At 45.3% G+C, this 72,089-nt stretch overlaps 1 protein-coding gene across 1 annotated transcript; it reads right to left on the bottom strand.

The window, feature by feature from the left end:
- Nucleotides 1–15,353: 15,353 nt before the first annotated feature.
- On the bottom strand, nt 15,354–61,525 carry LOC115144527 (MAGUK p55 subfamily member 2-like). The gene is made up of 12 exons (XM_029685577.2): nt 61,418–61,525; nt 49,082–49,182; nt 37,301–37,477; nt 36,784–36,939; nt 36,294–36,521; nt 27,365–27,496; nt 27,145–27,247; nt 23,331–23,399; nt 22,947–23,108; nt 22,492–22,694; nt 21,937–22,065; nt 15,354–17,557 (listed from the first exon to the last, which is right to left on the bottom strand). The coding sequence occupies exons 1-12, from the start codon at nt 61,509–61,511 to the stop codon at nt 17,381–17,383; spliced, it is 1,731 nt and encodes a 576-aa protein (XP_029541437.1). The 5' UTR covers nt 61,512–61,525; the 3' UTR covers nt 15,354–17,380.
- Between the last annotated feature and the right edge of the window lie 10,564 nt (nt 61,526–72,089).

Raw genomic sequence — 72,089 nt, 5'->3', positions numbered from 1 at the left:
TATCACATTTTTTCATATCACATTTCCCTTAATGTTTAAGCAGGAGGGCATTGTTTGTATGAAAAAAAAGATGAGTTAAGATACCATACTGTACTGTTTCACAAGTTACTTCATGAGACTACTGTACAGCATGGGACTTTTGTTCAATAGAAGTACAGTATCTTTGGTTGGGAATACACAAAAGTGCATCCCAAATGGCACCCTAGTCTCACTGTAGGTAACATGGTGCCATTTGGGACCCAAACTAAGTGTTGTAATACCTGTGCAGTTTCCCAGGCTGTAGATCCATCAGGGGAAAGTAGCTCGGAGAGAGACTTCACCACAGTAACAAAGTTGGTTTGCACCAAATTAACGAGCCCTCCCAAAGCTGGCCGGGAGCCCAGGGTCCGCTACACCAGACAATACATTTTCCCTTGTGGAGAAATGTATCCCATTAGACTTAGCATTGATATTTGTTAAAGTAATATGTTATTGATTTGACAATGCCAGCAGCACATAAACAAGACTCTCTCTCTATGAATAATATATAGCAGTCTACATCATTGACATGACAAGTCTCTGGTATTATTAGCACTCGTGCTTATTAGCACTTACTTAGTCTGTAATTCAATGCCGCCATTGCAATGTTATTCGGCCATCTTGTTGTGTCAGCTATCTATCTAGATGCTGACTTTAGAGCAATAATATGGATGTGATGTTTTCCCAATTTATTGTCTTCCCCAGCTCATTGAGCTGCAGCCTGGGAAGAGAACAGAGAGCGTGCAGAGTACATGGAGCTGTGGCCTGGGAAGAGAACAGAGAGCGTGCAGAGTACATGGAGCTGTGGCCTGGGAAGAGAACAGAGAGCGTGCAGAGTACATGGAGCTGTGGCCTGGGAAGAGAACAGAGAGCGTGCAGAGTACATGGAGCTGTGGCCTGGGAAGAGAACAGAGAGCGTGCAGAGTACATGGAGCTGTGGCCTGGGAAGAGAACAGAGAGCGTGCAGAGTACATGGAGCTGTGGCCTGGGAAGAGAACAGAGAGCGTGCAGAGTACATGGAGCTGTGGCCCGGTGGAGTGTCCAGTTGCTCCTGCTACCCAGCCTGGGAAGAGAACAGAGAGCGTGCAGAGTACATGGAGCTGTGGCCTGGGAAGAGAACAGAGAACGTGCAGAGTACATGGAGCTGTGGCCTGGGAAGTGAACAGAGAGCGTGCAGAGTACATGGAGCTGTGGCCTGGGAAGAGAACAGAGAGCGTGCAGAGTACATGGAGCTGTGGCCCGGTGGAGTGTCCAGTTGCTCCTGCTACCCAGCCTGGGAAGATAACAGAGAGCGTGCAGAGTACATGGAGCTGTGGCCCGGTGGAGTGTCCAGTTGCTCCTGCTACCCAGCCTGGGAAGAGAACAGAGAACGTGCAGAGTACATGGAGCTGTGGCCCGGTAGAGTGTCCAGTTGTTCCTGCTACCCAGCCTGGGAAGAGAACAGAGAGCGTGCAGAGTACATGGAGCTGTGGGAGTGTCCAGTTGCTCCTGCTACCCAGCCTGGGAAGAGAACAGAGAGCGTGCAGAGTACATGGAGCTGTGGCCCGGTGGAGTGTCCAGTTGCTCCTGCTACCCAGCCTGGGAAGAGAACAGAGAGCGTGCAGAGTACATGGAGCTGTGGCCCGGTGGAGTGTCCAGTTGCTCCTGCTACCCAGCCTGGGAAGAGAACAGAGAGCGTGCAGAGTACATGGAGCTGTGGCCTGGGAAGAGAACAGAGAGCGTGCAGAGTACATGGAGCTGTGGCCTGGGAAGTGAACAGAGAGCGTGCAGAGTACATGGAGCTGTGGCCTGGGAAGAGAACAGAGAGCTGCAGAGTACATGGAGCTGTGGCCTGGGAAGAGAACAGAGAGCGTGCAGAGTACATGGAGCTGTGGCCTGGGAAGAGAACAGAGAGCGTGCAGAGTACATGGAGCTGTGGCCTGGGAAGAGAACAGAGAGCATGCAGAGTACATGGAGCTGTGGCCTGGGAAGAGAACAGAGAGCGTGCAGAGTACATGGAGCTGTGGCCTGGGAAGAGAACAGAGAGCGTGCAGAGTACATGGAGCTGTGGCCCGGTGGAGTGTCCAGTTGCTCCTGCTACCCAGCCTGGGAAGAGAACAGAGAGCGTGCAGAGTACATGGAGCTGTGGCCAGAGAACAGAGAACATGCAGAGTACATGGAGCTGTGGCCTGGGAAGTGAACAGAGAGCGTGTACATGGAGCTGTGGCCTGGGAAGAGAACAGAGAGCGTCCATGGAGCTGTGGCCCGGTGGAGTGTCCAGCCTGCTACCCAGCCTGGGAAGATAACAGAGAGCGTGCAGAGTACATGGAGCTGTGGCCCGGTGGAGTGTCCAGTTGCTCCTGCTACCCAGCCTGGGAAGAGAACAGAGAACGTGCAGAGTACATGGAGCTGTGGCCCGGTAGAGTGTCCAGTTGCTCCTGCTACCCAGCCTGGGAAGAGAACAGAGAGCGTGCAGAGTACATGGAGCTGTGGCCCGGTGGAGTGTCCAGTTGCTCCTGCTACCCAGCCTGGGAAGAGAACAGAGAGCGTGCAGAGTACATGGAGCTGTGGCCTGGGAAGAGAACAGAGAGCGTGCAGAGTACATGGAGCTGTGGCCTGGGAAGTGAACAGAGAGCGTGCAGAGTACATGGAGCTGTGGCCTGGGAAGAGAACAGAGAGCGTGCAGAGTACATGGAGCTGTGGCCTGGGAAGAGAACAGAGAGCGTGCAGAGTACATGGAGCTGTGGCCTGGGAAGAGAACAGAGAGCGTGCAGAGTACATGGAGCTGTGGCCTGGGAAGAGAACAGAGAGCGTGCAGAGTACATGGAGCTGTGGCCCGGTGGAGTGTCCAGTTGCTCCTGCTACCCAGCCTGGGAAGAGAACAGAGAGCGTGCAGAGTACATGGAGCTGTGGCCTGGGAAGAGAACAGAGAACGTGCAGAGTACATGGAGCTGTGGCCTGGGAAGTGAACAGAGAGCGTGCAGAGTACATGGAGCTGTGGCCTGGGAAGAGAACAGAGAGCGTGCAGAGTACATGGAGCTGTGGCCCGGTGGAGTGTCCAGTTGCTCCTGCTACCCAGCCTGGGAAGAGAACAGAGAACGTGCAGAGTACATGGAGCTGTGGCCCGGTAGAGTGTCCAGTTGCTCCTGCTACCCAGCCTGGGAAGAGAACAGAGAGCGTGCAGAGTACATGGAGCTGTGGCCCGGTGGAGTGTCCAGTTGCTCCTGCTACCCAGCCTGGGAAGAGAACAGAGAGCGTGCAGAGTACATGGAGCTGTGGCCTGGGAAGAGAACAGAGAGCGTGCAGAGTACATGGAGCTGTGGCCTGGGAAGTGAACAGAGAGCGTGCAGAGTACATGGAGCTGTGGCCTGGGAAGAGAACAGAGAGCGTGCAGAGTACATGGAGCTGTGGCCTGGGAAGAGAACAGAGAGCGTGCAGAGTACATGGAGCTGTGGCCTGGGAAGAGAACAGAGAGCGTGCAGAGTACATGGAGCTGTGGCCTGGGAAGAGAACAGAGAGCGTGCAGAGTACATGGAGCTGTGGCCCGGTGGAGTGTCCAGTTGCTCCTGCTACCCAGCCTGGGAAGAGAACAGAGAGCGTGCAGAGTACATGGAGCTGTGGCCTGGGAAGAGAACAGAGAACGTGCAGAGTACATGGAGCTGTGGCCTGGGAAGTGAACAGAGAGCGTGCAGAGTACATGGAGCTGTGGCCTGGGAAGAGAACAGAGAGCGTGCAGAGTACATGGAGCTGTGGCCCGGTGGAGTGTCCAGTTGCTCCTGCTACCCAGCCTGGGAAGAGAACAGAGAGCGTGCAGAGTACATGGAGCTGTGGCCCGGTGGAGTGTCCAGTTGCTCCTGCTACCCAGCCTGGGAAGAGAACAGAGAACGTGCAGAGTACATGGAGCTGTGGCCCGGTAGAGTGTCCAGTTGCTCCTGCTACCCAGCCTGGGAAGAGAACAGAGAGCGTGCAGAGTACATGGAGCTGTGGCCCGGTGGAGTGTCCAGTTGCTCCTGCTACCCAGCCTGGGAAGAGAACAGAGAGCGTGCAGAGTACATGGAGCTGTGGCCCGGTGGAGTGTCCAGTTGCTCCTGCTACCCAGCCTGGGAAGAGAACAGAGAGCGTGCAGAGTACATGGAGCTGTGGCCCGGTGGAGTGTCCAGTTGCTCCTGCTACCCAGCCTGGGAAGAGAACAGAGAGCGTGCAGAGTACATGGAGCTGTGGCCTGGGAAGAGAACAGAGAGCGTGCAGAGTACATGGAGCTGTGGCCTGGGAAGTGAACAGAGAGCGTGCAGAGTACATGGAGCTGTGGCCTGGGAAGAGAACAGAGAGCGTGCAGAGTACATGGAGCTGTGGCCTGGGAAGAGAACAGAGAGCGTGCAGAGTACATGGAGCTGTGGCCTGGGAAGAGAACAGAGAGCGTGCAGAGTACATGGAGCTGTGTCCCGGTGGAGTGTCCAGTTGCTCCTGCTACCCAGCCTGGGAAGAGAACAGAGAACGTGCAGAGTACATGGAGCTGTGGCCCGGTAGAGTGTCCAGTTGCTCCTGCTACCTAGCCTGGGGAACCCTGACCATCAATAATGGTCTCTACAGGTAAGCACAGGACAAGATGGAGTAGCGATGGGGCATGACCAGTTATTATACTGTAGTTAATTAAACCAGTGATAATGCACATTACCAGTAACAGATGGACATTAGTCTACATTGTCTCAAGATGGGACATACTGTACATTTAAATGTGGGATTCTGAAGAAAAAAAAACATCACAATTTATCTATAAAATGTCAATTGAATGGAAACTTCTCATTGTACCAACCTACAGTATATATAGACTACTGTTCAAACATTTGGGTTAGCTTAGCAATGTCATTTTTTAAAAGAAAAGCACATTTTTGTCCATTTTTAAAATAACATCAAATTGATCAGAAATCAGTGTAGACATTGTTAATGTTGTAAGTGACTATTGTAGCTGGAAACGGCTGATTGTTTTTGAAGGAATATCTACATAGGTCGTACAGAGGCCCATTATCAGGAACCATCACATCTGTGTTCCAATGGCACGTTGTGTTGGCTAATCCAAGTTTATCATTTTAAAAGGCTAATTGATCATTAGAATACCCTTTTGCAATTATGTTAGCACAGATGAAAACTGTTGTTCTGATTAAAGCAGCAATAAATCTGGCCTTCTTTAGACTAGTTGAGTATCTGGAGCATCAGCATTCGTGGGTTCGATTACAGGCTCAAAATGGCCAGAAACAAAATACTTTCTTCTGAAACTCGTCAGTCTATTCTTGTTCTGAGAAATGAAGGCTATTCCATGTGAGAAATTGCCAACAAATTGAAGATCTCGTACAAAGCTGTGTACTACTCCCTTCACAGAACAGTACAAACTCTAACCAGAATAGAAAGAGGAGTGGGAGGCCCCGGTGCACAACTGAGCAAGAGGACAAGTACATTAGTGTCTAGTTTGAGAAACAGACACCTCACAAGTTCTCAACTGGCAGCTTCATTAAATAGTACCCACAAAACACCAGTCTCAGCATCAACATTGAAGATGCGGCTCTGGGATGCTGGCCTTCTAGGAAGAGATTAGCTAACACAACGTGCCATTGGAACACAGGAGTTATGGTTGCTGATAATGGGCCTCTGTATGCCTATGTAGATATTCCATAAAGAAATCTGCCATTTCCAGCTACAATAGTCATTTACAACATTAACAATGTCTACACTCAATTTCTGATCAATTTTATGTTATTTTAATGGACAAAAAAATATGCTTTTCTTTAAAAATCAAGGACATTTGTAAGTGACCCCAAACTTTTGAACGGTAGTGTATGTATGTATGTATGTATGTATGTATGTATGTATGTATGTATGTAGGTATGTAGGTATGTATATGTTGCGAATTCACATATAAAGTCAAATGCACACCATCAAAGGGAGTGAAACCCACTCTGACTCTCTGTCAAGTCACTCAGTCAGAACAGAAAAGCAGAAAGGTAGTGCCGAAAACATTTGAGACCAAAAAAAGGGCTCGATGCCGACGCTGCTAAATTTGTGAAATGAACAGACTTATTTGCTAATAGTTCTGGTACTGCTTGTCCGAGTGCTGTGTCTGTGAGAGAAAACAGAGAAAGACACACCAATGCACACTGACACACTGCTGCCAGTTAGGCCTAATATTGTGGCTGTATATTGTATGAAATACATTTCATACCTACTATAGTGGAATCACATTACATTACATCGCCACCACCACTGAAGGCTGGAAAGTCCCGCCTATCTCCAGCTTATTTCATTCGCTGAAAGGCCCATCGCTTCTTATCAGAAAGACGCGTGTGTCACTGTCAAACAGCGGTATAAATCTATGCGCGTTCACATAAACTAGTCCCTGCATCGTTCTATGACAAACACAGAAGGTTGTATATTGAATTCAATAGAAGAAAACAGAGATAGGCAGAGAGAGAGAGACTGTCAGTTCCTTAATGTAGCCATTGGCTGTATTATACAGCCAAAACATTAAGGAACTTGCAGTCTCTTGCTCTCTTTCTCTCTCTGTTTTCTTCTATATAATTATATGTAGTCTAATATTTAAACACTTAGCTACATGGGCAAGGGGGAACACATGTCATGCACTTATTTGAAGATGTAGTTAAGCTGTTATAAGGTATACAGAGGAGAACAAGGAGAATGTGGACTAGTGGCTAAAATGCCAAGGCTGAATTTTTGTCCCAGTCCGCCCCTGCCTCAGAATGCTATTTTCTGTATTCTCCACATAGAGAGAGACCTATCACAACAGACTATGATGGACACTGCCAGTTGGTTACTTGGTTCAATAAAGTAAGTCTTTATTTTTCTGTTTCATTCTGTTTGTGATCTGCACCACTATCAAAGGGAAAACAATTAATTGCACTTAATACACAGATGTGGATGTACTGGATACTACACATCAAATCAGTATGTGAGCAATAACATGAGGTTATAAATATTTTAAAGACAAAATCCTAATGTAAAAGTATAAAATATGATGCATTTGGTGTACTATTTATAGGGCTAGGTTAAAACTATGATTTTGATCTCAAGTCCTTGCGTCCATAGCTCTGTCTATGAATTTGAGAGTGGTTACATTTCTCCAGCCCCGTCCTTCAGCTGTTGACCAAAACAGTGCTGGGGTGTTCGCTTTGGTGGTGTTAGATCTGCAAATTCCCCCTTTAAGTTAGTCTGCCCCATTTCTTTTTGTTGCTGTTATATCAGCAGATTTTCTACCAAAGCATTTCAACACACCTCACAAGACTAAAATAGTTTCTGTAATTAGAAAATACTATTTTTTACCCCCAAAAAAGAACAGATATAGCGTCACTAAAGCACTGAGTTACACAATCTCATTCAAAAGAGCACATTCACTGTTTTGACCTGCACAACTTCACCTGGCAACAGAGATCTCTTAAAATAATTATTATATAATAATAATATAGTAGATCGGCCAACCGGGAAAAAGTGTTTGAAAAAATGTTTCTTGTTAAAAGCCGTCATCTGGGGGCCTCCCGAGTGGCGCAGTGGTCTAAGGCACTGCATTGCAGTTCTAGCTGTGCCACTAGAGATCTGGGTTTGAGTCTAGGCTCTTATGCAGCCGGCCGCAACCGGGAGACCCATGGGGTGGTGCACAAATGGCCCAGCATCGTCCGGGTTAGGGGAGGGCTTGGCTGGCAGGGATGTCCCTGTCCCATCGCGCACTAGCGACCCCCTGTGGCGGGCCGGGCGGAGTGCACGCTGACATGGTTGCCAGGTGTATGGTGTTTCCTCCGACACATTGGTGCGGCTGGCTTCCGGGTTAAGTGGGCATTGTGTCAAGAAGCAGTGCTGCTTGGTTGGGTTGTGTTTCGGAGGATGCACGGCTTCACCTTCACCTCTCCTGAGTCTGTACAGGAGTTGGAGTGATGAGACAAGACTAACTACCAATTGAATACCACGAAAAAGGGGCTAAATGAATGAAATGAAACACAAGTTGTCCATCCTTGGCCTCTGTATAACCAACATTGATAATAAAATAAATAAGTCCATCAAAACAAATGTTCTTCCCAGAAACAGTCAGACACTATAGTTCACATTAAGAACTTTTGAAAATGAAGTGCGAACAGTAATCAAACAAGTACACATTATTTAAATGACACATTATTTAAATGACACATTATTTAAATTATCTAAAACATTTCTTAGGGGACTAAATTAATACTTACTGATTGTGGTCTATGCTACAAAGATCACGAACGGAATATTTCCAACATCTCACACAATAAACCATTTAAAAAAAAAACATATTTGATAAAAACATGGCAACAAAGAACAAAGAAATGAAAGCTGACAGTAAAATATTCCATTCTCGGAGTAAGAAAATAGATCATGTGCTGCAACCAGGTAAATTCAACAGAAGGATGCATTGTTGATTGCTGTGTGAATGTCTTTGCGTGTGTGCCTATGCATTCATGCAGGCATTTGTGTATATTTATCTCAGATCATGTATTGCTATTGCTATGCCATCGTATTTTTTCAACAAAGAACATTAATAAAGAATAAGTACAGTAAGATCAACAATTGTCAATTATTTACAATTGTATGATCATATGACCAAATATACAACATTTCATATAAAGAATAGTTACAGTTGGCCATAAAATGAAACACTGAATGTAAACATTCCAGTACATCGTTTTTGTAAGATTTGGTAAGGCCCCAATTTTCTTTAATAAATAAATATTTGGTAAGTCTAAAAATGTTCAGTGAACTCCTGGTAGTATAACAATGTTCATTATACTCCAAGAACTCCAGTACAGTATTTGCTAAATATATAAGCCTACTTCAACCTATATAACATACTGTCACTCTTATCACTAACATGCTCCGCACTGTACCTCAAAACACCTCTAACGCCTCCACAACAAATACCAATATATATTTTGTTAATATATTTTTTAATATAAATTAGGCTTATCATTTTTACAGAAATTACAGTTCAATATCATGTCTGTGGAGGAACTATAATTTGTGCAACAGTCTACCATGAGGCAAACCCCTTGCACTGGAGCATCTGAATGGGCCCTTTACAACAGGCCTCCAACCAATACCCCATGAAAGTGATGCGTTCCTATGTCATACGTCCGTATCTATGTCCCTGGGCCCGGTTTCCCAAAAGCATCTTAAAAGGAGAATTTCATTATTTAGGAACCTAATCTGTAAATTGGTGATGTACTGTAAATGGCATGCTATTGAAAGGTCCAGACACTTTCACTTGGTTTTGAGAAACTTAGCAGCGATTGACATTCTGAGTTCCAGGACGTCCAAAGAACACAAAACAACCACCGAAATACGTCTTTTTACAAACGGCAAAGCTCTTAGCATCATGATGCAGGTCTTTATCACACTCAACTGAACGACTTGATTAGTGTAGTGTTAGCTAGCTACATAGTTGTCTTTGCTGTCTTCGTATCCAAGATAATTGTGTAGTTTAGAGCGTGGAGTCTTAGAGTGATAATTGCGTTATTTTCGTATTTCGTCGTCCTCCTATCTGCCTAGCAGCTAGCCAGCTAGCATACGTTCACCGGCTACCGTAGCACTGTAGTAACTATCACACTCAACTGAACGACTTGATTAGTGTAGTATTAGCTAGCTACATAGTTGTCTTTGCTGTCTTCGTATCCAAGATAATTGTGTAGTTTAGAGTGTGTAGTCTTAGAGTGATTATCTTAATTTACCGAGGTTAGCTAGCCAGCTATTTTGTCGTCCTTAACGTAGGAGACACTCCTAGCTAGCCAACAGCCAGCCAACGTCTACTGAATAGAACTTTCACATTCCGGTCGCATTCCGCTTCGCTCCACAGGTAGTATCACATTTTCATTTCATTTCATTACAGTCCCAACGGTGTGATTTGTTTGATCGTAGCTAGCTACATAGCTAGCTACATAGCCGTCTTTGTTTCAAAGATAATTGTGTAGTCTAGAGCGATTTTCTAGGTTAGCTAGCCAGCTATTGTCGTTCTCCTAACGCAACGTAACGTAACCAACACTGCTAGCTAGCCAGCTAGCCCCGAATAGCAGCATTGTAGAAACTTCACACTCAACGGAACGACTTGATTAGGGTAGTGTCAACAACGCAGCTAGCCTACCTCAGCAGTACTGTATCATTTTAATCATTTTAGTCAATTAGATTCTTGCTACGTAAGCTTAACTTTCTGAACATTCGAGACGTGTAGTCCACTTGTCATTCCAATCTCCTCTGCATTAGCGTAGCCTCTTCTCTAGCCTGTCAACTATGTGTCTGTCTATCCCTGTTCTCTCCTCTCTGCACAGACCATACAAACGCTCCGCACCGCATGGCCGCGGCCACCCTAATCTGGTGGTCCCAGCGCGCACGGCCCACGTGGAGTTCCAGGTCTCCGGTAGCCTCTGGAACTGCCGATCTGCGGCCAACAAGGCAGAGTTCATCTCAGCCTATGCCTCCCTCCAGTCCCTCGACTTCTTGGCACTGACGGAAACATGGATCACCACAGACAACACCGCTACTCCTACTGCTCTCTCTTCGTCCGCCCACGTGCTCTCGCACACCCCGAGAGCTTCTGGTCAGCGGGGTGGTGGCACCGGGATCCTCATCTCTCCCAAGTGGTCATTCTCTCTTTCTCCCCTTACCCATCTGTCTATCGCCTCCTTTGAATTCCATGCTGTCACAGTTACCAGCCCTTTCAAGCTTAACATCCTTATCATTTATCGCCCTCCAGGTTCCTCGGAGAGTTCATCAATGAGCTTGATGCCTTGATAAGCTCCTTTCCTGAGGACGGCTCACCTCTCACAGTTCTGGGCGACTTTAACCTCCCCACGTCTACCTTTGACTCATTCCTCTCTGCCTCCTTCTTTCCACTCCTCTCCTCTTTTGACCTCACCCTCTCACCTTCCCCCCTACTCACAAGGCAGGCAATACGCTCGACCTCATCTTTACTAGATGCTGTTCTTCCACTAACCTCATTGCAACTCCCCTCCAAGTCTCCGACCACTACCTTGTATCCTTTTCCCTCTCGCTCTCATCCAACACTTCCCACACTGCCCCTACTCGGATGGTATCGCGCCGTCCCAACCTTCGCTCTCTCTCCCCCGCTACTCTCTCCTCTTCCATCCTATCATCTCTTCCCTCCGCTCAAACCTTCTCCAACCTATCTCCTGATTCTGCCTCCTCAACCCTCCTCTCCTCCCTTTCTGCATCCTTTGACTCTCTATGTCCCCTATCCTCCAGGCCGGCTCGGTCCTCCCCTCCCACTCCGTGGCTCGACGACTCATTGCGAGCTCACAGAACAGGGCTCCGGGCAGCCGAGCGGAAATGGAGGAAAACTCGCCTCCCTGCGGACCTGGCATCCTTTCACTCCCTCCTCTCTACATTTTCCTCCTCTGTCTCTGCTGCTAAAGCCACTTTCTACCACTCTAAATTCCAAGCATCTGCCTCTAACCCTAGGAAGCTCTTTGCCACCTTCTCCTCCCTCTTGAATCCTCCTCCCCCTCCCCTCCTCCCTCTCTGCAGATGACTTCGTCAACCATTTTGAAAAGAAGGTCGACGACATCCGATCCTCGTTTGCTAAGTCAAACGACACCGCTGGTTCTGCTCACACTGCCCTACCCTGTGCTCTGACCTCTTTCTCCCCTCTCTCTCCAGATGAAATCTCGCGTCTTGTGACGGCCGGCCGCCCAACAACCTGCCCGCTTGACCCTATTCCCTCCTCTCTTCTCCAGACCATCTCCGGTGACCTTCTCCCTTACCTCACCTCGCTCATCAACTCATCCCTGACCGCTGGCTACGTCCCTCCCGTCTTCAAGAGAGCGAGAGTTGCACCCCTTCTGAAAAAACCTACACTCGATCCCTCCGATGTCAACAACTACAGACCAGTATCCCTTCTTTCTTTTCTCTCCAAAACTCTTGAACGTGCTGTCCTTGGCCAGCTCTCCCGCTATCTCTCTCAGAATGACCTTCTTGATCCAAATCAGTCAGGTTTCAAGACTAGTCATTCAACTGAGACTGCTCTTCTCTGTATCACGGAGGCACTCCGCACTGCTAAAGCTAACTCTCTCTCCTCTGCTCTCATCCTTCTAGACCTATCGGCTGCCTTCGATACTGTGAACCAACAGATCCTCCTCTCCACCCTCTCCGAGTTGGGCATCTCCGGCGCGGCCCATGCTTGGATTGCGTCCTACCTGACAGGTCGCTCCTACCAGGTGGCGTGGCGAGAATCTGTCTCCTCACCACGCGCTCTCACCACTGGTGTCCCCCAGGGCTCTGTTCTAGGCCCTCTCCTATTCTCGCTATACACCAAGTCACTTGGCTCTGTCATAACCTCACATGGTCTCTCCTATCATTGCTATGCAGACGACACACAATTAATCTTCTCCTTTCCCCCCTCTGATGACCAGGTGGCGAATCGCATCTCTGCATGTCTGGCAGACATATCAGTGTGGATGACGGATCACCACCTCAAGCTGAACCTCGGCAAGACGGAGCTGCTCTTCCTCCCGGGAAGGACTGCCCGTTCCATGATCTCGCCATCACGGTTGACAACTCCATCGTGTCCTCCTCCCAGAGCGCTAAGAACCTTGGCGTGATCCTGGACAACACCCTGTCGTTCTCAACTAACATCAAGGCGGTGGCCCGTTCCTGTAGGTTCATGCTCTACAACATCCGCAGAGTACGACCCTGCCTCACACAGGAAGCGGCGCAGGTCCTAATCCAGGCACTTGTCATCTCCCGTCTGGATTACTGCAACTCGCTGTTGGCTGGGCTCCCTGCCTGTGCCATTAAACCCCTACAACTCATCCAGAACGCCGCAGCCCGTCTGGTGTTCAACCTTCCCAAGTTCTCTCACGTCACCCCGCTCCTCCGCTCTCTCCACTGGCTTCCAGTTGAAGCTCGCATCCGCTACAAGACCATGGTGCTTGCCTACGGAGCTGTGAGGGGAACGGCAGCTCAGTACCTCCAGGCTCTGATCAGGCCCTACACCCAAACAAGGGCACTGCGTTCATCCACCTCTGGCCTGCTCGCCTCCCTACCACTGAGGAAGTACAGTTCCCGCTCAGCCCAGTCAAAACTGTTCGCTGCTCTGGCCCCCCAATGGTGGAACAAACTCCCTCACGACGCCAGGACAGCGGAGTCAATCACCACCTTCCGGAGACACCTGAAACCCCACCTCTTTAAGGAATACCTAGGATAAGATAAAGTAATCCTTCTCACCCCCCTTAAAAGACCTAGATGCACTATTGTAAAGTGGCTGTTCCACTGGATGTCATAAGGTGAAAGCACCAATTTGTAAGTCGCTCTGGATAAGAGCGTCTGCTAAATGACTTAAATGTAATGTAAATGTAGAATCTTTACAAATGACATTGCGGATAAAGTTCAGAATGACACAATGTTATAATCAATTTTGTGGTTTGGGGCACTGACCATAAGGGGTGTGGGGACCAATTGAAAGAAAATAAATAAAACAACTTTTTAAATCAATAATATACATATTAACAACTGCAACAGTGATGAATGTGGGGCCAGAGTAAAAGTCAGTTGGGGGGATGGGGGGAAAATGTCCATACAGAAGCATGTAAGGTAAATAACCGTTGAGGGGGTGTGGGGAGGAAATGTCCATGGGGGATCCATGGGGGAGTGGCAGGGGGAGATGGAAGACCCGTCAAGAAGTGCAGGACCCAGGTACATATGGACGAGTTCAGACCCATGGCCGTGAGCTTTGTAATGGGCTTATAGGGCACTATGGTATTGAACGAGCTGTAGTCGATGAACAGCATCCTCACATATAATAATATGATGGCATATTGTTTGTGCATTGCTTTGTGCATTGCTTTTGTCCAGGTGGATAAGGGAAGTGTGCAGTGTCAATGGCGATTGCGTTGTTTGTGGATCTGCCAGGGTGGTAGGCGAACAAGAGAGGGTCGAGTGTGTCTGGGAGGGAGGTGATATGGTCTTTGACTAGCCTCTCAAAGCACTTTATGACGACAGAATGCCATCTGCAGTACGGCCTCAGTGGAGACTGAGTGTGTAGCCCACATTGTCATCGTGGGCTTTCCTGGGCAGCTCAGGGTCATTGTGCTCAAAACGTGAGAAAAAGGTGTTTAGCGCCTCCGGTGGGGTGGCATTGGTGACCTGCCACACATGCCTTGTGTTTGACCCGCTGAATTGCCTCTCCACTTTGTCCCTATACTTGTGTTTTGCCATCTTAATCGATCTGAGTAGGTCTTATTGTACTGTTTAACCAAACTATTGTCCCTGGTAACCTTGCCCTGTTTATAAGCAGCATCGCATTTCAGTTTTCCTACAAGGCTGCTATCAATCTGCCGTTTTTAATTCAGGAACGTTTTGAAAGACACTATTGGTATCACATCATCTATGCATTTTCTTATGAATCCGGTGACTGAGTCGGCGTATTCATTGATTTTATCTCCAGAGGTGACCCAAAACATATTCCAGTCCATATGATCAAAACAGTCTTGGAGCGTTAATTCTGATTGGTCCAACTCTGTACAGACCTGTCCACCGGAACTTCCTTCTTGAGTTTTTGTTTGTAGGTGGAGAGAAGCAAGATGGAGTCATGGTCGGATTTCACGAAAGGAGGATGGGAGTGGGCCTGATACCCATGTCGAAGGTGTGTAGCAGTGGTCAGGAGTAGAATTTCCACAAAATAGACAGTCGTCGTGTTGGTAATAATTTGGGTGCATAGCGCTCAAATTACTTTTGTTAAAGTCCCCCGCCGCAATGAACGTTGCCTCCGGGAATGCGGTCTCCAGTTTGTTCAGGGAAGAAGCAGAAGCTCGCAAGTTCATGTACATTTCCTCCATCCTGTGTTATTGGTCATAAAGCAGAGCCCAACACCTTTGCTCTTGCCAGAGAGCCCGCTGGTTGTATATAATCCATTTGGATGTCGGAGGAAAGCCAAATCTCAGAAAGGTATGTTGCAGGATCGGATGTCCCTCTCGAAGGAGATCCTCACTCTGAGTTCGTCAATTTTGTTCATTTAATGACTGAACATTGGCGAGTAATATGCTCGGTAATGTAGGACGGGGCGCACAGCGTCTTAATCTCACTAAGATCCCACCACGTCTGCCTCTCCGTTCGTGTCTTTGCTTCCCACTCTCAGGTAGACCTCGCAAGCAGCTAGGCGCCTCGCCAAAGAAGCTAGTCCATTGTTTCAATTTCTCACGGATTCGGGAGGTCGGGAGACGGTGAGTACCAAGTGATTCATATTCTAATAGTTCTACCCGGGTGTATGTAGTAATGCACGAAGTAAAATGATTATGAAACTTTGAGAAAAACAGTAGAAATACACAACAAAAAGTAGAAACCTGTTTAATCAGAGCTCGAGGCGAGGCGCCCTTCGTCGGCGCTATCTTAACCACCCACTCATACAGAGATCTCCGCTAAACATAGAGTTAAGATGTTTAGCTGTCTCTCTGTGACCACCGATAATTTCACAACAAAGTCGACTACAAATACAACGTTGGCCAATGTCTTTGCAATTGTTACAACCAAGCAAATGACAAACAATGCTTCAAATGAAAACTAAGATGACTGCATTAAAAGATAAATAATATAGGCTGAATAGGCCTATTGTCACGCCCTGGCCATAGAGAGGCATTTATTCTTTATTTTGGGTATTCTAGTTTCTTTATTTCTAGGTTTTCTGTTTCTACGTTTTGGCCGGGTATGTTTCTCAATCAGGGACAGCTGTCTATCGTTGTCTCTGATTGGGAATCATACTTAGGCAGCCTTTTTTCCTTTGTATTTTGTGGGTAGTTATCTTTGTTAGTGGCACTATAGCCCTAGTAAGCTTCACGGTCGTTTCTTTGTTTCTTGTTTTGTTGGCGACATTTACATAAATAAAGGAAAATGTACGCCAACCAGGCTGCACCTTGGTCCGGTCATTTCCACAACGACGACACTAACACCTATATACAGTATTTCAATCATACTGAAATACATTTTATGTTCAATCAGTTATATTTTAGGTTAAGCTACTCTTTGTAATTTTGGCCTCACTATTTGTCATTATGTGTAGCAACATGTGCAATGATGTGCCAAATTTTGTGCATTATTATTGGATACGTGTTAGAATAAGCAGCCTCAATATTTGCTGCCATATGTGGAAATCTAAAGCTGATCCGAGAGCAGCACTGCCTTTCTTTCGACCCCATCAGTATCGACACCCGCTCCAACGACGCATTTAGCAAACATTCTCTCTGCGTGGTGTTTTGGGAAACGCATGTTACATATTCGGCCGTTGTAGGAACGATAGAAATGTTAAAACACTCGCATGCCTAAGTTACTATTGGGAAACTATTGGAAACCGGGCCCAGATCTTTTGAATGGTAATGAAGACTTTATAATCAAATTCAGGAAAACAATGTGATTTAAGATATTTATGACATAACATCATATTCATATTCGTGATTTAGTCATATCAATGCCTTCTCTAAAAATATTTGACGCTCAAGAAGTAAGACACATGGCAGAAAGGTAGAAAAGTCTCCTTTTGAACTTCGTCTCCTGCTGCTTTGACAGCATGCCGGAGCATGCATGCTCTAGCCGAGAACTTACTCGTTTCGTCCTGCTAATAGGCATTTCTATTAAGATTTACATGAAACATTTGTACTTTTACTCTTTATTGATGCCAAGTTGTGGAAAGAACTGTAGCCTGGATCCCTTCATCAAACAAACGTAAACTATTCGGGTTTCACCAACAAAAAACATTTCCCATCAACAAATGCAGATCCATAATGTCAAGGAACAAAACGTATGATATGTCGGGTTGAATGTGTCCCTCACTATCAAATAAGTGTTTAAAACACATTTTTATCCAGGGTCTTCCGGATGTGGGCTGACAAAAAAGATCACGCAGTAGCTAACTCTCACAGGAAGAACTCGTTACTTACAGGCTGTTTGATGTGTTGTATATTAGATTACGCTGTTTTTGTTAATGAACATTGCCAGCCGGTACTTTTTTTTTTTTAATGCAAAAAAAAAGAATTGTAGACCTGGCGAGCTGCCGAAAGATTTGTAGTTCTAATGAAACGGATTTCACTTTTCGGCTTCATGCTTCTTCTTGGCCATCAAATACATTGAAATCCATCATATGGTAGAGTATACAATTTCACATTTATCTTAAATGACCACGTTTTCATGACTTGGACGATGCAAATTTGAGGCTCATTTTTAGCCTACAAAACAAGGGAAACAGAACTAAACCTCTTTTACAATTTACTCTCTCCTAATTGGTCCCACTCAACCTGCCAACTCCTCAGACCTTTGACCCCTATTCTGACCTCCTGACCTCTAGCCCTGACCTCTGATTGATTGGCCTTTAGAAGACCCAGCTGACAGGAACCCACTGCTGCTCTGAGCTCAGTCTCTCCAGTGCCGTCTTCAGGCCGCAGAAGGCCCCCTCTAGGCTGTCGTTGATGATGTTCAGGTCAAAGAAATGTCCGTAGGCACGCTGGATCTTCTCACTCTCATCCAATGTCCTCTTCAGCTCAGAGTCCTGCATGGGAGGAACAACATGGTGATGATAATAGGAGGTGATAGAGTTCTACGCCCAAACAGTTCGAGATTCTAATTTTAAAAATGTTTCTCTCCAGAAATAAGTCTCTCACTGTTGCCGCAAGTCATAGACCCCCCCAGCTCCCAGCTGTGCCCTGGACACCATATGTGAATTGATTGCCCCTCATCTATCTTCAGAGTTAGTTCTGTTAGGTGACCTAAACTGGGATATGCTTAACACCCCGGCAGTCCTACAATCTAAGCTAGATGCCCTCAATCTCACACAAATTATCAAGGCACCCACCAGGTACAACCCTAAATCCGTAAACATGGGCACCCTCATAGATATTATCCTGACCAACTTGCCCACCAAATACCTCTGCTGTTCTCAATCATAATCTCAGCGATCAGTGCCTCATTGCCTGCATCCGCGGTCAAACGGCCACCCCTCATCACTGTCAAACGCTCCCTAAGACACGCAGGCCTTTCTAATCGACCTGGCCCGGGTATCCTGGAAAGATATTGACCACATCCCGTCAGTAGAGGATGCCTGGTCGTTCTTTAAAAGTAATTTCCTCACCATCTTAAATAAGCATGCCCCATTCAAAAAATGTAGAACTAAGAACAGGTATAGCCCTTGGTTCACTCCAGACCTGACTGCTCTCGACCAGCACAAAAACATCCTATGGCGGACTGCACTAGCATCGAATAGTCCCCGCGATACGCAACTCTTCAGGGAAGTCAGGAACCAATACACGCAGTCAGTTAGGAAAGCAAAGGCTAGCTTTTTCAAACAGAAATGTGAATCCTGTAGCTCTAACTCCAAAAAGTTTTGGGACACTGTAAAGTCCTTTGAGAATAAGAGCACCTCCTCCCAGCTGCCCACTACACTGAGGCTAGGAAACACTGTCACCACCGATAAATCCACGATAATCAAGAACTTCAAAAAGCATTTCTCTATGGCTGGCCATGCTTTCCTCCTGGCTACCCCAACCCCAGCCAACAGCTCCGCACCCCCCGCAGCTACTTGCCCAAGCCTTCCCAGCTTCTCCTTCACCCAAATCCAGTTAGCAGATGTTCTGAAAGAGCTGCAAAACCTGGACCCGTATAAATCAGCTGGGCTAGACAATCTGGACCCTCTCTTTCTAAAATTATCCGCCGCCATTGTTGCAACACCTATTACCAGTCTGTTCAACTCTCTTTTGTATCGTCCGAGATCCCTAAAGATTGGAAAGCTGCCACGATCATCCCCCTCTTCAAAGGGGGTGACACTCTAGACCCAAAATGTTATAGACCTATATCCATCCTGCCCTGCCTTCCTGAAGTCTTTGAAAGCCAAGTTAACAAACAGATCACTGACCATTTCGAATCCCACCGCACCTTCTCCGCTGTGCAATCCGGTTTCCGAGCTGGTCACGAGCGTGGCTGAGGGGCACCCAAGGTACTAAACGATATCATAACCACCATCAATAAAAGACAGTACTGTGCAGCCGCCTTCATCGACCTGGCCAAGGCTTTTGACTCTGTCAATCACTGTATTCTTATCGGCAGACTCAACAGCCTTGGTTTCACAAATGACAGCCTCGCCTGGTTCACCAACTATTTCTCAGATAGAGTTCAGTGTGTCAAATCGGAGGGCCTGTTACCCGGACCTCTGGCAGTCTCTATGGGGGAACCACAGGGTTCAATTCTCGGGCCGACTCTCTTCTCTGTATATACCAACGATGTCGCTCTTGCTGCGGGTGATTCCCTGATCCACCTCTACGCAGACAACACTATTCTGTATACATCTGGCCCTTCTTTGGACACTGTGTTAACTAACCTCCAAACAAGCTTCAATGCCATACAACACTCATTCCGTGGCCTCCAACTGCTTTTAAACGCTAGTAAAACTAAATGCATGCTTTTCAACCGATCGCTGCCTGCACACGCCTGCCCAAATAGCATCACTACTCTGGACGGTTCTGACCTAGATTATGTGGACAACTACAAATACCTAGGTGTCTGGCTAGACTGTAAACTCCTTCCAGAGTCCTATTAATCATCTCCAATCCAAAATTAAATCTAGAATCGGCTTCCTAATTCACAACAAAGTCTCCTTCACTTACACTGCCAAACATACCCTTGTAAAACTGACGATCCTACCGATCCTCGACTTCGGCGATGTCATTTACAAAATAGCCTCCAACACTCTACTCAGCAAACTGGGTGCAGTCTATCACAGCACCATCCGTTTTGTCACCAAAGCCCCATATACCACCCACCACTGCGACCTGTATGCTCTCGTCAGCTGGCCCTCGCTACATAATCGTCGCCAGACCCACTGGCTCCAGGTCATCTATAAGTCTATGCTAGGTAAAGCTCCGCCTTATCTCAGCTTACTGGTCACTATAACAACACCCTCCCGTAGCAAGCGCTCCAGCAGGTATATCTCACTGGTCATTCCCAAAGCCAACACCTCCTTTGGCCACCTTTCCTTCCAGTTCTCTGCTGCCAATGACTGGAACGAATTGCAAAAATCGCTGAAGTTGGAGACTTTTTCCTCCCTTACTAACTTTAAGCATCTGAGCAGCTTGCCTTTCGCTGCAGCTGTACACAGCCCATCTGTAAATGGCCCATCCAATCTACCTACCTCATCCCCATATTGTTTTTATTTACTTTTTTGCTCTTTTGCACCTCACAGCATTTCTACTTGCACATCATTACCTGCACATCTATCACTCCAGTGTTCATTTTCTAAATTGTAATTACTTTGCTACTATTTCCTATGTATTGCCTTACCTCCTCATTTGCACACACTGTATACAGTATATACTTTTTTCTATTGTGTTATTGACTGTATGTTTGTTTATTCCATGTGTAACTCCATGTTGTTGTTTATATCACACTGCTTTGCTTTATCTTGGCCAGGTCACAGTTGTAAATGAGAACTTATTCTCAACTGGCCTACCTGGTTAAATAAAGGTGAAATAAATCAATTATAATAAATAAAATCACAATTATAATAAAATCACGGACAAATATGACTTATTTGCGTACAAATAATTGTGCCCATTCAAAAAGCGTCTGAGAGTAGGGGTGCTGATGTAGGACTGTACATCAGGTCAAACTGATACTATGACATGACCGAGACGGTAACAAGGGGTGATGTAACACTGAGATTAGTGGTACACAGTCAGAAATTAATAAGGTGTTAATGGGCTTATTACAGTTTTTCTCAATTGCTAAAACACAATTACTGAAACCTTGCTCCATTTCCTGAAAACATTAAACACAAAACCTCATCTTCATGCACTAATTTACATAACCTCTGACCCCTCTTGCAAAATGAAACATTCGCCCCAAAACAGTTTTACCTGTGTTCAAAATCAAACACTGCTCTCAAATCATAAACAACGTGATCAAAATGATATATACTCTCAAGCAGTCAGTAAACAATACACAGAAAAATAGAAAACACATTGTTCAAAACATACAATTCTCAGGGAGAAGTACATTTTTAATCAAAAAAAATATTCATATTTTTCCATCATTGTCCTTTGATGAACGAAAACATGTTCTATCATAGTAGCTCAAAATTGATCAGAAAATACTACTCTGCTTTGCTCTTTGCAATTTTGTTTTTTGTTCTTCCTCCTCCTTTACCCCTATTTTTACAGGACTGTACCCTGCATCTCACAAACTTGTCCTTTGTCTCTGTGATACTGTAATTCTTGTTCTTTGTTGATATGAACCTGCAACCAGTCAAAATCTATTGAGCAGTCAGTACTGTTAATAAATGGAAAGCACAATGTTCAGGGCCATACAATTCATCCATTGTACAGTATACAGCCTACAATGCACTGTACTACAGTATCCATTCTCAGACTTTCTCCTTCCCACCTTCAACAACCTGTTTGCTCTCTGAACTGGCTTATATTGGTTGTGTCGCATCCTTTGAAACAGGTTAAATCAATTTTGAGTGGTTGTGTTCAATCAATGACATATATTCTCTATTTGTATTTGATTGTTGCCACTTGTGTTTACCAGTATGGATGACATGTGCATTAGAGTGCAGAATGTGTTTTGAGAATGAGAATGTGTTTAGAGTTTTGCTGAAAAGTCTGCAAATTGTGTTTTATCATGTGAAATGGTTTAAGGTATTGACAACAGACTGCATAATTAGCTAAATGAGTCCAGGCAACTGGGAACTTTGTTCAGCCAATGGGTTTTAGTGTTTTAGCAATTGAGAAAAACTGTAAATAAATATGATGATTTGCTAGGGTTATTGCATGTTCAACATACCAGTCATACATTTTAAGGTGTTTCAAACAAACATATTCTGCTAACTGGAACAATGATGTAGCTATGATACAACTGTCCAGTCTGTCTGGGACTCACCGTTAACTGCTTAGTCATCACTCCGGCTTCTTTGGCAGACTTATTCATGGCTTTGAGGACCTCGTAATCTGGAGCCTCAATAAACACCACGTAGGGAAGGAACTCTGATGTCCGCAGAACCTTAAGTGCCTGCAGAAAGAAATTAAATAGTTGAAACGCAGTTTTAATCACAGATTAGTAGTAGATGCTAATGCAGTAACGAGCTAATCAAATTAGCTATGAACCACTTGGGAATATTGACACTCATTAAAGTTTTCCATTCCTTCCATTTCATCTCCGTAATGTAAACCTTGGCTTTGGTTCAAAAAATAAGAACGTTCTATAATAATCCTATTACTTCACTGATCTATGTGCCAAAGTTTGGCATAGTGGTAATGTAGACAACACAATCTCAATAAAACAATAACATACGAAGGGGAGACCCAATTCTGTTGTCCTTTCAAAAAGAAAGAAAAAGGTCAAGATCAACCTCTTCTCTAGACATTGATGCAGAGAAAATGTGTCTGGAGTATTACACCGATGAATGAATAAAGATGCCCAGATGCTATAGTCTACCTGTGGGTTGACATCCAGGATGCAGATCTTTCCAGCATCCACCACCGCATGGATGGAGTTGATCTTGGTGCCGTAGAGGTTCCCGTCGTACTCGCCGTGCTCCAGGAAGCGTCCGTTCTTAATGTCCGTATCCATCTCAGTGCGAGTCATGAACGAATACATCTGTCCATCCTTCTCATCCACCTTGGGTTTCCTCGAAGTAACTGGAAACAGGTAATAAAGAGAGATTGACGGTTGTTGTTGGGTGATGTACAGAAAGGTGTAGCAACTGACAAGCACAGTGCGGAGCAACGCACACAGAATAAAGAAATGTAGTCCTTGTATCTCATACAAATGTGAATACAGTATTTGTATTTCTAAATGGTATGTTTTTAAAATATTTGTTTTAATATGGCATAAATCACAGAGGGTCAATGTCAATGGCTTGTGTTAAATACTACTGTAGTGCTACTCACAGGGGATGGTGGTCCCGTAGCGCAGGGGGTCTGACACCAACAGTTTGTTTTTTAGACTGCGGCGGCCCACTCCCTGTGCTCCAATCAGAACCAACGTCTTCCGGCGAAACGGGGAAACCTTGGCAACCTCCTCGTAGATCCTCAGCTCGTGCCGATCAAACTCTGAACAGGAACATATTGATATCAGGCATCCACATAATCAGTATTACTATCAGTATTACTTTACCTAATCTAATTCATGCTGCACATACACAATATAGCATACCACATTGACAACCGTTTACACTGTTTTCTAATCAAGTTTACAAGTAAAGAATACAATGGCAGCAGTTTCAAACATTGTTACGTTTACGAACGGTCATTTTGGCACGAAAAAAAACTTACCTGCATTTTTGGTTGTCAGATACATCATCTTTTTCTTCTTCTTCCCACCCATTCCAGAACAAAGAGGACCTGAGAAAGGCAACACACAAAATGGTGTCTTCGTTCAGTACTTCTCAACCCACTTAAATTAAGTCTTTATCAATTTAATGGATGGTACCTGCCAGTCAGGGTCGGCTGCCTTTTACAATGTTGCTGCTCTGTATCATAAATCAAGTCTGCAATATGTAGCCTGTACCACCAGAGGGGAGTATGCCAATGCATTACAGCAGGGGCCTTCAATCTTACCCAGAAACCTCGTCCCAGGCAAACAGTGACCCAGGGACCCCCTTCATATATTAGCAAAAAATGTCAATGTTCCCACGTCTTGTCTTATCATTAGGTGACAGATAATGGCAAGGAGAACTAATCAACATTTTATAATGAATGGATTTAGAAGTTTTTCATTATTTTGACCTCCCCACATTGGATTTGTTAGAGGAAGTGTAACTCTAACAGCCTATTAGCTAGAAAGGTAACTCCAGCTGTTTAGCTGTATAAACAAAGTTTAGCTATGTGTTGGCAAAAATGTATGTTCAAGCGAAGAAAGCTTACTAGTAGTTTTATTCTCCTCTTTTCTACTGTAGATAAGTCAATTAAAATGCGTTTATTCTGCTGTTTCTCGTGATATTCATAAAAACATGAATAAAAAAGAACTTATTTTTTGGGGTATATATATATATTTATCATTTAAAAAATAAGACTCCAGGTTGAATACCCTGCATTACAGAAAGGATGGCAGTTCAATTTGATTACAACAGTACACCTGGGAATCTCTGTCACTGCCCAGTCGTCTCTTCAGTATGGCTGGCTGGGAATCTCTGTCACTGCCCAGTCGTCTCTTCAGTATAGCTGGCTGGGAATCTCTGTCACTGCCCAGTAGTCTCTTCAGTATGGCTGGGAATCTCTGTCACTGCCCAGTCGTCTCTTCAGTATGGCTGGCTGGGAATCTCTGTCACTGCCCAGTCGTCTCTTCAGTATGGCTGGCTGGGAATCTCTGTCACTGCCCAGTCGTCTCTTCAGTATGGCTGGCTGGGAATCTCTGTCACTGCCCAGTCGTCTCTTCAGTATAGCTGGCTGGGAATCTCTGTCACTGCCCAGTCGTCTCTTCAGTATGGCTGGCTGGGAATATCTGTCACTGCCCAGTCGTCTCTTCAGTATGGCTGGCTGGGAATCTCTGTCACTGCCCAGTCGTCTCTTCAGTATGGCTGGCTGGGAATCTCTGTCACTGCCCAGTCGTCTCTTCAGTATGGCTGGCTGGGAATCTCTGTCACTGCCCAGTCGTCTCTTCAGTATGGCTGGCTGGTGGGCTTTAAGGACATTTGTTTGAAGCAGAGACAACAATGGGCATGACATAACCTTTTGATATGACTCTTTGTTAATGGATACAATTATGACTGTGATATTGACGCAGTTTATATATTTGTTGATGGAATGCATTAAAGGGCCGGACCTTTGAAAATGGACCACTTCTGCTTTTTAAATATGTCTCGATCACATTAAAATCATATACTGAATTCTGGTTCCAATGGCTCAGTCGGTAGGACCATGGTGCTTGCAACTCGACTATTGTGTGTTTGATTCTTACATTGACTTGATACAATCAATACATGTGTTGACTATAAGTAGCTTGGGATTGGCATTTTGTATACAGTCGTGGCCCCAAAAAATAGCATCCTTGTACTTTTTTCAAGTAACTCACAATTTTCCCTAAAAATAAGTTGAAATTGAACAAAGTATTTGGTCTCCACAATTCTTTATTTCACTGTTAATATTACAGAACCTTTGTTTTTTATTCAGAACTTCAGATCCATTTAAATTTAAAAAATAAACAAAAATGACATTGACAAAATTATTGATACCCTTGACTTAATATTTGGAAGCACAACCTTAGGTCAAAATAACTGCAATCAAGCGCTTCCTGTAGCCAACGACGAGCTTCCTGCACCTCTGTACTGGCAGTTTGGGCCACTCGTCTTGTGCAAACTGCTCCAGTTCTCCCAGATTAGAAGGGCGCTGTTTTCAATTGGATTTAGATCTGAACTCATTGCTGGCCACTTCAGAACAGTCCAGCGTTTTGTCATTAACCATTCCTGGGTGCTTTTTGAAGTGTGTTTGGGGCCATTGTCCTGCTGGAAGACAAATGACCTTTGACGGAGACCCAGTGTTCTGACACTGGGTTGTCAGAAAGGCATGCTCAAGTCTGTTTTGTCAAATTGCAGTCAGGCTTTCCAGTCTTTCTCTCAGCAGTGGGGTCCTCCTGGGTCTCCTACCATATAACCCCCTTCCATTGAGTTGGCGACGGATGGTGCGACAGGAAACTGTCCTACCTTGTGTCTGAAGGTCAGCTTGAATATGTGTAGCAGTTGGCCGAGTTGCTTATCCACCATTCTAACAATCCTTCGCTGCAATCTTCCATCAAGTTTTCTCTTTGCGGCCACGTCCAGTGAGGTTGGCTACAGTGGCATGGGCCTCAACCATCTCGATAACATTACGTACGGTGGAAACAGGAACATCAAGGTCTCTGGAGAGGGACTTGTAGCATTGAGATTGTCCATGCTTGACTACAATCTTGTGTCTGACGTCCTCAGATAATTCTCTGGTTCTTTCTTTTGTCCATGCTCGTTGCGGTACACACAGTGTCAAGAGAGATCTGGAGCTGGTTACTACAGGTACCAGTCCTCTTCTCTATTTAACCTGGATGAATACATGATGTTTATACTGCAGGCACCTGCAACTCACCACCGGTGAGTTCAATTCCAAAGTAAAGGAGAATCACCTGCTTGAAATCTACTACTTCTAGATGGTGCAAATAATATTGTCCGGGCCATTTTAGGATTTCTTTGTGGAATAAGCTAAGATATAAATAAAATAAAATATTATTATTATTTTTTGCACACTGAAGACATACGTATTTGGATACCAAAATGTTTTATTTTTAAAACAGTTTTCTGGAAGAAATTGTACATATTTGAAAAAGTGCAGAGGAGCCAATAGTTTTGGCCACGACTGTATGACCATATCATATACTGCGTGAATAGCCCCCACAAGTGTCCCATATTTGTCTCATACAGGTCCAAGGGCAGTCTTAGTGCCTTAGTGTACTGCCTGACTGCCACCTCCCTCTACTGAAGTGAAGAGCATGTGGCTGCAGGCAGGGCGGAGTGGGGGACTCACCACCTACCACCTGTGCTACAGACAGAAAGAGAACACTACAGTACGAATGTGACCTGGCACCTCCTGTCTAGAATGAGCTTAACGAGGAACAGCCTGCCTTTCTGAGTCATGTCTTTCTAAGTCTGCTGCTTTATGCTGGTCCCTCTTCACTGATTAAACAACCGTCTTGCAGGGTGACGAGGGGACAAGCAGGCAGTCAAAGCGTATGCACACAAAACACCCAGAACAATTCAGACAATAAAAAAAATATCATCTTATCCCATTTGAGTTTTTCTTGTTTTATCTTCCTGACAAATGTAGACTCCTGAGTGGAGCAGCGGTCTAAAGGCACTGCATCGCAGTGCTAGAGGCAACACTAGAGACCCTGGTTCGATTCCAGACTGTATCACAACCAGCTGGGATTGGGAGTCCCATAGGGCGGCACACAATTGGCCCAGCGTCATCCGGGTTAGGGTTTGGCTGGGGTAGGCCGGCATTGTAAATAATTTGTTCTTAACTGACTTGCCTAGTAAATGTGTTCCACTTGAGTAAATTGAGTGCTGTCTTTAGTGTGTAGAAGATGCCAAGCTCCTTTGTATCCTCCGTATATAATATACAGTACCTGTAGTAACCAGCTCCAGATCTCTCTTGACAAAAGCCTTCCTCTTCTCCTCCAGTAGCTGGCTAGGGATGAGGCCTGCACTGCCCCCCACTAGGTGACATGCCTGTGGTGGAAATACATTCATAAAGTGCTTCTATCACTGCATTGCAACCACAACTATTTAGGATAAACATGATAAAGTGAAAGACTAAACAGTGGTTGTCCGTTAGAAGTGACTGACCTGCCACCAGTTGAGGTCCTCCTGGTTGAAAAGCTGCAGGATGTCTCCACTACTGAAGCCCAGGCCTGCCTCCTTACAGGGGATTAGGTTGTCATGGGACGGGTCGTAGTCAAAGTGACACTTCACATACGCCTGAGGGAGATGGAGAGGGAGCTCGGTGAACAGGTCAGAGCTTGAGTAGTTGGTAAACGCCATCTAAACATAATACATAATATCCAGTGCTCAATACACTGCCTACTTCAAAATGCTACGTTAAACACTTTATTACAGTATTTGTTTACATGCCCTACTACTATGAACACAATACCGGCAACCAGTGTGTGGTCTCAATGGTTCCCGGTGAATAGCTACAGTATCTGGTCAAGACCATCTACATCAGACAGCCTTGCTCACTTGAAACTCATTCATCTGCCTCTTACTGTTTGTGTTCCGGAGTTCTAAATTGAGCAGCTGCTGAAAAATGAGCTCCTGTATATATTGAGATTTAAATGTTTTTTAGAGTGAAGTACATCGAAAAAATCAAGAGAAAACTGCAAGACTCAATAGAAGACAAAACAAGGAACAAACCAAAAAGACAGGCTTTTGAAGAAGTAACTATTTTTCATAAAATTGTACAGTTATCTTAGCTAGCTGAATTGCTAGCTGAATTGTTTACTTGTTGCTAAGCAGTTGCTAGGGACTCTCCTGGAAGAAGCTAGCTAGCTTACAAATAATAACAACAAAAAATATCTAGTTAACAGAAGAAAGGAAGACAAAATAAGGACAGAAGAAAAAGGAAAAGAAAAAGGACAACAAAGTGAAACCTCTAAAGAAACAAGAGACCATAATACAAGAAACAGCACTATAGAGAGATAGAACAACAACAACGCAGCCACTGCCAGCTAGCCTACTTCAGCAGTACTGTATCATTTGAATTATTTTAGTCAATAAGATTCCTGCTACGTAAGCTTAACTTTCTGAACATTCGAGACGTGTAGTCCACTTGTCATTCCAATCTCCTTTGCATTAGCGTAGCCTCTTCTGTAGCCTGTCAACTATGTGTCTGTCTATCCCTGTTCTCTCCTCTCTGCACAGACCATACAAACGCTCCACACCGCGTGGCCGCGGCCACTCTAATCTGGTGGTCCCAGCGCGCACGACCCACGTGGAGTTCCAGGTCTCCGGTAGCCTCTGGAACTGCCGATCTGCGGCCAACAAGGCAGAGTTCATCTCAGCCTATGCCTCCCTCCAGTCCCTCGACTTCTTGGCACTGACGGAAACATGGATCACCACAGATAACACTGCTACTCCTACTGCTCTCTCTTCGTCCGCCCACGTGTTCTCGCACACCCCGAGAGCTTCTGGTCAGCGGGGTGGTGGCACCGGGATCCTCATCTCTCCCAAGTGGTCATTCTCTCTTTCTCCCTTACCCATCTGTCTATCGCCTCCTTTGAATTCCATGCTGTCACAGTTACCAGCCCTTTCAAGCTTAACATCCTTATCATTTATCGCCCTCCAGGTTCCCTCGGAGAGTTCATCAATGAGCTTGATGCCTTGATAAGCTCCTTTCCTGAGGACGGCTCACCTCTCACAGTTCTGGGCGACTTTAACCTCCCCACGTCTACCTTTGACTCATTCCTCTCTGCCTCCTTCTTTCCACTCCTCTCCTCTTTTGACCTCACCCTCTCACCTTCCCCCTCTACTCACAAGGCAGGCAATATGCTCGACCTCATCTTTACTAGATGCTGTTCTTCCACTAACCTCACTGCAACTCCCCTCCAAGTCTCCGACCACTACCTTGTATCCTTTTCCCTCTTGCTCTCATCCAACACTTCCCACACTGCCCCTACTCGGATGGTATCGCGCCGTCCCAATCTTCGCTCTCTCTCCCCCGCTACTCTCTCCTCTTCCATCCTATCATCTCTTCCTTCTGCTCAAACCTTCTCCAACCTATCTCCTGATTCTGCCTCCTCAACCCTCCTCTCCTCCCTTTCTGCATCCCTTGATTCTCTATGTCCCCTATCCTCCAGGCCGGCTCGGTCCTCCCTCCTGCTCCGTGGCTCGACGACTCATTGCGAGCTCACAGAACAGGGCTCCGGGCAGCCGAGCGGAAATGGAGGAAAACTCGCCTCCCTGCGGACCTGGCATCCTTTCACTCCCTCCTCTCTACATTTTCCTCTTCTGTCTCTGCTGCTAAAGCCACTTTCTACCACTCTAAATTCCAAGCATCTGCCTCTAACCCTAGGAAGCTCTTTGCCACCTTCTCCTCCCTCCTGAATCCTCCTCCCCTCCCCCTCCTCCCTCTCTGCAGATGACTTCGTCAACCATTTTGAAAAGAAGGTCGACGACATCCGATCCTCGTTTGCTAAGTCAAACGACACCCCTGGTTCTGCTCACACTGCCCTACCCTGTGCTCTGACCTCTTTCTCCCTCTCTCTCCAGATGAAATCTCGCGTCTTGTGACGGCCGGCCGCCCAACAACCTGCCCGCTTGACCCTATTCCCTCCTCTCTTCTCCAGACCATTTCCGGAGACCTTCTCCCTTACCTCACCTCGCTCATCAACTCATCCCTGACCGCTGGCTATGTCCCTTCTGTCTTCAAGAGAGCGAGAGTTGCACCCCTTCTGAAAAACCTACACTCGATCCCTCCGATGTCAACAACTACAGACCAGTATCCCTTCTTTCTTTTCTCTCCAAAACTCTTGAACGTGCCGTTCTTGGCCAGCTCTCCCGCTATCTCTCTCAGAATGACCTTCTTGATCCAAATCAGTCAGGTTTCAAGACTAGTCATTCAACTGAGACTGCTCTTCTCTGTATCACGGAGGCCCTCCGCACTGCTAAAGCTAACTCTCTCTCCTCTGCTCTCATCCTTCTAGACCTATCGGCTGCCTTCGATACTGTGAACCATCAGATCCTCCTCTCCACCCTCTCCGAGTTGGGCATCTCCGGCGCGGCCCACGCTTGGATTGCGTCCTACCTGACAGGTCGCTCCTACCAGGTGGCGTGGTGAGAATCTGTCTCCTCACCACGCGCTCTCACCACTGGCGTCCCCCAGGGCTCTGTTCTAGGCCCTCTCCTATTCTCGCTATACACCAAGTCACTTGGCTCTGTCATAACCTCACATGGTCTCTCCTATCATTGCTATGCAGACGACACACAATTAATCTTCTCCTTTCCCCTTCTGATGACCAGGTGGCGAATCGCATCTCTGCATGTCTGGCAGACATATCAGTGTGGATGACGGATCACCACCTCAAGCTGAACCTCGGCAAGACGGAGCTGCTCTTCCTCCCGGGGAAGGACTGCCCATTCCATGATCTCGCCATCACGGTTGACAACTCCATTGTGTCCTCCTCCCAGAGCGCTAAGAACCTTGGCGTGATCCTGGACAACACCCTGTCGTTCTCAACTAACATCAAGGCGGTGGCCCGTTCTTGTAGGTTCATGCTCTACAACATCCGCAGAGTACGACCCTGCCTCACACAGGAAGCAGCGCAGGTCCTAATCCAGGCACTTGTCATCTCCCGTCTGGATTACTGCAACTCGCTGTTGGCTGGGCTCCCTGCCTGTGCCATTAAACCCCTACAACTCATCCAGAACGCCGCTGCCCGTCTGGTGTTCAACCTTCCCAAGTTCTCTCACGTCACCCCGCTCCTCCGCTCTCTCCACTGGCTTCCAGTTGAAGCTCGCATCCGCTACAAGACCATGGTGCTTGCCTACGGAGCTGTGAGGGGAACGGCACCTCAGTACCTCCAGGCTCTGATCAGGCCCTACACCCAAACAAGGGCACTGCGTTCATCCACCTCTGGCCTGCTCGCCTCCCTACCACTGAGGAAGTACAGTTCCCGCGCAGCCCAGTCAAAACTGTTCGCTGCTCTGGCCCCCAATGGTGGAACAAACTCCCTCACGACGCCAGGACAGCGGAGTCAATCACCACCTTCCGGAGACACCTGAAACCCCACCTCTTTCAGGAATACCTAGGATAGGATAAAGTAATCCTTCTCACCCCCCCCCTTAAAAGATTTAGATGCACTATTGTAAAGTGGCTGTTCCAATGGATGTCTTAAGGTGAACGCACCAATTTGTAAGTCGCTCTGGATAAGAGCGTCTGCTAAATGACTTAAATGTAAATGTAATGAAATGTCCCAGACAATACAAAGCTAGAGCACCATCCCTGTATCCCATCTCCTGAAAATGGAAGAGTCGGAAGGAGTTAGAGCCCAAACAGGTAGCCATGGCAACCCTTCCCTATGCTCAACGGTGATTACTCATGGCAGCAAGTTGAAGTGTGAATGAAATGCTCCCCTCAGCCCCTGAGCTACTCTAGCCCTCCCATCACCCCTTCTACCCCCCAGTGATTTTAGCAATGTGGAGGGAAATGTTGTCACTTGGAGTCACAGACAGGACACTGGGTAAAAGGAGTATTCTACTTAGCTCGGTCACCTCAGCATACACCAGCACAGTACAGAGAGATGGGAGTTAAAGTTGATACTTCGTAAAATACCGGGCAGATCTCTTTAATGGACTGGATTAATTGAGCACTTAAGAGGAATGTATCATCCATTATCAATGTAGTGTAGCACCCACCTGCACAAAGCGCCTTATATGTAATGTAATGTTACAGTGTTTTGACAAACTGTTTATGTCATTGTTGAGGGCCGCCTTTGTCCCTGTTCCCAAGAAAGCTAAGGTAACTGAGCTAAACGACTACCAGCAGCACTAAGACTAGTCAAGGACCATATCACCTCCACCCTACCTGACAACCTAGACCCACTACAATTTGCTTACCGCCCCAATAGGTCCACAGACGACGCAATCGCAACCACACTACACACTGCCCGAACCCATCTGGACAAGAGGAATACCTACGTGAGAATGCTGTTCGTCGACTACAGCTCAGCATTTATCACCATAGTACCCTCCAAACTCATCATCAAGCTCGAGAACCTGGGTCTCGACCCCGCCCTGTGCAACTGGGTACTGGGCTTCCTGACAAGGGTTGCCCCCAGGTGGTGAGGGTAGGTAACAACATCTCCACCCCGCTTATCCGCAACACTGGGGCCTCTCCTGTAGTCCATGTTCACCCACAACTGTGTGGCCACGCACGCCTCAAACTCAATAATCAAGTTTGCGGACGACACTACAGTGGTAGGCTTGATTACCAACAACGACGAGACGGCCTACAGGGAAGAGGTGAGGGCCCTCGGAGTGTGGTGTCAGGAAAATAACCTCACACTCACACTCAACGTCAACAAAACAAAGGAGATGATCGTGGACTTCAGGAAACAGCAGAGGGAGCACCCCCCTATGCACATCGATGGGGCAGTAGTGGAGAGGGTAGTAGGTTTTAAGTTCCTCTGCATACACATCACGGACAAACTGAAATGGTCCACTCACACAGACAGTGTTGTGAAGAAGGCGCAGCAGCGCCTCTTCAACCTCAGGAGGCTGAAGAAATTTGGCTTATCACCAAAAGCACTCACAAACTTCTACAGATGCACAATCGAGAGCATCCTGTCGGGCTGTATCACCGCCTGGTACGGCAACTGCTCCGCCCACAACTGTAAGGCTCTCCAGAGGGTAGTGGGGTCTGCACAACGCATCACCGGGGGAAAACTACCTGCCCTCCAGGACACCTACACCACCCGATGTCACAGGAAGGTCATAAAGATCATCAAGGACAACAACCACCCGAGCCACTGCCTGTTCACCCCGCTATCAACCAGAAGGCGAGGTCAGTACAGGTGCATCAAAGCAGGGACCGAGAGACTGAAAAACAGCTTCTATCTCAAGGCCATCAGACTGTTAAACAGCCATCACTAACATTGAGTGGCTGCTGCCAACATACTGACTCAGCTCCAACTCACTTTAATAATGGAAATTGATGTCAAAAATGTATCACTAGCCACTTTAAACAATGCCACTTAATATAATGTTTACATAACCTACATTACTCATCTGATGTGTATATGTATATACTGTACTCTATATCATCTACTGCATCTTGCCATATTTATGTAATACATGTATCACTAGCCACTTTAAACAACGGCGCTTTTATGTTTACATACCCTATATTACTCATCTCATATGTATATACTGTACTCGATACCATCTACTGCATCTTGCCTATGCCATTCTGTACCATCACTCATTCATATATCTTTATGTACATATTCTTTATCCCTTTACACTTGTGTGTGTATAAGGTAGTAGTTGTGGAATTGTTAGGTTAGATTACTCATTGGTTATTAACGCATTGTCGGAACTAGAAGCACAAGCATTTCGCTGGACTCGCATTAACATCTGCTAACCATGTGTATGTGACAAATAACATTTGGTTTGATTTGAAAATGTGTTATGATGATGGAGCAGTTTTGAGAGGCAAGGGAAATGTCTGCACAAACAGACAATAGCATCTCGTCTGTCATTTCTCTCCCTTTCAGAGAAGCCATTTTGTAGCAACTCTCGGTTTGGATAGCCTGAAGTCGCGTCCGGAGATCAAAATACTTCAATATGGACCCTCGCCGGTCGCCAGGAAGCATTTCAATGCCATAACCTCTACATTTTCTTCTCAGAACCTTTTGAAATGCGCCAAATGTAATTTCCAAAAGAATAGCCCAGGGACTGATTGCAAAATGTCAGTGGACTGGATGGACAGTACAGAGCTGTGGGCTAATAGCATGCCATGAATTACTGCTATTTGAGAGAGGTGTCCAGTCCTGTGAGCTTTTCCTTGATCTCTGGGTCAGTTACCGAAGAGTCGCTGGTTCAAATACTCCAGCCGACAAGGTGAAAAATCTGTCGATGTGCCCTTGAGCAAGGCACTTAACCCTCATTTGCACCAGGGGTACTGTATTACTATGGCTGACCCTGCAAAAGAAAACCTTTCACTGTACCTATCCGGTGTATCTGACAAAACGTTTTTATTGTTATTTATTTCATTTGGGTCATGATGCCACTGAGTACAATCAATCTCGCACACTCTTTCCCACTGGGCACACAGTGGTTGGAACAACAGTGTTTCAACATCATTTCATGAATTGACATTGAACCAACGTAGAATAGACATTGAATTGACATCTGTGCCCAGTGGGTTGACTCCTCAGAGATTCTGGGTCCATTAGCTAGACTCACAGAGCTAAGGACACTATACTAACAAGGAATCCAAAGGCTGGGCGGAAAGGTTCAAGGGGACTAATAGTAACCAGTAATGTGTTTTAGGTGTATTCATTTAGGGTGCATACACTATTTTGAATAACTATTTTTGTCAACTGAATGCTGAGTCTGTGGGTTGAAATAACCGATTAAAACATTTTCTTTCTAGTTGGAACAGATGTACTGTACAGATCTTTTTCTGTTTTTCTGGCCCTTTTGGGTTTGCTCTCTCATCCTCACGGTGACTCCAGTAGCTAATGCATTATTCATGAGAGAAAAGCCATTAGTAGGATACACTTAAAAAATAAATAAAAATCTCACAAAATTGTAAAAGTAAAATTGCCAGCGCAATTGGCAGGTTGATGTTTATTGTCATGAATCTTGGCCTGCAGGCAGAACTGAGTGATTTCCACTAGATGGCCCAGCTACAAAGTCAAAATTGGATATATCGTACAAATTCAGGAAAATGTAAATGTGCTTTTTGGTCTTAATCTAAGGTTAGGGTTTGACATTAGCATTAGCAGTGTGGTTAAGGTTAAGGTTACCACTCTGCAGAGCTGCATCCAAGGCAATATTCATTACAATAAATGCCACTATAGCACTCACTTGAAGAGGTTGCATTGGATGTGTATTCTTGGAAGGAGACACAAGGTTAATGACTGCAGGAGGGAGACATTGGCTCTACAGTATTTTCTGAAAAACCAAATAGAATTTAATGTAAATCTGAAAAGATTTGATAGGCTAAGTGGACGTTTTTGGCATATTGGATACATATATAAAATGCTTTCAGATATACATAAATCCCAAAACAGATATGGGCTAGGGTTACATTTATACTGAACCAAAAAATAAACGCAACATGTAAAGTGTTGGTCCCATGTTCCATGAGCTGAAAAAATATATCCCAGAAATTTCCCAAATTTGTTTACATCCCTGTTAGTGAGCTTTTCTCTTTGGCAAGATAATCCATCCACCTGTCTGGGTTGGAATATCAAAAAGCTGATTAAACAGCATGATCATTAAACAAGTGCACCTTGTGCTGGGGACAATAAAAGGCCACTCTAAAATGTGCAGTTTTGTCACACAACACAATGCCACAGATGTCTCAAGTTTTGATGGAGAGTGCAATTGGTATGCTGACTGCAGAAATGTCTAAAGAATTGAACGTTCATGTCTCTATCATAAGCCGCCTCCAATGTCATTTTAGATAATTTCGCAGCATGTCCAACCTGCCTCATAACAGCAGACCACGCGATACCACGCCAGCCCATGACCTCCCCATCTGGCTTCTTCACCTGTGGAGTTGTCTGAGACCAGCCACAAGGACAGCTGAAGAAACTATGGGTAAATAAGGTATTTCTGTTTTTAATTTTTAATACATTTGCAAACATTTCTAAAAACCTGTTTTTGCTTTGTCAAGGGGCATTGTGTGTAGATTGATGTTATTTATTTAATCCATTTTAGAAAAAGGCTGTAATGTAACAAAATGTAAAAAAGGGGAAGGGGTCTGAATTCTTTATTTCGGGTGGCTATTTGGTCAACTATTTAACTAACTACTTAACAGTCGTATGGTTTGGAGTTGCAAGTTGTTCAGGGTCCTGTTGGCTCCAGACTTGGAGCAGAGGTACAGCTTGCCGTGCAGTAGCAGAGAGAACAGTCTATGACTTGGGTGGTTGGAGTCTTTTGAAAATGTTTAGGGCCTTCATCTGACACTGACTGGTATAGAGGGTCCTGGATGGCAGGTCATATGGTTCACTGTATGGGGTCACAGAGAAATCATGGGTCAACTCACCTGGCGTGGGGTGTGAGGCTCCTGGTAGCTGGGGAGGATCTTGAGCACCACACTGCCGCTGGCCTCTTTCAGCATCTGCTGGAGCACCTTGGGGTCATTGCCCACCTCTTTCGCGTTCACCTCCTTGATAATGTCACCAACGTGGAGGAGGCCCTGCTGGTCGATCATCCCGCCGTGGAGGATGCGGGCGATCACCAGCTCTCCGCTCTCTACCCGAAACGTCACACCCTACAAAGGCAAAGATATAGCACTGTATTTTACATTGCCGTTTTTAACTACATGAGCAGAGTCAAAGAAAAGTAAAAAATCCATGACACTGAGTGGAAGGACCTACAAAGGTATAACAAGGACCGCCATTTAAAAAAAAAATGTCATTAAGAAACATACTCACAAACTCAACAAACAGTTGCACTGTAAGCCACTGTAAAGTAAGCCATTTCAAAATGGCTGCCAGGGTGTCCAGCATTTCTTGCCCCTCACTGAGTCTTACCAGGTGCTCTCCAGACACCTTGCGGATGCCCACCATCCTGACTGCGTCTGGGGCAACAGGCTGGGTGTTGAAGGCAGCGTCCATGAAGGAACAGGGGCTGGGAGGAGGAGTCTCAAAGGTCTTGGATGCCACCGAATCATGGGTTTCCAGGAGAGACTGTGTGTAGACCAATAGGGGCAGAGGATAATGATGTTGATGATTGCGTGACACATACTGTAGGATGGAATTGATATAGTAAGATTCACAACTGATCTTAAGAAGACGGCATTCGATACATTAAACACGGTAGCATGCCATCCATGGTAGCTACATAAGTTAGGTCACTTTTCCCTCAATAAGGTAAAGCTCTTGGAGAATGGGTAAAAAAAAAAAAAACTCTGTGTAGATGTCCCACAGTAGGAGTGCTGATCTAAGATCAGTTTGGCCATTCAGATCATAATGAATAAGATTACGTAGACAGGAGGGAACTTGTCCTAGATCAGCCTTGATAAAAGCTTAAAACATTGAGTGTTTAGACCTGGAAGTGTGGCTCCTTCAGTATGCGTGCCAGTTCGTCTGCAGCCTTGTTCCTGTGTGTGAGGGGAGTGAGCTCCTTCAGGATGTCCTGCACCAGCTCCATGTTGTTGTCACTCACCGCCTCCAGCCTGGACTCCTCCAGGTTCTCATGGGCCTGAGGGTAGCAGGGAGACGGGAACTGAAGGTATAAAAAAAACGGTCTTGTTAATAACCATCTTTGTTGGAAATTTTAGCCTACACTATTTAGCCAACACTTTTATCAAACGCGACTTACAGTGCAGTGTGTGCACACATTTTTGCATTCAATCCCATGACCCTGGCCTTGCTAGCGCCATGCTTTTACCAACTGTGCCACACAGGACCATTGGAACCAAATCAGAACCAATTAGTGCCAAATCTCACAATGTACTTAGGCCATACAAATAAGTGCAAATAGTCACAGAGTATTCACCAGTCGCTCAGTTCTTTTCTAGCAATAAAGTCAATGAATTGTGAAAAGACGGGAAATCCCCAAATAAACACAGTACAACTCCCATTCAGAAACAAACAACACACGTCTCAGAAGAGAAGCATCTGCCCTAAAACAGTCAAGTACGCTGTGTGTTTTCTCCCTGTGCTGTGGAGCATCAACACAAGTTTTTTTTGTCTCTCGTACCGAGGGCACTGGGCCCTCACCTTTCACCACGACTGGCCTCTGGCCCACCCCCCATGTGGAACTAGTGAACTGAATGATAATGTGTTACTGCTCATCAATCTCCAAATGTTTCTTTTTGGCTCCCATTAACAGCAAACCCTTTCATTTAGAAGTTTGAAACGCTGCATAGCACTTAAATGGTTTAACCTGATATCAACTTATGCTGTCTTAAACCCATTAGATAAACCAGTACATACATTGGTAGGCACAGTGTAACTATATAGTGTTGATTCAAATTAGCACCAGATAAATGAATGAGAACACGAGGAAGACTACTCAAATAAGGATCTCTATGCATAGCCGTTACAGTACGCTGCTGCATAGAATATAAAGATAGAATAGTCAATTATAAATGATCTATCATCCTGCTACGTTATTCCCAAACAGATACAAATAGCCATGTTGTTTTGTGGGTAGATTCACAGAGACAGTCATACTCCCTTGGGCCTGTTGTCTAATCTCTGATCTGGCAGCCATGGGCTGTTTGTTTACGTGAGGGAAAGGAGAGCGCCCCTGCTGTTAAACAAGACGGACAGAAACACAACACACACACAGTGTAACGATTTTCATCCTCTTCTGACGAGTAGTAGGAAGGATGGGACCAATATGCAGCGTGGTACGTGTCCGTGTTATTTTATTAGAACGGAAACACTAAACAAAATAACAAAGAGAGTGGAATGAAAATGACACAGTCCTGTAAGGTGCAGCAACACAAAACAGAAAACAACTACCCACAACTCAAGGGCGAAACCAGGCTGCCTAAGTATGGTTCTCAATCAGAGACAACGATTGACAGCTGCCTCTGATTGGGAACCATACCAGGCCAAACACATAGAAATACAAACATAGAATACCCACCCACATCACACCCTGACCAAACTAAACATAGAAACATACAAAGCAATCTACGGTCAGGGCGTGACACTCACACACACACACACAAAGAGAGAGAGAGAGAGTGAGAGAGACCCACACACATATAGAATGTGTTTTGGTAAGGGTGGCAAGGCTGGTGGAGCAAGCTTCAGAGAGTGGCCCTTGAACAGCAGAACAACACAGCCAAAGGCAGGTTATGCCCCCATATAATAGCTATCTTTTCCCTCTGCTGTTGTTGTCTGGCTTTGTAAGCTACTTCACAGGCACATTGGAAATATGGGAGGCTGAAGAATCCAAATAGAGCAGAAGACCTGCAAGTCTGTTGTCATTTATTTAGATACAGTATCCACTCATAGAAAATGGGTTCAAAAAGGGTTCTTCAGCTGTCACCATTGGAGAAACCTTTTGGGTTCCAGGTAAAACCCTCTGTAGAAAGGGTTCTACATGGAATCCAAAAGGGTTCTACTTGGGGAAAAATAGGGTTCTTCAAATGGTTCTCCTACGGGGACAGCCAGACAATGCTTTTAGGTTGTAGATAGCCTTTTATTTTAAGAGTGTAGGCAACCTAAATACGTGAGTGAGAGCAAGAGCGCATTTGTTATCTCATGATCTACAACTTCAATAGTTCTAACGACTCCAAGATAAGGAGCCAAGCAGTAGCTGCCAAGGAAATGACTGATCATAATGTTCTGTAGTTTTGTGAATGGCTTTTGGCATAGCTGCTTCTGCCAATATCCATTCATTATATATATCTCTCTCACCATCGTTTAGACAAGCATTTCGCTACACCCGCAATAACATCTGCTGTGTATGTATAACATTTGATTTAATAGTACAGAACCTTGCTGAATACACACAGGGTCCCTGTTCAAAAGCCCTGTAAGGAATAGGGTGCCATTTCAGATGCACCACGTAATATATTCCATTTATTCTTTATCATGAATATTATACAATACACCCGCTACTGTCTCAAGTCCTTGAACATGGACCAGTGCTCTTACAGCTGGCATCTGTGGATGAATCATTTATGATGTTTCCCATCGATAGACACAATGGGCACACACACAGATAAAACACACAGATAAAACACACAGATAAAACACAGAGAGAGAGACTTTCATTTCATTTAAAACTCACCCCCCCTCCTTAAAAATAAAACACCAAAATATATCCTGTACTGCATACATGTACCATACTCAGCTTGCCCTCTACCCTATGATACAAACCAACATCACAATACCCAAAACAACTCACCACTTCTACAACCGTATATCCAAAACATCTTCCCCAGCTATACAGACAGCCCCCCCCCAACACACCATATCTCCTGAAACATCTCCACACATTTTATCATTCTATAGAACTCAAACTCAACCCTAAGGCGTGCAGAGACCATCCCATTAAACAATAGTAAAGGGTCTGTTACCCCCCCCAACTTTGACCCTGTTCCTCTTTGTTAGCCAAATAGCCAACTTCGCCTGAGCAAACAGAAAATTCAACAAAACCCATTTGGCCTTCTCCTTAATCGATACCTGTATCCCATTATGAACATCCCAACAGTAAACCCCCCACCCCAACCTCTCACACAGACATTCCAACAGAGACATTAATGGCATTAACCTGGTGTACACAGAAAACACATCACAGTTCCTTTCATTACACAGAATGGACACCCCTGCCCGATTCTCGGTTCAACCCGTGCCAACCAGCTGTTAGTGGCCAGGGCTCCATGTAGAACCCTCCACTGGAGGTCCCCTGACCTCTTTGGTACTGGGGGTTTGTAGAGCCCCCTCCATCTAAAACACACCATACTCTCCGCCCCACATACACCCTGCCACTGATGTGCCTTCACTCCTGTTAGGCTCCTAATGTTCCTAACCTTAACGCAGAGGTTGTAGAGCGCTTTACCTCCCACATCCTCAAACTCCCCCAGGCTCGGAGTGTTCAAATCTAACAAGTCCTCCAGACCCCCTTGCCAGTCTCCAGTCTCTGCCGTCACCTGCAGTGGTGGAAACATTGGTGGCCCCTCCCCTTTTGGCCGCTCAAACATCCCCCTTACTTGCTCAGACAGTGCCTCCTGGGCCTCTTCCAGGAATCTCTCCAGCAGCCTAAGAGACTTTATTCCTGTTTGTTGTGCCAAGACTTCCGGGGTTTTCCACCCCTCCTTTCCCAGCACTCGCAGGTTGTGGAAGATAGGCTCCTCCCACACCCACAGCCCAGGCTCCACACCCCCTTCTCCTGTGGGCCTTAGTAGCTGCCAGGCCCTAAGTACTGCAGAATAAAAATCAGAGAGACCTGCTGTACTCAGCCTCTCCAGCTTCATGAGGAACAGCTGCCGGTCCAACGCTAATCCACCAGCTCTCCTCAGTAGTGCTGGTTCCCTCCAGCCAACATCAGTATGGTACAGCAGTCTCTGCACCGCCTTTAGCCTGAAAGCAGCCATCCTGCTCTCCAGTTCCACCAGGCCCTGTCCTCCTTCGTGGATGGTCATGTAAAACCCTGCCGCCCTCAGCCAGTGATGGCCCGACCAGAAAATGTGCACCAGCTTGTGTTGCAGGTCTGCTCTTGCCCCAGTTCACCTTAGCTGAAGAAGCACCCTCGTACACCTTCAGACTAGTCTCCAGTGCCTGCATATCCTGACCATCCCTGACCATCACAGAAACATCATCTGCATATGCTGACACTGCTATGCCTGTCACCATATCATGCCTGTCCAGCACACTCCCTGCAGTCTCCTGCGTAGCAGTCCTAAAAAAGGCTCAATGGCTAGTGTATATAACTGCCCAGATAGAGGGCATCCCTGTCTAATGCCCAATCTCACCCAGACTGGACTACTGAGCCTTGACCATACATGACGCCCCAGCATACAACATCTTCACACAGGCCAAAATCCTTTCTCCAAACCCAAACATCACATTAAACAGATACTCATGGTCCACTCTCTCAAAAGCCTTCTCTTGATCTAAAGAGACCAGTCCAAAGTTCACATTAGAACCTCTCGACAAGTCCAACATGTCCCTGATTCAGAACAAGTTGTCCGTGATTGAGCGTCCCGGTACACAATATGTTTGGTCCTTATGTACTATCGAGTCCAAATGGGACTTCAGTCTGTTAGAGAGGACCTTGGCAAAAGCATTGTAATCTGCACAGAGTAATGCCACAGGCCTCCAGTTCTTAAGTTCACACAAGTCCCCTTTTTTGGGCAGGAGAGTCAGAGCCGCCCGACGGCAGCTCATTGGCATGTCTCCTACCCCGACGCATTCACGCAACACGCAAAAGAAGTCCTGTCCAATTATTCCCCAGAATTTTTTATAAAACTCCACTGGGAGTCCATCGACCCCCGGTGCATGGCCAGGGTGACATCTGGGTTACTGCCTCTGCCAGTTCATGGGACAACAGGGGAATGTCCATTTCATCCTTCTGTGCCAGAGAGAGCTTAGGGAGTCCTGCGAACAAGACCTGAGCACACATAGGATCACACACTTATGCCCTATACAACTCAGTATAAAACTCCACAGTCCGCTCCCACATCTCCCCCACTAGAGGTCACCGGCCTATCAGACAGCCGTAGACAATGCCTACCCTTGGCTTCACCGCTCTGTCTTTCCAAACCAAAGAAGAAGGAGCTGGGAGCATCCATCTCCTTGAGCATGGAGAACCTAGCTCTTACAAGTGCTCCATTTGCTTTAACCTGGAAAAAACTGCCCAGGTCCCGACGTAATTCAGCTAAATTAGCCTGGAGGCCTACATTGCCTTGCCCCACCATCTCTACCTCCATCTCACTAATACAATGCTCTAGTTCCCCCAATACTCTCCTAGCCTCTGAGGATGAGAGAGCTGTGTATTGTTGACAGAAAAGCCGAAATTGGACTTTCCCCACATCCCACCATTGACTCAGAGACTCATACTCCTCTCTTCGCTACCCCCACCTTTCCCAAAAGGTCTGGAAACCTAAGCAAAAAGTGGCACCTTTACATTGAACTTACAATAGGATGCCTGTCGGGGCCCTGGTGAAATAGACAGCCGAGCCATGGTTTTCCGAAAACCCCACCGGGAGAATGGTAGCGCCCAACAGGCTATTGCTCCGATTCCTAGACATGTAAAAACGATCAAGTCGGGCTGCACTCACCCTAGCCCCAAAAACCTTCACCCATGTATACTGTCTTGTGTTGGGATGTTTAGTTCTCCAAACATCCACTAGGTCGAACTGATTAATGATGTCCCTTAACACTCCCACTGACACTGAATGAGGCTCTTCCCCATTTCTGCCTTTTGTCAAATTCATTGTACATTTCCAGTCCCCTTCGACCACCAGCGTCTCCTCAGGCGCTAGCTGTGAGAGTTCCTGTCTAAGGCTCCCAAATAGAACCCCTCTTTCTCTCCCTGTGTTAGGCGCATACACATTTATAAAGACAAACCCCATGTTGTTCATTTCTGCTTTAACAACAAGCAGCCGACCCCTACGACCTGCTCCATTGAGGAGCAAAGTTTTACAGACAGACCCGGTGCTAAAGGACTGCTACCCCTGCACTAAGATCTGTCCCATGGCTCAACACACAGACAGCCCCGGTGCTAAAGGACTGCTACCCCTGCACTAAGATCTGTCCCATGGCTCAACACACAGACAGCCCTGGTGCAAAAAGGACTGCCACCCCTGCACTAAGATTTGTCCCATGGCACAACACACAGACAGCCCCGGTGCTAAAGGACTGCTACCCCTGCACTAAGATCTGTCCCATGGCTCAACACACAGACAGCCCTGGTGCAAAAAGGACTGCCACCCCTGCACTAAGATCTGTCCCATGGCTCAACACACAGACAGCCCCGGTGCAAAAAGGACTGCCACCCAGGTACTAAGATTTGTCCCATGGATCAACACACTTGCCCCTTTCCATCAGAGCCCCCAATCGACATCATTCAACACATCACTATGTGTCTCCTGCAGAAACAACACATGTACTTTCTTTTGTTTTACATATTCACCCAACACACTCCTCTTTCCCGCATCTCTGGCACCATTTATAATGAGCGAGCCTACCTGAAGAGTCTCCATAAGAAGTGGGAGAAACGCCAGCAAAGAAAGAGACCAATAGCAAAGCTCAAAAAGCCCCAGTGTCAGAAAGACAATATACATCTAAACTGTGTCAGAAGGTAAACCTTTACTCACTGTTGTGACCCACTTCCTCAACCTAAACCGTTTCCTGGGTGAGAGGACACCATGCTCCTCATTTTTCATAGCATGTTGTACTGATCTTACAAACTCTCTCGGATCAGAAAAAAAAGCCTCAAAAAAGCCTCAAGATTTTTCCCTCTTGGTCTCATTCAGGAACCTTGTCAGTTCTCTCAACGTGTACTTAGACCCCTCTGCTTGACTGGCTGTCAGCTCCGGGCCCATTGAAGAGGAGTCTGAAAATCTCCTCCTCCTCACTTTCCTCTCCCATCCTGACCACCTGCCCTTCCTCTCTGGTCAGGGCATCACCCACAGCAACAGGAAAAGTTTCCATGGTGCCTTTGTCCACACCCTTTTTCTTTTCCGCTTGACACCCTCCTCCTCCCCCCTAATCTCTTACACTTCCCCACTATACTCTCCTCATCCACTAGCATAACCTGACTAGACCCAGCCTCATCTACACCACCCTCCTCCTCCCCTCTAGTCTCTCACACTTCCCCACTATACTCTCTTCATCCACTTGCATAACCTGACTAGACCCAGCCTCATCTACACCACCCTCCATAGCATGACTAGACCCAGAATCATCTACACCACCCTCCATAGCATAACTAGGCCCAGCCTCAGATACCCCACCATCTCTAGGCTGACTAGACCCGGCCTCCGCTACCCCTCCATCTCTAGCCTGACTAGACCCAGCCTCCGCTACCCCACCATCTCTAGCCTGACTAGACCCAGCCTCCGCTACCCCACCATCTCTAGCCTGACTAGACCCAGCCTCAGCTACCCCACCATCTCTAGCCTGACTAGACCCAGCCTCCGCTACCCCTCCATCTCTAGCCTAACTAGACTCAGCCTCCGCTACCCCTCCATCTCTAACCTGACTAGACCCAGCCTCAGCTACCCCACCATCTCCAGCCTGACTAGACCCAGCCTCTGCTACCCCTCCATCTCTAGCCTGACGAGACCCAGCCTCCGCTACCTGACCATCTCTAGCCTGACCTAGACCCAGCCTCAGCTACCCCACCATCTCTAGCCTGACTAGACCCAGCCTCCGCTACCCCACCATCTCTAGCCTGACTAGACCCAGCCTCCGCTACCCCACCATCTCTAGCCTGACTAGACCCAGCCTCAGCTACCCCACCATCTCTAACCTGACTAGACCCAGCCTCCGCTACCCCACCATCTCTAGCCGGACTAGACCCAGCCTCTGCTACCCCACCATCTCTAGCCTGACTAGACCCAGCCTCCGCTACCCACCTTCTCTAGCCTGACTAGACCCAGCCTCAGCTACCCCACCATCTCTAACCTGACTAGACCCAGCCTCCGCTACCCCACCATCTCTAGCCTGACTAGACCCAGCCTCCGCTATCCCACCATCTCTAGCCTGACTAGACCCAGCCTCAGCTACACCACCATCCATAGCCTGATTAGACCCAGCCTAAGCTATCTCACCATCTCTAGCCTGACTAGACCCAGCCTCCGCTACCCCACCATCTCTAGCCTGACTAGACCCAGCCTCAGCTACCCCACCATCTCTAACCTGACTAGACCCAGCCTCCGCTACCCCACCATCTCTAGCCGGACTAGACCCAGCCTCTGCTACCCCACCATCTCTAGCCTGACTAGACCCAGCCTCCGCTACCCACTTCTCTAGCCTGACTAGACCCAGCCTCAGCTACCCCACCATCTCTAACCTGACTAGACCCAGCCTCCGCTACCCCACCATCTCTAGCCTGACTAGACCCAGCCTCCGCTATCCCACCATCTCTAGCCTGACTAGACCCAGCCTCCGCTACCCCACCATCTCTCGCCTGACTAGACCCAGTCTCCGCTACCCCACCATCTCTAGCCGGACTAGACCCAGTCTCTGCTACCCCACCATCTCTAGCCTGACTAGACCCAGCCTCCGCTACCCACCTTCTCTAGCCTGACTAGACCCAGCCTCCGCTACCCACCATCTCTAGCCTGACTAGACCCAGCCTCCGCTACCCCACCATCTCTCGCCTGACTAGGCCCAGCCTCATCTACACCACCATCTATTGCATGACTAGGCCCAGCCTCCTCTACACCACCATCCCTGGCATGACTAGGCCCAGCCTCATCTACATCACCATCCCTGGCATGACCTCTTCATCTCATTACCCCCTGCACGTTGATCTCGATTTCCCCCACTGGCGCTTGTACCCTTACCTTGTCTACGGCCTTTATGTGGGCACGCAAAGCTCTTATGCCCCAAATCCCCACACTCAAAACACTGTAGACTATCTGTGCTGGCATACCCTGGATAGAGCCCCTCCCCGTGCCTCACTTTAAAATGCACATTTAGCTGTTGCTCGTTGTCATTCAGAAACAAACACTTGCCTCTGGAACGAAACAACTTGCTTAAAAACCGCTAGCAAACTTATCAAAACGACTCTTTCCTGATTTTATCATCCATAATAAACGGAGGCAAATTTGCAACTACCACTCTTGTCGAAGGGGTAGAGAAAGGTGAAACTGGCACCAACACATCCCTTACAAATATTCCACTAGCAATTAGCCTACCAGCCAAATTTGCTATTTTGATGAACACAAACACAGCTTTGTTCATTCTAGAAGCAGAATGTATAAATTCAGCTCCTACCTGTTCACCGACAGCAAGCAGAACCTCCTCCACCTTAACTCCATTCTCAGGAACACCTGAATCCATGCCGTATAGACAGCGTCTCCTCCGCGCTAGGCTGAGAAGCCATCGCGCACCCCACACCTTCCAAACCCCAGGAAACTAAAACTCTGTCCTCTTCCACCCTAACTTTGAAAAAACTGTGGATACCGCTAAAACAAATAGTGCATTAACCCTCCACCATAGAAAAAGAGAATTGAAAGAAAAGACCAAAAAAACTATCAAGAAAGTTAGTTAGGACAGAGCCCTCCACACCAAACACTCAACCTCTAAAAAACTCCCAGCATGCACTGAGAGAGAGAGAGAGAGAGAGAGAGAGAGATAGAGAGAGAGCAAAAATACAATTACTTAACACATTGCAAAGAAATTTAAAAAATGTGGGTACACAGTGGCAGAATACCTGACCACTGAGACTGACCCAAAATGAAGGAAAACTTTGACTATGTACAGACTCCGTGAGCATAGCCTTGCTATTGAGAAAGGCCATGTGCACACTGCCCACAAAATGAGGTGGAAACTGAGATGCACTTCCTAACCTCCTGCCAAATATATGACCATATTAGAGACACATATTTCCCTCAGATTACTCAGACCCACAACGAATTCGAAAACACATCCAATTTTGATAAACTCCCATATCTATTGGGTGAAAAACCACAGTGTGCCATCACAGCAGCAAGATGTGTGACCTGTTGCCACAAGAAAAGGACAACCAGTGAAGAACAAACACCATTGTAAATACAACCTATATTTATGTTGATTTATTTATTTTGTACTTTAACATTAACACTGTATATAGACAGTGTTAAAGTACAAAATGTCTTTATTCATTTGGAACTTTTGTGTTAGTGTAATGTCTACTGTTCATTTTTTATAGATTTTTCCATTTTTGTTTATTATCTATTTCACTTGCTTTGTAAATGTAAACGTTTGTTTCCCATGCCAATAAACTGTGCAATTGAAATTGAGAGTGAAAGCGAGAGAGCGAGGGGCTCTGTTCTTTTCTTCAACTGGAGGTATTTGATGCAGTGCTCCCCAAAGAGCTCTCATCTTCTTATCTCTCCCCAAAAAGTCTGTCTGAATGCTCTCTGTAGGAGAGAGAGAAAGACCACACAGCACTAATGGGCCTGCGAGTCTGTTCTTTCTCTAAGCGCAAGGAAAAGAACACAGTATCCCCCAGGACATGGTATTGTAAAAGCTCAGAGCTTCTGTCAGTTCCTAGGCATCAACTGCATTTGATTGGATGACGCAACAATTACGACTATGTTGTAAATGTTAATAATGACAATGTTGATGTCAAGGTTGATTTGTTAATTTCAAAATGAAAACAAAACCATTTGCTTTAAATAATTTTGATGGTTGACTTTTCATTCTAGTAGCTCTTGTAAAAGTAAAATCTTTTCAAACCTTACACGTTAACCCACTGTTCCCCGGGCACCGAAGACGTGGATGTCGATTATGGCAGCCCCCCCCCCCCCCCTCTCTGATTCAGAGGGGTTGGGTTAAATGCGGAAGACACATTTCAGTTGAATGCATTTAGTTGTACTGACTAGGTATCCACCTTTCCCTTTCCCTTCACTCGTGGGAATTTGCCTAAATAGGAATAAGGCCATTTTTGGAATAGGGCAAAATTGATTTTTTTAAATAATTTTTTTACTTTTTTTTACAGAAGAATAACATTTGCATAACCATGGTAGCAATTCAAAGGGAACCGTTTGGAGATTATGGAAAAATTGTTAGACTAAAGTTGAGGACACAACGGTTCACCTGACACAAGACTGCATGCAAACATTACACTGTTGATTTTATGTGCATTTTACATTCACTGTACATTTGTTGATAACAAAATCTGAAAATACTCTGGATACATTTAGTAAAATGGATTTGATGGTAGTGCAACCGACGTTCCTCTAAACTGTGCACATGCACGGGCTCGCAGATCCCCCCTGGAATGACGCACAGAAGAAATATCAGCCCGCGCAGAGAAGCGCAGGATTGAACTACAAGAGTTTTCCCCGTTTCTAGAGTTTTCCCCCTGTTAACACTATCAACATTTCAACTTTTAGCCCAGTTATAGATCATTTGTAGTCAGCAATGGAGAGAGTGATTGCTTCTTACAAGAGTACAAAATGTGTGCATTTTTCTAGACATCTTTGAAAAGAGAGTTTTTGTCTTAAAGGGGAACTGTTGTATTTTGAGGCAGGCTTGAATAAGCTAAGTAGCCAATAGGCAGAGGGTAGCATCATTGTTCTGATTCTCTGTAATAATGGTATGGGAATAATGATGCATTTTATTTTGTGAAGTGGTTTCTTGCATCAAAAAACACCATAGACAAGTATGTATACTGTAGGTATTCTGTAGGTACATATATCCTTACCACGGGGCTCTCCATGATGCCCTTGAGGAAGATGAGGTCCAGGTCATTGGCGATGGTGGAGCTGGTGCTGTCACTCAGAGTGTCCAGAACCTGCTGCATGGCTGAAGACAAACACAGAGATGAGGACAGTTAGGACTCCAGGTTACTCACCGTTCCACTTTTCCCATGTGTGCAAAGCTGTCATCAAGGCAAAGGGTGGCTATTTGAAGAATCTCAAATATAAAATATATTTGGATTTGTTTGACACTTTTTTGGTTACTACATGATACCATATGTGTTATTTCGTAGTGTTGATGTCTTCACTATTATTCTACAATGTAGACAATAGTAAAAATAAAGAAAAACCCTTTAATGAGTCGGTGTTTTAAAACGTTTGTACACCACACACACACACACACACACACACACACACACACACACACACACACACAGAGCAATTGCACCTCTGTCATTCACTTCCCTTTGAAGTCTCTTTCTGTCAGTGTTGACAGCCTCTCCCTTCCTCCTCAGTCTCTCTCTCTTCTATCTCTCCGATGTAGTCACAGTAGGGAGAGACGGGGGGGGGGGGGACTAAACACCTCCCTCTGCAACTGGATCCTGGACTTCCTGACGGTGGTGAGGGTAGGTAGCAACACATCTGCCACACTGATCATCAACACAGGGGCCCCTCAGTGGTCAGTCCCCTCCTGTACTCCCTGTTCACTCATGACTGCAAGGCCAGGTACGACTCCAACACCATCATTCAGTTTGCAGACGACACAACAGTGGTAGGCCTGATCACCGACAACGACGAGACAGCCTATAGGGAGGAGGTCAGAGATCTGGCCGTGTGGTGCCAGGACAACAACCTCTCCCTCAACGTGATCAAGACAAAGGAGATGATTGTGGACTACAGGAAAAAGAGGACCGAGCACACCCCAATTTTCATCGACGGAGCTGCAGTGGAGCAGTTTGAGAGCTTCAAGTTCCTTGGTGTCCACATCACCAACAAACTAACATGGTCCAAACACACCAACACAGTTGTGAAAAAGGGCACGACTAAACCTATTCCCCCTCAGGAGACTGAAAAGATTTGGCATGGGTCCTCAGATCCTCAAAAGGTTCTACAGCTGCACCATTGAGTTGCATCACTGCCTGTTATGGCAACTGCTCGGCCTCCGACCGTAAGGCACTACAGAGGGTAGTGAGAACGGCCCAGTACATCACTGGGGCCAAGCTTTCTGCCATCCGGGGACTTCTATACCAGGCGGTGTCAGAGGAAGGCTCTAAAAATGGTCAAGGACTCCAGTCCCCCCAGTCATAGACTGTTCTCTCTACTACCGCATGGCAAGCGGTACCAGAGTGCAAAGTCTAGGACAAAAAGGCTTCTCAACAGTTTTTACCCCCAAGCCATAAGACTCATCTAATCAAATGGCTACCAGGACTATTTGCATTGTCCCTCTTTTTATGCTGCTGCTACTCTCTGTTTATCATACTGTATATGCATAGTCACTTTAACTCTACATTCATGTACATATTACCTCAACTAACCGGTGCCCCCGCACATTGACTCTGTACCGGTACCAGTACCCCCTGTATATCGTCTCGCTATTGTTATTGTGCTGCTGTTATTTAATTACTTGTTACTTTTATTTCTTATTGTTATCCATAAAAAAATGTAACTGCATTGTTGATTAGGGGCTCATAAGTAAGCATTTCACTGTAAGGTCTACACCTGTTGAATTCGGCGCATGTGACTAATAACATTTGATTTGATTTGATAACCATTGGGGTTATGAAAAACATCTGACCCCGTATCAGTGGTTACTAGTAACTTCTACTAATTCCACCTCACTCCACAACACTAGCTCTGAAGGCAACGAGGGGCTAGAAGACATCAAATATAGAGAGGAGAGAAGTTGTGTATCTTCTCCATTACACGTGGATCAGTGTGACACAAGGTCAACAGTGACAAGTAGTTCTGTACTCACATCACTATAGAGACACTTCACAGTAAGGCATTCATTGTACATCAGACACAGCCTTGACAAGATAAATGGAAGTCACATAGGTACACTATAGACTTCTCTAAATCCTCAAGCATGCCACTTTTTAAGAGAAACACTATGAATCACACACACACATTATTATTATATATATTTTTTTACCTTTATTTAACTATGACGGCCTTTACAATGACAGCCTAGGAACAGTGGGTTAACTACCTTGTTCAGAACAACAGAATTTTACCTTGTCATCTCGGGGGTTCAATCTTGCAACCTTTCAGCTACTAGTCCAACGCTCTAACCACTAGGCTGCCTGCCGCCCCAATTGACGGATCTGTTACCACATAATGAGAACGATACTGTTCATCTTCAAGCGAATACTGATTCATGGTCTGTTGCGTAACCTATCATTTTTTAACACCTGTCATTACAGACCTCTCCTCAATAATAGAGACATTAGTGTAGTAATACACTATCAAATCAAATAATCACATTTTATTTATTTGTCACATACACGTGGTTAGCAGATGTTAATGCGAGTGTAGCGAAATGCTTGTAATACACTAATGTGTCGGAGGAAACACCGTACACCTGGCTACCGTGTCAGCATGCACTGTGCCCGGCACGCCACAGGAGTCGCTAGTGCGCGATGGGACAAGTCTGAGCCTGGACTCAGGCGACAGAGCCTAGACTGGAACCCAGAATCTCTGGTGGTCTAAGGCACTACAGTGCAGTGCCTTAGACCACTGCGCCACTCGGGAGGTCCTACGGTAGTAATACTGACCCTTGACAGGTTCTGCAGCTTCAACACTTCCACCCCCAGCTGTCAGCAGCAAAACATGAGGATTAAAGATGCAGCCCTTGTCTTGATTTGGCTTTCACAAGACAGGAAGGAAGACAGGAAGAGAGGAAGGAAGGCCATAATTAAAAAACCCAGTCTCCATCTGCTACCCTAAACAAAGAATTATGTGTGCAGTGGTGAAGGCTCGTTATCCCTCCCCTCTTCCCACCTAAACACCTACTGTCATCAGGAGATCTGGAGCGGAGGTTGCCAGATTGGAGAACCGATCAAACTACCGACCCGGCTTTTACAGGCCCTGTATAATTCTCTTTAATATCCAACACTCACCACAGTGTGCCCACTCTACACTTTTACAATAAATGTTGGTTCTACTACTTTGCTTCGGCTTCATACAGGGTTTGTTTACACTTTAGTTTACTGGGCCCTCCCTTGCTTCTCTCATATTATCGCGCTCTCTCCCTCTGGCCTTTTCAGTGTCGCTATCTCTCCCTCTCTCTCTCTCTCTCCTCACATTTCGTCCTGTTCCTATTCCCGTCAGTTCCTGCAATTCTGACAACATCATGTAACGTTACATAGTCGGCTCTTTAAACGGATTGAATAAGATAATACGGAGAGCTAGCTAACAGACAGGGGAAATAAGTAGCCTAGCCATGCTTTTCGATGAGGTTTTCTGATGTTTTGGAATAGGTTTGATGTCTAGGCAAATTACGAGCGAAATGTGAAGCGAAAAGAGAATAATGGGCCCTATTGTATTATTCAGAAGGATTATTAAAAATCCAACTTGGCCTACTTCTTGAGTCTCGCTGCGTGTCAGTTGCCAGATCGGGTTGCCTCGCTCACTATTCCTGACACACTACAACAAAAAGTGTAAGAATAAATAGTTTCAAGTTTTATTAGTCGCTTACTTGCAGGTTCTTTCTCGATAATGCGGCAACAATAATAAATCATAAAAGATAAGAATATGAACATAAAGTAAATCGCTCAGTAGAATAGAATAAACATTTGAGCATAAGTATAATACAGGGAGGCACAATTTATAGTCCAATATTTACCCTGTTTTGGGGAAGGGGGGATTGAGAGGCAAGTGTTTAAAATTGTGCAGTATTTAGCAATCATACTGTAATAAGAGTCTGATAGCAGCAGTTGTGATGCGTTTGTAGCATGAACGTGTGTGTGTGTGTGTGTGCATGGTGTGTATGCACGTCTGTGCGGTCAGTCAGTTCAGTTCTGATGGCTTGTAGATAGAAACTGTCCCTGAGCCTGTTGGTATCAGACCTCATGCTCCGATACAGTCTGATGTCCTGTAGATAGAAACTGTCCCTGAGCAACCTTAATGATGGAGTTGGAAAAGTGTTCTGCCACGCAGTCGTAGGTGAGCAGAGAATACAGGAGGGGACTAAGCATGCACCCCTGATGAGCCCCCTTGTTGAGAGGCAGCGTGGTGGATGTTTCGTTGCCTACTCTCACCCCCTGGAGACGACCCATCAGGAAGTCGAATCCAGTTGCAGAGGGAGCTGTTCAGTCCCTGGGTCCTGAGCTTAGTGATGAGCTTGGAGGGCTGGACGCTGAGCTATAGTCAAAGAACGAGTCAGCCTATAGGGAGCAAGTAAGTGGTGTCATGACAACAACCTCCTTCTCGACGTCAGCAAAACAAAGGAGTTGATTGTTGACCTAAGGAAGCAGAGGAGGGAACATGCCCCGATCCACATCAACGGGACTGCAGTAGAGAGAGTATGCAGTTTTAAGTTCCTCAGCATCCACATCACCGAGGACTTGTCATGGACCAACAACAAAAACAAGTCTTGTCAAGAGGGAGCAACAGCGTCTCTACTTTCTATGGCGGCTGAAGAAATTCGTCATGCCACCCCCGGTCCTCTCCAAATACTACTGCTGCACCATTGAGAGCGTCCTGACCGGTTGCATCACGGCCTGGTACGGGAATGGCTGCTTCCATGACGGCAAGGTGAAGATGGTGAAGATGGCCCAGTACATCACTGGGACAGCGCTCCCACCCATCCAGGACATCTACATGAAAGAGTGCCTGAGGAAGGCATGCAGCATCATCAAGGACCCCACACACCCCAGCCACGAGCTGTTCACTCCCTTACCGTTGGGCAGACTGTATCGGAGCATGAGGTCTGATACCAACAGGCTCAGAGACAGTTTCTATCTACAAGCCATCAGACGGTATCAGAGCATGAGGTCTGATACCAACAGGCTCAGAGACAGTTTCTATCTACAAATCATCAGACTGTATCAGAGCATGAGGTCTGATACCAACAGGCTCAGAGACAGTTTCTATCTACAAGCCATCAGACTGTATCAGAGCATGAGGTCTGATACCAACAGGCTCAGAGACCGTTTCTATCTACAAGACATCAGACTGCTGAACACTTAAACTGAACTGACCACCTGTTCTGATTCTCCACACCTTAGCACACATGTACTCACTCATGTACACACCCACACAGACACATATTCAGTGGGTGTACAAAACATTAGGAACACCTTCCTAATATTGAGTTGCACCACCTTTTGCCCTCAGAACAGCCTCAATTCGTCGGGGCATGGACTCTACAAGGTGTTGAAAGAATTCCAAAGAGATGCTGGCCCATGTTGACTCCAATGCTTCCCACAGTTGTGTCAAGTTGGCTGGATGTCCTTTGGGTGGTGGACCATTCTAGATGCACACGGTAAACTGTTGAGTGTGAATAATCCAGCAGCGTTGCAGTTCACAGCAAACCACTTATATCTTTTGAAAGTGTGGAACTGTGGGAAGCATTGGAGTCAACATGGGCCAGCATCCCTGTGGAACACTTTTGACACGTTGTAGAGTCTATACCTCAATTAATTGTGGCTGTTCTGAGGGCAAAGGGTGCAATTCAATATTATGAAGGTGTTCCTAATGTTTTGTACACTCAGTGTATTACTCTACCAAGAACAGGCTCTACTAGTAGCTAAAAGGAATAGGTCAAGTAAATCAAGTCACTCTACCAATAAAAGCAGGAAGTTGTCCAAAAAAAATATTCTCACGCTTGACTTAATCCCGGTTTAACAGGGAAACAGAGTGAACATTGGGTCTACTAAAGCAGTCAGTGGGATTACCACATTCCACCCGCTTCAATAACGATAACAGCCTAAAATGGCCGACAGACGGAGACTTGGCCGCTAGCCAATCGCAAAAGGTAAAACTATGGCAAATAATGCTCCCTCCTTGTCCATTTCTGCCCAAAAACAACAGCATGAGGCCACAGGTGACCAGCCTGTGACTGTTAAGCTTCAGTTGATCTCACTGGGAAGCTGCTAAGGTCCCAATATGTACATCAATGGCATAACGAAAACCATACAGTGGGTTTACTGGGTTGTAATAACCTCTGTTTGCTTAAGAGAAACAGGTAGACATATTTAAACTAGAAAATACCTACAAATATAATAGGTAGAGGGGACTGCCTTGAGTCACCCAGCATTCGTGCATTATCATACTACGTGGTCACCCAGCATTCATGCATTATCATACTATGTGGTCACCCAGCATTCGTGCATTATCATACTACGTAATCACCCAGCATTCGTGCATTATCATACTACGTGATCACCCAGCATTTGTGCATTATCATACTATGTGGTCACCCAGCATTCGTGCATTATCATACTACGTAATCACCCAGCATTCGTGCATTATCATACTACGTGATCACCCAGCATTCGTGCATTATCATACTACGTGATCACCCGGCATTCGTGCATTATCATACTCCGTGGTCACCCAGCATTCATGCATTATCATACTACGTGGTCACCCAGCATTCATGCATTATCATACTACGTGATCGCCCAGCATTCATGCATTATCATACTACGTGGTCACCCAGCATTCGTGCATTATCATACTGCGTGGTCACCCAGCATTCATGCATTATCATACTACGTGGTCACCTCAACAACAACAAAAAGCTGCAATGTTCTGTGTGACTGAAACGTTCAGAGTTGTTGTTGTTTGTGGTTCTGGTATGGGAACACAGTGGGGAACATTAACCTCATAGTATTAGCAGAGGTTGCTATGGAGCTCTGTGGCTCAAGTGAGTGAGACAGGGATAGGGGCAGAGGTTGCTATGGAGCTCTGTGGCTCAAGTGAGTGAGCCAGGGGCAGTGGGTGTTTTTGTTGTGTAGTGACTCCACATAGGGAATATACTATTCTGAGATCTGTCTGTTGTTGTCATGCCATACATATGTCAGAAGAGTTGCCTAAAGTACATTCGGATCTCCAATATGGAGCACCTGACAACAACAGGATGTACTGTGGATATAGTTTTTTTTTGAGGATTGAAGGATGTAGGAAATACAGACTAATAATGTCTAAAGACGAAGCTATGGCTTAAACATTTGAGTTTGCTGAAGAACTACACAGTAATTCACACTGGCATGTCTTGAGGGTTTTAACAGGTAGTGTTTCTGTAGGCTATTTGGGTAGTTTCCCTGAAATCCTCTTCGACTTTGCTCCCTCTGAGTAAATCCATGAGCTGTTTGATATGACTGTGAGGAATTGCTGTTAAATGGCTTTTTAGAAGTAAGTGCACTACCATGGAGCGATTTATAAATCAAATACATTTCAAATGAACAATTACTGACACCCTAAATTGCCTAAATGATCTATCGGCAGTAAGACTTTTACAACATTAGATTTGACTGAGAAATGATGAAACAGTTAGAGGCAGTAGACATAATATAAAAATATTCCCTGCTTTCCACGGAGTTGTGTAATTAAACTAAGGCCTCCAGTAAAGATGATGACTGCCAGTAGACAATATTCAGTAAATGTTTTGGAGTGGAGCTTATTCCTGAGTGGTATGTCCCTGATTAGCAATTTTTGATGGAACATGCACTTTTAATCACTAGCTTTCATTATTGTATGTGCTGTGTTTCTGAACTTGGAACACTTGAAGAAAAACCTTAAATTCCCACTTTCAACCAACATCTAGACTACATCAAATATAATTCAAAATGCCATGCAGCACAAGAGGTATTGTAATTATCAATTGAGCCAGCCTAGTGTGCAAATGGAGTTCTAGTTTGTGAACAGAGTCTCGAGAGTTGAAGTCAACATTCACCCAGTGACACAGTAACTTCACTGTGTCAACAGATTTGGGCTGATGTTTGTGTGCAGTACCTGTGCATGCAGTGTGTGTGTGTATCTGTGCGCATTTGTGTGCAATGCATGTAGACAATATACAGTATGTGTGTTGCATATTAGATATTAGATATTTCCAACCCCCCTTCCCTGGAGAACACAACAAGCCCTCTGAAGGGCCTACAGTATAGCAGCCATTGACACCACAACATCTCCATGGTGATGGTCGTTGTCCCAGTCTACGTGCCTCAGGGCTCAGACCTCATTATCAAGCTGAAGGTCAAAAACAGGCTTATTATATGATGGCTGTCGGGGAAGAAACAATGGAAAAGGTGTGATACACTTTGTTCATTTCTATAACGACACTTATAATATATAATCACATGTCAATAGCAATGTGACCTGGCATTACATGACATGACAGAGATGAAGACGTCACCATTGTCACCAAACCATCATTGGGTCATTGAAAATGGCTACGTAACACCCAGGTATTATTATCATCGTTAACAAACCACACAATCCGATCAGGATGTAAGACTGTCACCGTCAGTGCAATACACTCAGCAGTCACCCTTCTATGGCACCACACTTCTTTTCCTGACAGCCTAATCATACATGAAAACTCCCCTTACTCATCGTCAATGGTGCTGAAGCCTGCGTCCCAAATGGCACCCTAATCCCTTTATAGTACACAACGTATGGCCAGAGCCGTATGGTTATCAGGGCACTATATAGGGAATAGGGTGCCATTTGGGACGTACACAATGATGTCTTTCCTGGGCCATTACCGGTTGTGCATATGATTGAGTATTTCAATGTGACAGGTCCTGGTACAGAGAGGGCAGAGAGAGAGGGATGTTGTTTGAAGGTTGTGTCTCTGTCTCCGAAACTCCCAAACGTGACCGCTCTGAGAAGTGCACTGTTGCATATGAATCCCCGCATAGCAGCTCCCATAGAATACACAATGCCCTGGGTAGGAGGGAGGTCCTGTGACAGTGTTGCGTTAGGAGGTAGGTGAAGGAGTCAGGAGAGCAAGAGAGCAGAGATGTCTGAGATGCGTACTTTTAATAGACAAGTCCACCAAATACAGGTATGGCACATTCCAAAAGTCAAACGCCCTCGACAACAGACACACCCGTTACTCACGCAAGGAGGAACAAACAAGCTCCTCAATAACACTCGAATTAAATGCGTGAAACAAAAAAAATTGGGCACAACCTCACTGAGGTACATCACAAAATAAAACAATACCGCACAAACCTAGGCAGGCAACAGGGTAAATATATACACACAGAAATGAAGGCAAATGAAACCAGGTATGAAAGAACCAAAGACAAAACAAACGGAAAAGGAAAAAAGGATCGGTGATGGCTAGTAGGCCGGCGACGCCGAGCGCCGCCCCAACAGGGAGAGGAACCACCTTCGGTGGAGGTCCTCAATGAAGGACTAATGTGAATGTACTGACAGACTGTGTAGTTCATAGGACTGTGTTGTCTGTCACGTCAACTTGTATTGGAAGATGCTGTACATCTCGATCTCACCGTGTTATACAGCAGTATGCACCACGTGCATTATCTTATTCATTCCTCATTCACCTCTCTCTTGCTGTTTATATAATGTATATAATGACATACACTGAACACAAACATAAAAGCAACATGCAACAATTTCAAAGAGTCTACTGATTTACAGTTCATATATTGGCTCATCACACTCTAGTGACACCTTGTGGCGGGCCGGGCGTCCGCAAGCTGATTCTGATCGTTAGTTGTTAGCCGGGTTAATCGAGCAGTGTGTTAAAAAGCAGCTCGGCTAGGCGGATCATGTTTCGGGGGACGCATGACTCAACCTTCGCTTCTTCCGAGCCTGTTGGGGAGTTGCTGCGATGAGAAAAGATTGTAAATACTAATGGTGGAGAAAAGGTAGGGCCGTTGACCAGAAAGCTAGTCAGTATCTTGTGACCACCGTTTGCCTCATCCAGTGCGACACATCTTTGCATAGAGTTGACCAGGCTGTTGATTTGTGACATGTGGAATGTTGTGGAGGTCCTGGGCTGGCGTGGTTATAGGTGGTCTGCGGTTGTGAGGTGGCTGGTCTCAGACAATCCTGCAGGGGAAGAAGGATGTGGAGGTCCTGGGGTGGCGTGGTTATAGGTGGTCTGCGGTTGTGAGGTGGCTGGTCTCAGACAATCCTGCAGATGAAGGATGTGGAGGTCCTGGGCTGGCGTGGCTATAGGTGGTCTGCGGTTGTGAGGTGGCTGGTCTCAGGCAATCCTGCAGGGGAAGAAGGATGTGGAGGTCCTGGGCTGGCGTGGTTATAGGTGGTCTGCGGTTGTGAGGTGGCTGGTCTCAGACAATCCTGCAGGTGAAGGATGTGGAGGTCCTGGGCTGGCGTGGTTATAGGTGGTCTGCGGTTGTGAGGTGGCTGGTCTCAGACAATCCTGCAGATGAAGGATGTGGAGGTCCTGGGCTGGCGTGGTTATAGGTGGTCTGCGGTTGTGAGGTGGCTGGTCTCAGACAATCCTGCAGATGAAGGATGTGGAGGTCCTGGGCTGGCGTGGTTATAGGTGGTCTGCGGTTGTGAGGTGGCTGGTCTCAGGCAATCCTGCAGGGGAAGAAGGATGTGGAGGTCCTGGGCTGGTGTGGTTATAGGTGGTCTGCGGTTGTGAGGTGGCTGGTCTCAGACAATCCTGCAGGTGAAGGATGTGGAGGTCCTGGGCTGGCGTGGTTATAGGTGGTCTGCGGTTGTGAGGCCGGTTGGACATACAGCCAAATTCTCAAAGAAAATAAGTTGCAGGATGCTTATAGTCGAGGAGAAATGCTCACTAAAAGGGATGTAAACAAGTTTGTGCATAACATTTTAGAGAAATAAGCTTTTTGTGTGTATGGAACATTTCTGGGATCTTTTATTTCGGTTCATGAAACATGGGACCAACACTTTACATGTTGAGTTTATATTCATGTTCAGTGTATTATGATAGTCAATGCAACATAATGTCTAACAAAGGCACATGATTCTAGTACGTCCTGTGAAAGCTTCATGTTCCATCTGGACCCCTATCCATTTGTACAGCGATACATTTCCTTAGCGGCTGTGATTTCAGTGACTGAACATATTTCTTCATTTCTTTATTTTGTTATTTTTCTGCATTATGTGTGAATTGTTTTATTTTTATTGCTATATTATACTGCACTGTTGGAGCTAGAAACACAAGCATTTCGCTGCACCTGCGATTACATCTGCAAATCTGTGAACGCTGCCAATAAACTGTTATTCGATTTCTATGACCAACAACAATCAATGCAAACAGCATGAACACGCATGCAGTAGAGTATGCAATATAGGGCTGGGAATTGCCAGAGACCTCATGGTACGATTTTATCACAATACTTAGGTGACAATACAATATGTATTGCCATTCTCACAATTCTATATGTATTGCGATTCGATACTGTGATTTTATTACCATATATCTGCTGCAGAGAAACAAGAAAGCCACGAGAAAACAAGTTTTTAACAGTCATGGAAATAAAAGTTCTTAAAAGCAATTAGTTGCCTATTTTAAAAGAATGTGGCGAACAAGCTATGCAGGTACAGCCAACTAGTGAAAATATAACATTACGATATTGTCAAAACGATACAATATATCTTCAAAAAGAATATCCCGATATGTAACTATCATTTTTTCCCCAATCACTAATGCAATACATAAATATTTAACACCATCAATTATGGATATAATGTAGACGAGCACTTCCCCCACACACTCATTCAACTTTGTCAGGCACAGCGATTTACTGTTAAAGGGCAGCCATATTTGTCATTAAAGAGTAGAATGTTTTTTATCACAGAAATACAATCTAATAGAGTGATTCTATTTCTATGGCCATTTGAGGGCTGTGTTAAAAGTACTACATGTTTTCTCTCTGTGGACTCTCACTTCCCCCTAGTCATAATGGACATTGGATCAATACATAGTTTAGCTAGTATGTAATAATTACACTTGATCAATGGTCAAATCAAGGAGAGTAATGCCATACAACAATAGAAGTATTCCCACATGCTTGAGATTCTACTGTTTGTTATTTCTGACATCGGGTGAAGACAGACTCCCACCTCACAGCAATGAGTCTCACACATCCACACCCTATTGGGATCTCATCTGTCTGTACCTAGTGTATCTATAGGTAGGTAATCATTCTCACTCACACTTCACTTCTAGACCAATACATAAAACAACATCCAAGAAGTAAGTGGAGCACATCCATAGATGAGCCATAGAATCCAAACCCTCATCCCTTCACCGTAGATGAACCACAGAGTCACAACCCTTTATCCTATCACCATATAGTCCAAACCCTCATCCATTTACTATGACCCCCATCACCATTAGCATCACCTCAGCCCTCTGTCCTTACCTTCCCCACTGAGTTCCAGGCCCTCCAGGGACATGACAAAGTCCTCCACCTCCTCCTCCTCCAGGGAGAGTCTTCCAAACAGGCTGCCAGCCATGTAGACCACCCACCGACGACTCATACACTCACAACTGAGAAGCTCCTCCCCTCCTCTTTATCCTTCCCTTCCACAGAGCGCCTCTATCTCTCTCTCTCTCTCTCTCTCTCTCTCTCTCTCTCTACTCCTCCCAATAGCTACAGCTCCTGAGAGCTGCCAAGGCTGATTGAGCCTCTCCCTCTGAATGGAAGCCTCTCAGAGGAGAGAAGGAGGGGGAGATAGAGAGAGTGAGGGAGGGGGGGTAGAGCGATGCTTCTCTAGAGAGACAACATGAGAGAGGTGTGATGCTTGGAAATGGGGAAACAAGACACAATTATCTTCTACTACCGGCCACTACTCAGTATGTGTGTGTGTTGGGAAAGAGAGCAGGGGGGCTGAGAGAGGGATCTTCTGATTGGAATTTATACCTAGAACTTCCTTCCTGTTTAGTGACATCACCACAGTTCACCACCCATTGGATGTGTCCTAATTAGAGGTATTCACAGGCCCACCCAAGACTCTACCTGGGACTCAAGTCATCCGGGTCCAAAAATATTTTCCTTTTTGTCAGGGTCGGGTCCTGTTTGTTTGTCATCTGTCCTCGGGTCTATGCAACTACAGCTAATATACCAAGAACGGACCCAACCACGGCTCTGCATAGCCTATAACATACACTGAACCAAAATATAAACGCAATATTTAAAGTGTTTCATGAGCTGAAAAAAAAGATCCCAGAAATGTTCCATACGCACAAATAGATTATTCTCAAAAACAAATTGCACAAATTTGAATACATCCCTGCCAGTGAGCATTTCTCCTTTGCCAAGATAATCCATTCATCTGACAGGTGTGGCATATCAAAAAGCTGATTAAACTGCATGATCATTACACAGGTTCACCTTGTGCTGAGGACAATAAAAGGCCACTGTAAAATATGCATTTTTGTGTGTGTGTGTATATATATATATATACAGTGGGGCAAAAAAGTATTTAGTCAGCCACCAATTGTGCAAGTTCTCCCACTTAAAAAGATGAGAGAGGCCTGTAATTTTCATCATAGGTACACTTCAACTATGACAGACAAAATGAGGAGAAAAATCGAGAGAATCACATTGTAGGATTTTTAATGAATTTATTTGCAAATTATGGTGGAAAATAAGCATTTGGTCAATAACAAAAGTTTATCTCAATACTTTGTTATATACCCTTTGTTGGCAATGACAGAGGTCAAACGTTTTCTGTAAGTCTTCACAAGGTTTTCACACACTGTTGCTGGTATTTTGGCCCATTCCTCCATGCAGATCTCCTCTAGAGCAGTGATGTTTTGGGGCTGTTGCTGGGCAACACGGACTTTCAACTCCCTCCAAAGATTTTCTATGGTATTGAGATCTGGAGACTGGCTAGGCCACTCCAGGACCTTGAAATGCTTCTTACGAAGCCACTCCTTCGTTGCCCGGGCGGTGTGTTTGGGATGATTGTCATGCTGAAAGACCCAGCCACGTTTCATCTTCAATGCCCTTGCTGATGGTAGGCTTTGTTACTTTGGTCCCATCTCTCTGCAGGTCATTCACTAGGTCCCCCCGTGTGGTTCTGGGATTTTTGCTCACCGTTCTTGTGATCATTTTGACCCCACGGGGTGAGATCTTGCGTGGAGCCCCAGATCGAGGGAGATTATCAGTGGTCTTGTATGTCTTCCATTTCCTAATAATTGCTCCCACAGTTGATTTCTTCAAACCAAGCTGCTTACCTATTGCAGATTCAGTCTTCCCAGCCTGGTGCAGGTCTACAATTTTGTTTCTGGTGTCCTTTGACAGCTCTTTGGTCTTGGCCATAGTGGAGTTTGGAGTGTGACTGTTTGAGGTTGTGGACATGTGTATTTTATACTGATAACAAGTTCAAACAGGTGCCATTAATACAGGTAACGAGTGGAGGACAGAGGAGCCTCTTAAAGAAGAAGTTACAGGTCTGTGAGAGCCAGAAATCTTGCTTGTTTGTAGGTGACCAAATCCTTATTTTCCACTATAATTTGCAAATAAATTCATAAAAATTCCTACAATGTGATTTTCTGGATTTTTTTTCTTCTCATCTTGTCTGTCATAGTTGAAGTGTACCTATGATGGAAATTACAGGCCTCTCTCATCTTTTTAAGTGGGAGACCTTGCACAATTGGTGGCTGACTAAATACTTTTTTGCCCAACTGTACTTGTGCTTACATTCTTAATTTTACTGAACATAAATGGAATAATGTTCGCATGGTTCAAAAGTCAAAACTCATGTCAACATTCATTATTATTGAAGGAGAATGCGGTTCTTATCCAGTTACACAAATCCACAAGGAGTCAGTAGAAACAAATATTTATTTAATAAAGTCGGCCGTAAGCTCCACTTTTTGGACAGCTTTATGTGGGCTCTAACAGTTTGTGGGCACCGTTTGTCACCATTATAGTGCATTTAATCTATTGTTTAGAGTTGTGTAGGGGCTTCGCTGGCATGCATCTAAAAATAAATGGGTTGTTTGCCCCACCAAGATTGACATGCTAAAATTACCACTGCCCCATGGTGGTGGTGGGGTTATGGTATGGGGAGTCATAAGCTACGGACAACGTACACAAATGCATATCTGTATTCCCAGTCATGTGAAATCCATCGATTAGGGCCAAATTAATTTCTTTTAATTGACTGATTTCCTAATATGAACTGTAACTCAGTTAAATCTGAAACGGTTGCATTTATAGAGACGAGTACAAAGCTCTCTCTCGCCCTTCATTTGACAAATCTGATTCCTGCTTACAAGCAAAAATTAAAGCAGGAAGCACCAGTGACTCGGTCTATTAAAAAGTGGTCAGATGAAGCAGATGCAAAACTACAGGACCGTTTTGCTAACACAGACTGGAATATGTTCCAGGATTCTTCCGATGGCATTGAGGAGTATACCACATCAGTCACTGGTTTCATCAATAAGTGCATCTATGAAGTCATCCCCACAGTGACTGTATGTACGTACCCCAACCAGAAGCCATGGATTACAGGCAACATTTGCACTGAACTAAAGAGTGGAGCTGCTGATTTCAAGGAGCTGGACTCTAACCCGGACACTTATAAGAAATCCCACTATGCCCTCCGACAAACCTTCAAACAGGCAAGGCGTCAATACAGGACTAAGATCGAATCGTACCACACTGGCTCCGACAACTCATCGAATGTGGCAGGGCTTGCACCATCGAGAGCATCCTCACGGGTTGCTTCACTGTCTGGTATGGCAACTGCTCTGCCTCCTACCGCAAGGCACTACAGAGGGTAATTGTCACGACTCCGACCGAAGGTGGCTCCCCTTCCCATTCGATTGGCGCTCGGCGCTCGTCGTCGCCGGTCTACTAGCTGCCACTGATTATTTCCTCCCCCTCCTTATGTGTTTATTGAGTGCACCTGTTTTGAGTTGGGTATAATTAGTGAGGCTTTATTAGTCAGCCGGCCCACCTTGTTCCTTGTGCGGGAGTAATTATTGTGACCTCTGTTTTGTGTAAACTTGTGTGCACGTCTATGGGTTACGTGTTTTCCCATTTCGTGGGTTTTGCTGGACAGTTTAAGTCCCCCTGTTTGGGGCGTTTTGTTGTTTTATACGCCCTGTGTTGGCTTATGTTCGCCGTTTTTTGTGCATTAAAGTAGCACTCCCCTGAACTCTTTGCTTCCTGCGCCTGACTTCCCACCCATCACACTCAGAACGTTACAGTAGTGCTTACGGCCCAGTACATCACCGGGTCCAAGCTTCCTGCCATCTAGGACCTCTATACCAGGCGGTGTCAGATGAAGGCCCTAAAAATTGTCAGACTCCAGCCCCCCTAGTCATAGACTGTTCTCTCTGCTACCACACGGCAAGCGGTACAGGAGCGCCAAGTCTAGGTCCAAGAGGCTTCTAAACAGCTTCTATCCCCAAGCCATAAGACTCCTGAACATCTAATAAAATGGCTACCCAGACTACTCTCTCTTATTGTCTATGCATAGCCACTTTACCTAACTCTACCTACATGTACACCTCTGTACCAGTACCCCCTGTATATTGCCCCGCTATTGTTATTTACTGCTGCTCTTTAATTATTTGTTATTCTTATCTCTCACTTTTGGGGGGATTTTCTTAAAACTGCATTGTTGGTTCAGGGCTTGTATGTAAGAATTTCACTGTAACGTCTACTACACCTGTTGTATTCGGCGCATGTGACAAATAACATTTTATTTGATATATATTTTTGTTCAGTATATTTATTTTCCACTAAATAGGTGAATGTATTGACTTATAGATGCCTAGCCAACATGCAAAGATATATTCGTTAAAGGTCCAATGTAGCCATTTATTTCTCAATATAATATAACATTTCTGGGTAACAATTAAGTACTTTACTATGATTGTTTTTAATTAAAATTGTCAAAAAATATATTTAAACAATTATTCTTAGGAATTAGCCATTTTTCAAGCAAGAATTTTGCCAGGACTGTCTGGGAGCGGTCTTAATGGGATGTCACTCCATCCCATTTCAGGGGGTCTTTTCAAACAGCTCTTACACTAAAAGAGCATTATCATCAATTAATATACTTTGACATACTGTGTGGTGGTGACCAAGAGCTAATAAAACTCTGGTCATCTGCCTGGTTCTTGCCGGACCACCTGTAGTGGGCCAGACCAAGGACAAGTCAGCTTAAGTCACTAGCAGGTGATGGTCCTAGCTCTCGCCGGAATTAGCGACAAACAGTTTTTGTGGTCCCACTTTAACCTAATACAATTATAAAGGCTTTAAATAGCATACATACAGGTTTTATAATCAATGCTTCACGAATCATCTATAATTGTATATCGTACTACATAAATGGGGTATGAACATAGTGCGTTATGTCAGATTTAGCAAATAACCCTTCAGTGGGAATTGTTATGTCACCCCTTTATAGACCATTTAGAATATGACATACGCTTGATATGTGAGGCATTTATGTAGTGATTATGAAACGTTTATGTATGCTATATAAAGCTTTTAATTGTACTCCGTTTAGAGTGGGACCCCGTTTTTACATGGTCCTTGGAGACAGATAATTGACTGAAAGGAAGGTGTTGTGGCATGCATGTGTAGTGACTGTATGCATCCCTTGTTGGACTTGCTGTCAGAAGCCTGCCTCTTTGAGTGATTGGACCTGCATCCCCGTCCCTGCACTGCTTTGGCGGTGTGTGTGTCAGGGGGGTTGGCTCCAACGCCCCCGTGCCCGACAGCGTGTTGAGTGATGGCATAGGTAGCATTAGAGCTACCCCTCCCCCAATCCACAGAATTATCCCAACCTCATCATTTTAAAATATATATAAAACACAGGAAATCAAATGTTTGACTGCACTGGGCCTTTAACCAGAAGAGCAACTTGGCTGATAAACATGTTTTTGGTTCCAACTGTTTGGATCATACTGAAATAAGCTCACATAGTTCCTGTCAAAAACTCCAAACTCCACACAGTTGTCAGGATATTAATTTCCCACTGAGCAAACCATTTCTGTACTAACAGCAATCTTATACATACATTTTTATCAGGTTTTTGCATTGTTGGACCTTGTTTGTTTATTGAAATATGTCAATAAAACTCACGAATACAACTGTTTATGTCAAATAGTTTTGTGTTCTACTTGTAGCCCTGGTTGTCCTGAAAATAAAAAGGTAATTGTGAGGCTAAATATAAGGGCTGGCCGTGCAGATAAATTAAAATGAGATAAGTTAGAGTCTCGGGACTGATAGGGTTAAATTCCCTGAAGGTTTTGCCATGTTTTGTACCCATTTTGTGACCTGATTTCTGCCTATCTGTACTTGCTATTGGACAGGGACAGGGCTCAGGGACAGTGGCAGAGACAAGGACAGTGAGAGGGAGAATGACATAAACAAGGACAGGGACACAGACAGACACAAGGACAAGGACAGAGATAATAAATATCATATTCATTTATCAATCCACTGGGAGGGGAAGTGAAGGAGAGAAGAGAGAGATGGAGGAGAGGGACAATTGAGCTATTTTCTTTTTATTTGTCTGGCTAAATCAATCTATTACCAAAAGATGTATGGCCTCTGATGGAAAACATAAGTATATCGTGAGTTTGAGCAGGACGGAGAGAGGAGATTAATTTACTTTATGGAAATTCAACTCCCCTGAGATAAATTCATCTCCTCGGAGATATTGATTGTGCATTTATCAGGGATCAAGGTAAGGCTGTCAAAGTGACATTGTTTATAGTAGCAACAGGCAAAGACAGGTCAAGGCAGGCAGGGGTCAAAAATCCAGGGTGAGGCAAAGGTACAGGACGGCAGACAAACTAAGGGTCAGGCAGAGAGGTCAGGTGGACAGGTACAGGGTCAGGACAGGCAAAGGTCAAAAACCAGGAGGACGAGGAAAGAGAGGCTGGGAAACAATAGAAGCTGGCAGGAAAAACACTGGCAAGCTGGAACGAACAAGACGAACTGGCGAACACAGGTATAAATACACAGGGGATAATTGGGAAGATGGGCGAGACCTGGAGGGGGGTGGAGACAAGGACAGGTGAAACAGATCAGGGCGTGACAGCATTACATTTGTTTAAAAAATGTCCCGCACATCAATCTATTTTTGTAAACTAGCCCAAGGGGAAGTCTCCCGAATGGAATTTTCAGTAACCTAGAATAAATTGGGCCTCCAAACCATTTCATGTCTCCCGTTTATGAAAAAGGATAGCATTTATCAGTGTAGATATTTTTGGCAATGGTATGCAGCCGGATACAATTACATTTTGATTTGGAGCGAGTAGGTGGTTCATGCACTCAGTCAATGAACCTGCAACGTTTTTATGTGCAATGAATGGTGAGCAAAATGCTCAAAGTTACAGTGCCTTCAGAACCACTTCCCATTTTCCAAATTTTGTCACGTTACAGCCTTATTCTAAAATTGATTTCGATAAAAAACACCCTCAGCAATCTACACACAAGACCCCATAATGACAAAGTGAAAACAGGTTTTTAGAAATGTCTGCACATTTATTAAAGATAAAAAAACAGAAATAACTTACTTACATAAGTATTCAGAACCTTTGCTATGAGACTCGAAATTGAGCTCAGGTGCATCTTGTTTCCATTGATCATCCTTTAGCTGTTTCTAAAACTTGATTGGAGCCCTCCTGTGGTAAATTCAATTGATTGCGTAGCAGTCAGGCGTCTTTGTCTTTGTCTTGTCTCGTCCCATGTGTATATATCTTTATCTTCTTTTTAATATTTTTCCTAAACCTCAACTTCAAACTACTCTCCCGCAACGTGCCTCACCCAATGTGGAGTAGATCTGGGTTTGTTTCCTAAAGTATTTCTATTTACCTCCGAACTGGAATACCTCAACTGAAGCTAGCTAGCTAACTAGCTACCAGCTATCAGTCAGCTAACCACTGCTAGTGGTCATCAGCTAACCTTTAGCTCGGAAAGCTCTCGCCAGTTCGTACAACGCATTTCAAACCGGAGCCTAACGGTGTCACGAATATTACCGAAGGTGACTCCCCTTCTTGTTCGGGTGGCGCTCGGCGGTCGTCGTCGCCGGTCTACTAGCTATCGCCGATCCGTTGTTCTGTGTTCCTTTAGTTCTGTCTAATTGGTAGCACCTGTTTCTTGTTTGGTTGTTAGGTAGGTTTATATATAGTCTGTTCAGCCCGCTTCTGTTTCGTGCGGGCTTGTTAGTCTGTTTTGTTGTTTGAGTGTATTTTGTTGGCATTTGGGTTTCACGCTGTCCGTTTATATTTCTGTTCATTTGTGTTTCCACTTTTGTACATGTTATGTTTCCGGGACATTAAAGCGTGTTGTTTTTTCCCACATCTTTTGCTCTCTGCGCCTGACTCCACACCTCTTCACTCATTTAACGTAACAAACGGACCTATTTTTCTCTCCATATCCCTGAATTCCCACCACAAACTCTGAACTAGAGGTCGACCGATTAATCGGAATGGCCGATTAATTAGGGCCGATTTCAAGTTTTCATAACAATCGGAAATCGGTATTTTTGGGCGCCGATTTTGCCGATATTTACAAAAAAAATGTTTACACCTTTTATTTAACTAGGCAAGTCAGATAAGAACACATTCTTATTTTCAATGATGGCCTAGGAATGTTCTGCCTCGTTCAGGGGCAGATTTTTACCTTGTCAGCTCAGGGGATCCAATCTTCCAACCTTACAGTTAACTCATCCAATGCTCTAACTACCTGATTACATTGCACTCCACGAGGAGCCTGCCTGTTATGCGAATGCAGTAAGTCAAGGTAAGTTGCTAGCTAGCATTGAACTTATCTTATAAAAAACAATCAATCAACGACTGTCGTTGCTCCAATGTGTACCTAACCATAAACATCAATGCCTTTCTTGAAATCAATACACAAGTATATATTTTTAAACCTGCATATTTAGCTAAAAGAAATCCAGGTTAGCAGGCAATATTAACCAGGTGAAGTTGTGTCACCTCTTGCGTTCATTGCACGCAGAGTCAGGGTATATGCAGCAGTTTGGGCCGCCTGGCTCTTTGCGAACTAATTTGCCAGAATTTTACGTAATAATGACATAACATTGAAGGTTGTGCAATGTAACAGGCATATTTAGACTCATGGATATGCCACCCGTTAGATCAAATACGGAACGGAATAAACGTTTTGTTTTCAAGGTGATAGTTTCCGGATTTGACCTAAGGCTCGTATTTCTGTGTGTTTATTATAGTTAAGTCTATGATTTGATATTTGATAGAGCAGTCTGACTGAGGGGTGGTAGGCAGCAGCAGGCTCGTAATAGTCAAAGGTATATGGTTTAGAGAGAAATAGTTGACGCGTTATAATTCCTGTAATAACTTGCGGCTGAACTTGAAAGGGGTTCCTTCGTTATTTTACCGTTCATGTCTTCCATAGAGAATGTCTTGATCTACTTCAAATACAGTCTGTGTTTCGTGCAGGTTAGGGTGCAGGCTTAAACCGCCTCGGCATTTTGACACCCGTGTAAATCTCACTAGGAAAAGGTAACGTTTGTCAACATATTTTCATAAATCCACTCTACCATTTTTTTTATCTTCGCTTATATTTAGCCAATATTGATCAGAGTTACCTTGTCCTATGGATATCTACACAGTTATAAAATTGGCACGGTGGTGTAAGCCTACTCGAAACACAGACCTTATTTTAAGTGAATCTAAAAATATCCTATGGAATAAATGAATGAAAGGAACCGCTTTTCAGATTTTGCTAGAAGGTGTCATGGGAATTATGACTCGCACTTTGGTAGTCAATTCTTACCATGCCCATTGTTAAAATAGGATTTCCTGCATATAGAAATTAGTTTTTGTTTTCAACATTCCTCACAGGTAACTTAAACTCTATTTTTATTCAAACAGTTGAGAGTATTTGTCTCCTAAGCAGACTCTTCAGTATCATTATCACTTCAGAGCTGTGTGTGTATGTGTGTGTGTGTGTGTGTGTGTGTGTGTGTGTGTGTGTGTGTGTGTTTTACAGATGGCAGAGAAAAGCAGAGCACCAGTGTGGGACTATTACATGGAATTGGCACCAGGGAAAGCAAGGTGTCTTATTTGTGATAAAGATGTAAGCATGGGGTCAGCAACGGCTAAATAAAAAAATACCACCAACCTGTGGAATCACCTTAAGAACACCCATCCAAAAGCCCATAATATGTATTATATTAAGTTAAAATAAAAGTGTTCATTGTTTATTCAGTATTGTTGTATTGTTGTCATTATTACAAAAAAGTGTGTGTGTGTGTTTGTGTGTGTGTATGTATGTATATAAATATATATATATAAAAATAAATTTAAAAAAAATCGGCCGATTAATCGGCATCGGCTTTTTTTGTCCTCCAATAATCGGTACCGGGGTTGAAAAATCATAATCGGTCGACCTCTACTCTGAACCTTTTTATCTGGATCATCACAGCTAGCTAACCGCAACCCGGGTTGACTACTCCTGGCTAACGTTTCCATCCCGGAGCTAGCACCAACTAGCCTGGGGCTAGTCCATGCTAGACCCATCTCCCGGCTCACTCCTGGGCTACAATATACGGACCCCTTCTACTGCAGGTACGGGGCACGGAACCCCACCGATCCTCTATGACTGGAATACCGACATAACCTGCCCAAGGATTCCAACAGGCCCCTCAGGCGCGATGCCCGCTGAAGGCCCATTCTGCTAACCTGCTAGGCCTGCTAGCTACCTAGAGCTACCTGGACCCTACTAATTCCACGACTGGTCTATCGACGTCACCGCACGAAGAGGCAAAAACAGACTTACCCCTATCGCGACGTCCCCCAAAGGCTAACTTGCTAGCCCCGGTCTACTAACTGCTAGCTTGCCTGCCACGGGCTGCTAACTGCTAGCCCCTGCTAACTGCTTGCTTGCTAACCCGGTCTGCTAACTGCTAGCTTGTTTAGCCCCGGCCTACTAACTGTTAGTGTGTTAGCATCGGACTGCTAAATGTCTGAATCGCTGTGGACCCATATGTTCACTTGGCTACGCATGCCTCTCTCTAATATCAATATGCCTCATCCATTACTGTCCTGGTTAGTGATTACTGTCTTATTTC

This window comes from Oncorhynchus nerka, linkage group LG16 (genome assembly GCF_034236695.1).
Source record: "Oncorhynchus nerka isolate Pitt River linkage group LG16, Oner_Uvic_2.0, whole genome shotgun sequence".
NCBI lineage: Eukaryota > Metazoa > Chordata > Actinopteri > Salmoniformes > Salmonidae > Oncorhynchus > Oncorhynchus nerka.
This window is presented reverse-complemented; position numbering and strand designations above follow the sequence as displayed.

Excerpts from the sequence above, each read along its gene's own strand:
- LOC115144527 (XM_029685577.2), bottom strand. The coding sequence starts at position 61,511 with ATGGCTGGCAGCCTGTTTGGAAGACTCTCCCTGGAGGAGGAGGAGGTG. Across the intron at positions 49,183-61,417 it reads CCTGGAACTCAGTGGGGAAG|CCATGCAGCAGGTTCTGGAC; the intron begins GTAAGGACAGAG and ends GTTTGTCTTCAG. Across the intron at positions 27,248-27,364 it reads AGGACCTCAACTGGTGGCAG|GCATGTCACCTAGTGGGGGG; the intron begins GTCAGTCACTTC and ends TTTCCACCACAG.